Genomic DNA, 63,055 nt, shown 5'->3' on the forward strand with positions numbered 1-63,055 from the left:
CTGGAAACTCCAGACTCCTGCTCTTGAGAGGTTTCTGGAATCCATTTCATAGGAAAGGCTAAAATTAGAGGACTCCAGGAAGGGAGGCCCAGGATAGGAGACCGGAGGTTCACCTGAGTGAAGAAGATGAATCCCTTCACCTCAGCTTTCGTTGGTTCCACAGTTCATTTCAGGAAAAGTCAGGGCAGGAAGTGGAGTCCCCCTCACCCCTAAGGGTGCAGCTCCAGGGTCAGCAAGACAGGTGGATAGGACTGGGGGAATTAAGGTCTCTACTACTAGAGGACCCTGCCCTAGCTGCCAGAACCAGCATTGTTATCAGAGAGTGGGACCTCTGCTTGTGTCTAGCACCTACCTGATGAATTCAGACAAGACACAGAAGCAAAGTGACATAATAGCAAAGCAAGGTTTATTAGGAAAAATACACACTTTCAATAGTCTGAAAGTTGCTTATTTCTAGAGTGCTAGTTTTGGAGTTTGGGTAAGAACATTATCAGTCTTTAGGGTTTGAATATTTACTGAGATAATCCCTGAGAAATTCTTAGCCCCAGGTCCCAGCCTACAGGGCTGAGATCATGGTTAAGCAACATATATTTTTCTTGGTTACAGTTTCATAACACCAGGGGAGGTTTACAGAATTACTATGTACAAATGACTACTGGGTCAACCTGACTCCTAAGATATGACTTATGGGCCTAGGTCTTACAGAGGTATTGTTTCAGAAAATGTTTTTTGTCAACACACATCAAGCTTCAATCACGATCCTTATTAATCTTTATTTGGGCTCAGAAAAAACATCTTTTTTTTATTTTGGTGGGACTGGGGTTATGAACTCAGGGCTTCACACTTGCAAAGCAGGCACTCTACTGGTTGAGCCATACCTCCAGTCCATTTTGTTCTGGTTATTTTAAAGATGGGGGTCTCAAGAACCATTTGCCCAGCCTGGCCTCAAACCTCAATTCTCCCTATCTCAGCCTCACAGGTAGTTAGGATTATAGGTGTTAAAAACCAGTGCCTGGCTCAGAAAAACATCTTGGAAATTGAATCTTATAACATGCCCCCTTGATCTTTATGGGCTTTTTTTTTTTTTTAACAGAATCTGATCACCAGTGAGTTGAAAAGCTTATAATTACAATGTTTTTCTCTCAGAGACCCTGTGATCCCTTCCTCCTGTGGACATCACTTCTGTCTACCTGCTACCTACAACCTGACTCTCTGTCTTCACTGACTTCTCCTCACACCCAGCACCTACCTGAACAAGACCTCTCCCCTCTGTATCTATTCACACACCTCTGTATCCATTGATCCACACCTGCCACAAGGCCTGTCACCTGGTGCACTGATGATTGGATTGTTCCCTCTTTAAGACTAAGGGACTTCTTGTCATTTCTCACTGGCAGGACAGCATTTTCATTTACTGAATAAACCTAAAGAGAAAGAGGGAGGCTTCCCGGCTCGAGAGCAAGTGGCCAACAGCCCAGTAAGTCAGAAGGAAATTTCTGACCATTCAGGTAAGACCCAAGAATTCTGTGTGGCTTAATGATGGGGAGAGAGGAAGGAAGGGCTAGAGGCACCTCTGACCTTTGACCTCTGCCCCTGCCCCTGTAGCATGGTTTCCCAGGGCTCCTCACCCTCCCTTCTGGAGACCCTGAGCAGTGACTTCCTGGCCTGCAAAATCTGCCTGGAGCAGTTGCATGTGCCCAAGACTCTGTCCTGCCTGCACACCTATTGCCAAGACTGCCTGGCCCAGCTGGCTGAGGATGACCACATCCGCTGCCCTGAGTGTCGCGAGACTGTGCCCGTGCCGCCATCAGGTGTGGCTGCCTTCAAGACCAACTTCTTTGTCAATGGGCTCCTAGACCTGGTGAAAGCCAGGGAAGACCTGCGTGCAGGGAAGCCAGCCTGTGCCCTGTGCCCTCTAGTGGGGGGCACCAGTTCTGGGGGACCGGCCACAGCCAGGTGCCTGGACTGTGCTGATGATCTGTGTCAGGCCTGTGCCGACGGGCACCGCTGCACCCGCCAGACCCACACCCACCGCGTGGTGGACCTGGTAGGCTACAGGGCAGGGTGGTACGATGAGGAGGCCCGTGAGCGTCAGGCAGCCCAGTGTCCCCAGCACCCAGGGGAGGCGCTGCGCTTCCTGTGCCAGCTGTGCTCCCAGCTGTTGTGCAGAGAATGTCGTCTGGATCCCCACCTGGACCACCCCTGCCTGCCCCTGGCCGAAGCAGTTCGTGCTAGGAGGCCAGGCCTCGAGGAGCTGCTGGCAGGTGTGGACAACAGTTTGGCTGAGCTGGAGGCCACCCGGGGGATGGAAAAGGAAGCACTGGCCCGACTGCGGGAACAGGCCGCCAGGGTGGGGACACAGGTAGAGGAGGCAGCTGAGGGGGTCCTCAGGGCCCTGCTGGCACAGAAGCAGGAGGTGCTGGGGCAGCTTCGGGCCCATGTGGAGGCTGCTGAGGAGGCTGCCCGAGAGAGGCTGGCTAAGCTAGAAGGCCGGGAGCAGGTGGCCAAGGCAGCAGCTGTGTTTGCCCGGCGGGTGCTCAGCCTGGGTCGAGAGGCTGAGATCCTCTCGCTGGAGGGGGCTATAGCCCAGAGGTTGAGACAGCTGCAAGATTGTCCCTGGACACCTGGGCCAGCCCCTTGCGTGCTGCCCCAGCTGGAGCTCCATCCTGGGCTCCTGGACAAGAACTACCAACTGCTGCGGCTCTCCTTAAAGGAGCAACAGCCCCAGAAAGACAATAGGAAAGATGAGGCCAATACCCAGGAAGGGAATGAAGCCCAGAGCCAGAGAGAGGATGGAGCCGACACAGAGAGGCAGGGTGGAGTCCAGCCCCAATGTAAGGATGGAGCCTTAAGTCCCAAAGAGGACAAAACCCAGACATCCCAAGAAGATGGAGCCCAGACCCCAAAAGGGGACAAAGCCCTGTCGCTCCAAGAAGATGGAGGATTCCAGATCGAAAGGGGTAGCAGATCCAACAAGAAGAAAAAGTTCAAAGGCAGGTGCAAGTCTGTTTCCCGGGAGCCCAGCCCCAGCCTGGGGCCAAATCCAGAAGGCCTCCTTCCCAGGCCCATCTTTTCCTGTAGCTTCCCCACGCGGATGCCAGGGGACAGGCGGGCACCCCGAATCACTGGGCTCTGTCCCTTTGGCCTACGAGAGATCCTGGTCGCAGATGAGCAGAACAAGGTATTGAAACGCTTCTCCCTCAATGGCGACTACAGGGGCACTGTGCCAATCCCTGAGGGCTGCTCCCCATGCAGTGTGGCCGCTCTGCAGGACTCAGTGGCCTTCTCAGCAAACGCACGACTTTATCTCATCAGCCCTAGTGGCGAAATTCACTGGCGCCGGGCCCTGAGTCTCACCCAGTCCAGCCACTCTGTGTCTGCACTTCCAAGTGGGGACCGTGTGGCCGTCAGTGTGGCAGGCCATGTGGAAGTGTACAACAAGGAAGGCAGCCTGGCCACCCGATTCATGCCTGGGGGCAAAGCCAGTCGGGGCCAGCGGGCACTGGTGTTTCTGACCACCAGCCCTCAGGGTAATTTTATAGGGTCAGATTGGAAACAGAATAGTGTAGTAGTTTGTGACGGGATGGGCCAGGTGATTGGGGAGTACAAGGGGCCTGGCCTGCATGGCTGCCAGCCTGGCTCCGTATCCGTGGATAAGAAGGGCTACATCTTTCTGACCCTTCAAAAGATCAACAAGGTGGTGATCCTGGACCCCCAGGGGTCATTTCTTGGGGACTTCCTGACAGCCTACCATGGCCTGGAAAAGCCCCGAGTGACCACCATGGTGGATGGCAGGTACCTGGTTGTGTCTCTCAGTAATGGAACCATCCATGTCTTTCGGGTCCGTTTTCCTGACAGTTAAAGGGGCTGGGACTGGGGTTGGGGAGGGGGCAGGGGAGGGCAGGAAGCAGGACCACCTATGGGATGTGATGGCTGAGGGCATTATCTCAGAGGGCAGGGGTTTGCAACTTTTCAGCGTAAGATGCCATACTGTTAACCCCTCTTTCAATGGGCCGATAGGGGACCAAGGGTGGCTGCATGACTGTAACTCTCAGAAGCAGACAGAGGGGTGCTAGAAGTCAATCAAGCCTCTCGCTTTTTTGGTGGGGGACACCTGTAGCTGTTACTGCCACTGTATAGTTTAGGCATCTGGGCTTTGTAAACATGTCCTAATTTGTATACTTTGAAAACATTCCAAGTTGGGAATGGTGGCTCACACCTGTAGTCCCAGACCCTTGGGAAGCTGAGGCAGGAGGATAGTGAGTTCCAGGTCAACCTGGGCTGTATCTTGAAACCTTATCTCAAAAGAAAAAAAAATTCCTTATGGAATAGCCATGGTAGAGTCTGGGGAGGTAGGCACGAGCCAAGAAGGACCCAGGGTAGGTCAGACATGGGTAGAAGGGAGCCATAACTGGCTGCCCTCAGACTGTCACAGAGGCATATGGGGTCATAAGAGGCCTGTCTCAAAATGGCAGTAACAATGACATATTCTGTCAGCCACCACTGAGAAGTACAGTTCCTTCACTGAAGTACAGTGTAGGCTTCATGTGGGTCCCTGGCAGAAGCCACAGATGTGAGTCTAGAAGGCTGTGAAGGGAATAGACCTCCCCAGAAAAACCAAGCAGGCATTAGTGGGTGTCTAAAAATCCCAGTGCTGGGTATCAGAGAAGGGGGGGCCCTCTACACCATCCCCCAGAGCCAATCCAAGGCAAAACCTATGTAGGATCATGATGGAACACTTCTGTTATACTTTTTGTTCTTTTTCTAGAGTTTGGTTTTTTTTTTGTTTCCCCTTAATTTTTCAGCAAAATTCCTTTTAAGACATGTTAGACTTTGCTTGGCTGAACTAAGGTAACTAGAGTGTCCTGTTGGTCACTGTGACTGGGGCCGGTGTGGAATTAGGGTGCCAAGCCACCCAGAGAATCTGAGAAGTTGACAATGGGGCTGGGATGGAGGGAGGTGTAAAAACTGAGGGAAAGATCCAGACAGAAGTGAGCCACGGGCCACTGTCCTTTTTATCAGAGGTGGCAGCAATGGAAGTGAGCTGGTTGAGGAGGTGTGGGCACATGTTTAGCCAGGGGCTGTCAAGATGACGCAGAAGGGAAGCTTAAAGTAAGGATTACAGACGACACAGTGTTCTTGGGAACAGAGGGATTTGAGACAAGTGCAGATGAAAAATACAGGGTGTTGGGGTAGGGAGAAGAAAATCATTTTCTGGCGGGGCACAGTTCTTGTTTATCAAAATGAGGGAAATCATTAATGTCTAGGTGAACAACTTCAATTATATAAAAATTAAAAATATATGCACAGGATTGGGGGTGTAGCTCAGTGGTAGAGCACTTGCCTAGCTTGTGCAAGGCCCTGAACTGAAAAAAATCCCCAGCACTAAAAAAAAAAAAAAAAAATACACTGCAAAGAATAATGAAAATGAAAAGAGAATAATAAGATGATAAAATTATATAGAATTGATTTGATAAGGAAAAACCACGTCACAAGTAAAGGCAATGGCTAAGAGACTTAATAGAACAAAGAACCAAACAGAGCCTGTTCCCAAGAGGAAAGGCGTACACGCAAGAACTTGTAAAGTGAAATAAAAAATAATAATAAAATCACTCATATTCATCAAAAATAAATTTTAAAAGTATGTTTTTGAGAAATACATGGACTCCAGGCAGTGTAAAATAATGCTTCCAGGAGAGTAATTTGGTAAGACTTGACAAAAGTTTCCAAAAAAAAAAAAATGATTATAAGAATGTTATATCCCTTTGGGGATACATTCTGGGAAAAAAATTCAATAGAAGAAAAGTATTTGCAGAGACATTTGTGGCTGTGCTAGGTATTACAGTCATTCACTGTGTGGTGACAGATAGTGAATTGTGGTGTTTTAGGGGAATGAGTTACTGCCTTTGGGTATGACAACTATGAAGACTATTTGGAAGAAATAGTTATGAGATTGAATCACAAAACAAAAAAAGAGAGAGAACTTGAAATCACACAGTGCTAGCGAGGTAGAAGTACGTCTGAGTAGTTACAGAGTAGAAACAGGTTTCGGGTGTGTCAGTAGTTAATGATTTGGGAGACAGTTCTTTTTGAGTTATTTTGTGCTGTTATTTATATACGCACATTTCTATTTTAGTTATTATTCTTATTATTCATGACATAGCATATATGTTTGAATATTTACTTCGAGAAAATACAACTCCATAAATGATATTGAAGAATTGGGTTTGAGAATGAATGGGTCAGTTAGAACAAATGAGATTGTCCCATAGGAAAAGAGGCAAGAGCCGAGAAAAGGAGAGTCCCAGCTGGTCAGGGCTCTCAGCAGGAGGGTCACCAGAGCTGGACCTGGTGATGGACCAAGGAACCACCCTGGGATGGCTTGCAGTGCAGGTGATCCCCACAGGTGATGGGTTAGGGATGGTTGTGGAGTGACCAGCATGTAGGTGAAGTCTTGTCAAGTTCACCAACTAACTCAGACCAATTGGAAACCAAGTGGTAGGTTCTACAGAACCAACTAGTATAGGATGAATCGTATGAAGGACCAAGGTGGTATCTGTCTTTGTTGCAGCTCTGTCTTCAGAGTTAGCATGTGACAACTCATTGTCAATGCTCAGTAAATGTCTGTGAAATGAATTAATGTCTAGAAAGGGATCAGACAGTATTCTGATGCCAGAGATTTCTTTCCCATCTCAAAAATGTCAAGCAGTGCAGAAACCGTGGCTGGTGGTGGGAAATCTCCAGTAGGGGGCACTGTGGACACAGCCCACCATGCTCCTCTAACAGAACTCTGTTAGAACCAGGGATATGATTGAGGTGTCCTGCTTCTGTGTTTGTGGAGAGGGGCAGATCTAGGAGACCCGACTCTAGGAGTTTGTGCCTCTTCCTGTTTGCTTGCACACCATCTGATTGCAACAGCAGCTCTGGAGTGGTGCACAGGAAATTGGCCAAAGGGCCTGGCTGGTGGGATGGCTCCAATCGAGTGTCCCTCCCGGGGACAAGGCAGGAATAGAGACCTTCAGAAATGAAACATCCCCTGGTTGAGAAAGAGAATCCCATACATGCTCAAGAGCTGAATGAGCCAAGTGGCTTCCCAGGTACATTAAAAGACAGAGGGAAATGAAATTTTCCTCATAGCGTTAGGAGGTTGGAAGGTACAGACAGCTGGCAAAATGTGGAAAACGAGAAGTATAGCATCGAGCATGGTTTGGGAGTGAAATTCTGAACCCCTGGAGATCCTAGTGAGTCACATCGCAAGCACTAATCACTCTCAGAGAACCATTCTGGGTGTGCTACAAATCCCCCCACCCCACGTTGGACTGTGACAATTAGCTTGATCAATTGTTCTTTTCCTGGTTGGGGCTGTCCACTTGTTCATGGACCAGTGACAGGAGAATGCCATCATTTGGGTAGGGAGGAGAGGAAGTAAAACCTCTTTCATATGCTTTGTGCTGAAAAGGGGGGAAGAGAATGAGGTAGTAGAGACCTGAGTTGATTGCTGGCTTTTCCATTAAATGGCTGTGTGATCTTGCTCTAGTTCCTTAACCTCTCGGAGCCTTGGTTTGCACCAGGCCTTTGATTTGTACCAGTAAAATGGGGGATCGTGATCTACCATGGCCGCCTCAACAGGACTGCAGTGAGAATAGGATGAGACTTGTAGGGAGGTGTTGTGTACATCATAAAGCTTAACTCCAAGGTATTGGTCAGGAAAGAATTCAACCGATTTGTGCTGACCCTTAAGTGTAAGCTTGAATGGGGATTTTGCATGCATTATTGTGGCATAAAAGCTTAAGAAGCAGGCATGATGGTGAATGCCATAATCCCAGTACTCAAAAGGCAGAGGCTGAGGATCTCGAGTTCTGGGAAAGTCTAGAGTACATAGAGAGACCCTGTCTCAAAATTTAAAAAAATAAATAAAAATAAACTTAAAGCCCAAGAACATCCAGGCATTCAGGTAGAGCAGCTATCTGAAAACTGTGTTCTTGGGAGGAGGCTGTTTGTTTTTCTTTCCAACAGTTACCAAAAAAGCCATATGTAAAGGCACAGAAGTGACTGCAGAGGCAGAGGGGACCAACAGTCAGCTTGCCAAGATTCAATTGCATTCCAAAAAGTCATCCGAGAATCTGACTGAACTAATGAAAGCCTGATTATTCTCAACATTTCAAAAAAGTTAAAAATGGCAAGAGTGGCCCAATCTTTTGATAACTTAGAGAAAATATAATTGGGGAAGGAATCACTGTCTTTTTACAATACACATACTATTACTGTATCTATAAAGTCATTTTCCAAATCTACAGAGATAGAGTTCCAAAGATGCAGAAGTCCAAGAGAGAAGTGAAAAAAATTTCCAAGGAAATTGGTGAGGTTGGTGACCTGAGTTGGGCAGGGTTTGATAGGTGAGTGTTAAGGTCAAGGTGTTTGACCATTGCTCCTTGGTGGAGAAGCTGAGAGCTTGAGCTGTCCTCCTGTAAGTTAAGGGGGTCCTGGGACAAGGGTAAAGACCTCTGCTTTGGGGACAAAGAAACCTTGCAGTAGCTGGGGCAGAGAGAGTTCTTAGTAGGAGAGACCAAGGGGTAGGCTTGGGAAAGTAGGGAATTTAACTGAATATACCAGACCAGCCCCCACCCAACAGGCTCATGAACCTAGTTTAATTAAATGCATCAGGACAGGAGTAAAGATAGGTCCTCAGTGGACTGAAGACTCCTGTGATTGGAGGGGTGGAAACAGCACAGTGAAGTGAGGTAAGACCTCACCTGGGGGGCTGGGTGAGGCATCTTGGGGACCAGGTGGAGAGGGGCCTATGCAGAAAAAGGAGAACTAGAAAATAGATTTGGAGAGCTTTGGGAAGGCAACCTGAGGTTTCTCAAGGGAACATTGGAGCTAGATGTTGGACAGAGAATGGATTGAAGATGGGGAATCAGGGTCCAGTCTCCCTCCAGAGTGTCAGCCCTGCCCATTTTCTCTGTGTTGCCATGGGACCAAACATCATATGCTGTGAACGGTTCCTTCCCTTCAGTCCTGTATTTTGTATCTTTCCTCTGTTTCTTAATAAAGTTCTTTTGAAACGTTTGAAGCTTTTCTCTGATGGGTTCATGGGATGGGGAACCTTTAACACTTAATGCCCAGAAAGCAGAGGGAATCAGATTGTCATGGTTGTCTGGTGGTGGCTTCCAGGATGGCCACACAGATTCCTTGGGATGGCATTGCAGCAGCTGTAGCAACTGGCACAGTCACCATCTGTGACCCTACCTTGCCCCAGCCCTCTTGGTAGAGACCTAAAACTTCCAGGCTAAGCCTGTTGGGAACCAGCTGGTGATGTAGCCCAGGCAGAATATTGGGGTATGACTGGCTGGAGGTGTGATTTGTAGGAGGTAGGCAAAGGGACCCAGGATAGAGTGACTGTGCCTACTATATTGGTCTCTGCTGATTTTTTAGTTTGGGGGAACCAAACAAACATCTGCGGGTACCTGATCTGGGATTCTCTCTGCAGGGTTGGAGGTATCAGAGTTCTAGCAACATCTGCCCATTAACCAAACCTTTCACTCCCCTTGACTTAGTCTCCAAGACCCCCTCAAAAAGCTCCTTCCTTCTCACCCCTGAGTTTTCCTGAACTGGAAGAGGAAAGACCCCAATCCTTGGCTTCCTCATGGAACACAGAAAGTCGAGTAGTGACATCTAACTACCTTCCTATGTGTGCTTCATAGTCACTGACTCTGGGAGCCTGGATTCCTTACAAAGTAAGAATTATTCACATTATTTTATAGATAAGGAAGCTAAGGCTTGCTCATAATTCAATTCATCTGACTACAAAGCTGCCTTCCCAGCATTCCGCAGTAGGTTCTCTGCCTTCCCAAGCAACTCTGAATCCTAGCCAGGTCACCTAAGCCCATGGCTGGTTCCATTTCATCATTTATAAAATGATAGAGTGAACGAAAACAAGAGCCAAAACTCCCCCTTGTACTAACAAACTGGGCCTTGTCCCTCTTAGAAGAAATATGCAATGGAGGCATAGGAAGGGACCTCCAAGACCACCCCCCCAAGGCCTTGTTCCAACATCTTGATCTCACTGCCAGGACCCCTGTGACACAGAAAGAATGACAACCGAGGAGGGAATGCTCTGAATAGCTTGGCCCCAGAGCAGGACCTCAGCTTCTGTGGTAACAGCCTTCATACGAATTCTACAGTTTGTCATCTGGTGACTCAGCTGGCTCTGGACCTGGCGCCTGGGCGAACCCTGGGGAGCATGACTCAGCAGCCGAGGGGGCCTGGCAGCGGGAGACCGCCTCGGTCCATGTGAGCCAAGACTGTGGGGTGAGAACAACCTGTTCCCAACTTCAAACCCCAAGGCGGAGCGTCTGCCTCTGTGGTCAGAGCCATATAGGCCTCATGCTCCTAGCCATGTGGCTGAACCTCCTCCCTCAGACCCAATCTCTCCTTCTGTGCATTGGAGAAGTCACTGCCCCAGAAGTGCCAGGCCACCTCTGCTGCTCAAAACCTTGGTGAACAACTGTGTCCACCGTGAAAGGCTAGGGACACAAGACTCCTTGGCACACTTTGCCTAAACCATGTGGGGCTCCCAATGAAGGAAGGGTGGAGAGGTAGAGAAGGAGGGACAAGTCACATGCCAGGCATACACTGGACAGATGGCCATCGCTTCCCTCCCTTCTTTTGGGAACTAGGGAATGGTGCTCTCTGGGCTTGATTTTGCTTAGGGGCCAACTCTAAAAACATCTCTTCACATTCAGAAATAGCTCTATCTATTTTCTCCTCCCCAATAATAGGTTAGAGAAGAAAACAGCCAAAGGAAGCTGAAGTGAAGTAACTCCCTTCCTCCACCGAGTCCAGAGAGAGAAGACTGGGCATGATTTGTCAATGTGAAGGTCAAACACTGGCCCCTTCTTTCCTACCACCATTCCTGGTGGCCCCATCTCTGACTAACATAGACTGCCCACACACAATCATTTCCTCCCCTACAAAATCCTTCAGGATAAGGACTTCTGAATCATACTAAGCATGCCATAAACAGGTATTCTGTAAAGATCTGTTGGTTGAAAACAAATGAGTGAGTTTATGCTAGACTTCAAGTTGGACTTGACCTTGGGAGGAACTAGCAGCTGTATGGATGGGATGAGACCCCAAGGTCAAAGAGATTGATTTTCTTTACTTAGCAGGGAGGTACAAATAAAAGTAAGTTTATTTAAAGTCTGAGAGAAAAGTAATAAACACCCCAGGAAGCTTTTCCTTTAAACTTCTACTAAGCTGTGTCAATTCATAATTTATTCTTTTCTTTCTTTCTTTTCTTTTTTGGTGGTACTAGACTTTGAACTCAGGGCCTCACTGTGCTCTACCACTTGAGCCAATTCACCAGCCCTGTTTTGTGTTGGGTATTTTCTTTTTTGGAACTTTTTTTTTTTTTTGGTGGCACTGGGGTTTGAACTCAGGGCCTCATGCTTGCTAGGTGGGCACTCTTGCCACTTGAGCCACTAAGTCAGCTGTGTTGGGTATTTTTGAGATGGGGTCTCCTGAACTATTTTCCCAGGCTGATTTCAAACCATGATCCTCCCAATTTCTGCCTCCTGAGTAAGTAGGATTACAGGTATGCACCACCAGCACCCAACGTCATGATTTATTTTAATGATTTCTTGCTGATTGTCATCCTGTGCCATTTCCACCTGGGTGGAATGCAAGCCCCATGAGGATGGGGAGACTGTTTCATTCGTGGATAGATGATAAGCCTTAAAAATAGTGGCTGCGATATAGTATAGTAGTCATTGAATGAATGATATCTATGAGTACTTACTCCACACCAGACCCTTTTCTCCCTATTGTGGGAGCTCCCTTTTTGTAATTTCTTTTTTTAATGATTTTATGAGTATATAGTAGTTGTACAAGGGAAATACATTGTGATATTTGCATATGTGTTTAAAATGTATCTTAGTCAGATTTACCCTCCATCATTCTCCCTCTTTCTCCCTCCCCCCTTCTTCGAACAATTTCAACAGGTTTCATTCTTCTATTTTCATATATGGATACAAAACACACCCCACCATATTCACCCTCATTCCCCTTTTACTTGGGCCAACCCCCCTCCCAGTGGTACCCTCCTGCCCTTCATTTTTTTAACATGAAGTGTGTATTGATTGTCCAAGGAGGTTTCACCTTGGTACATCAGGTCTGTATATATCGTGTTTTAATCAAATTAACCCCCTCCCACCTCGTTATGTCCTCATTCTCCATCGCCATGCTCCCCTAACATTCACCAGCTCACTGTACAGTGCATTATATTATAGTCATATAAAGATGGGCTGTTTCAATACTTCTCATTCTCTAACATTTTCTTTACCTCTCCTTCAGAGTTCTGTGAAGTAAGTATTTCTACTGTGCCTGTTTCAAAGCCAAGGAAGGTGAGAGTAGAGGGATTAGGTAACATGTACAAAATCACCAGGAATTGGATAGAGGCCAAAGCCCACAACTACCTAGACCGACTCACCAGGCCCTGGAGAGGGCTGCACACGGGGCCTTTTGGGGAAAGCCATGCTCTACTTAATCGATCTGGTCAATATTTTTCTCTCTTTCCCTCTCCACCAACTTCCTAAGTGACCCCAAAGTATTTCTCTGCCCTAATGTGTATGTAGCTTCTCCTTGGCTGGGAAGATTTTCTTCCTGGCTAGAAAATAAGGGTTGATGGAGGCATGGTATAGAGGGAATGCTAGTGGCTAAGACAGAAGAGTGGGACTTTGTTTTCTGTTGCTATAACAAAATACCTCAGACTGGGAAATTTACAAATAATAGAAGTTTGACTCACAGTTCAAGGGCCTTCTGGCTGTGTCATAACAATGGCAGACGGCATCACATGGTGAGACAGAGCAAGGCTGTGTCCGTTCAGGTCTTTTTTCCTGGGCTGGGGACATGGCTCAAGTGGTAGAGTACTTGCCTTGTATGTGTGAGGCTGTGCGTTCAGTCCACATTGCCCAGTACTGAAAAATAAAAATAAATAAATAAATAAATTCAGGTCAGTTTTTTTGTTTGGTTTTGGTTTTGGTTTTTGTTGCTGTTGTTGTTGTTCAAGTTTGAACTCAGGATCTATACCTTGAGCCACTCTGCCAGCCCTTTTTTGTGATGGGTTTTTTCAAGATAGGGTCTCCCAAACTATTTGCCTGGGCTGGGCTTTGATCCTCCTGATATCTACTTTTTCTGAGTAGCTAGGATTACAAGCCTGAGCCATGGGTGCCCTGCTCATTTTCTCTTTTTATAAAGTCACCAATTCCATCACAGGGACTACACCCTCATGATTTCATTTAATCCTAATTATTTCCTAGAGATCTTACCTCCAAATATCAGCAATATATGAATTTAGGGATTAAATTTCCAACACATGAAATTTGGTGGACATATTCAACCCTAGCAGCCCCTGTTCTGCCCTGTTACTTTCTCTCATGTGATCCCTGAAGAAAAGAATGGGACATCCACAAGTATCAGCAACGGGGGCGGGAAGGATGCAGGCTTCGGGCACACATGCCTATATTTGGGGAGATATGGTGCTACATGTCTCCATCCACCTGTGTCCGGGCGTTGGAAAAGACTGTGATGCCTCAGGGATGGGGTCCTGCCTGGGGTAGAGCCTCCTTAGCAGTGTTTAGGTGGGAGAAGGGGGTGTCTCTCTGTGGTCTGCCAGGGTGTTCCCAGGCAGGGCACCAGGCCAGATCTTCCCTCTTCACAGCATCAAGACTGGAAATTCCCCAAAGCTCATTTCCTACCATTTAATCCTCAGCTAAGAACCACAGCTGCCAAGTCTGGCTACCAAGGGCATCCCTGCCCCACCTCCCAGACTGTGTGGGAGGTTCCTGGGCCCAAGCCCAGAGAAGGGATGAAAATGCTGGTCATGGATGAGGGGCACCACCTCCATATCCAGAAGCACCTGCCCCAATACAGAAGGTTCACCCTCCCCTCTTGGGTCCATCTCCCTACCCTCCAACAAAGGAAGTCAGAGCAAGGAGAAGTACATTAAATCTTAGTCCCACCACTTATTAACTGAGTGATCTCTGGGTATGTTACTTTACCTCTCTGAACCTCTGTTCTCATGCATAAAATGAACACAGTTAACTAGTCCATGGAACTCCAGGGATAAATAAATGAGATTAAGTGTGTAAACACAGTTGGCATGGTAGTCCAACCCTGTAATCCCAGCTACTTTGGAGGTAGAGGCAGGAGGATCAAGAGCTTCAGGCCAGCCCATGGAGACTGTGCCTCAAAAACAAAATACAAGCAAAAAAATGTGGTTCAAGTGCTTGCCTAGCATGTGAGAGGCCCTGGTTCAACTCCCAATATAGCAACAACAACAAAAAAATAAACACAGTCAGTGCCTGGTAGACAGGAGATGTTCTGTCAACATCCACTTATTCATTCTTTCCTTGCCCCTGGGGACCATGTGCCTTCTCTCCATACCTTTTAGAGACAAAACACATGGTCTGGGCTATTGCCCTCTGCCCCATGCACCAATCCATCACTCCACCCTGTCTCTAAGTAACCAATGCAAACAGCAGTACAAATAAAATTAGGGGAGGCACTGGGATTTGAACCCAGGGCCTTGTGCTTGCTAGGCAGGCACTCTACCCCTTGAGCCATGTGATTTTGAGGAAAAACATGATCAGTTGATAAAAGTGACTGGTCACCCAGACAAGATAACTTAACTGTGGTGAGTTTATCACAATCCAGCACCTGGACCTTAGTGATTGTGCATACTGAAGACAAACAAACCTCAGGAGACAATAGACACAAACTGGACACACGGACAGCAGTGTAGGGAACCCAGATGGTAGCTTATCAATGTACAGACACAGTCCTCAGATGGACCCACCTCTCCCGCGGAGCTCAGGAAAGTTACTGAGTATGGATCAGAATGTGGTCAGGGTATCTAATGACACGTGCACCCTGCAACATCTGCACACCTATCCTGAGACCTGGCCGCTAATATTTGCAGGACAGGACGCCAATTCTCCCTAACAGTCTGGAGACCCAGTGGCAAATTTGGTCTCTCTGGACTTCCCTCACCTTGGCATTTTCCCTCAGACAGAAGACAACAATGCAGTTAGCTCTCTGAGTTGCAACCACAACCTTATCTGTCACTCTGAGGTTTCATCCGGGTCTCTCTAATTGGATTTGGGCTATTCATAGACAGTCTCCTAGGCAATTTCCACAGAAGGCTAATATCCTCTCCTAAGCTGGATTTTTTCCTAATTGAATTCTCAGAAGGTGATGTTAACTTCCAGGTAGTCAGCAGTCAGGTCCCAGGCCTGCCACTGAGTACAGTATTAAGGGTCATGGGAAGAACCCAACTATGCTTTCCCCTCCATGAGTTATCATCCAGTAGGAAAAACAAAACGAACACACATGATGCTGTCGAAAAATCAGCCAGTGCTAAAGTACTGATCAAGATATTATCCAAGTTCAAAGGCAGGACAGCTGAAGGTAGCTTGGGGAAAGGGTAGACTCCTGGAGGCCAGGGCTTGGGAGGCCCCATGAACAGCAGATTTGCATAGGAAAAGCAGAGGGGGGCAGAACATTCCAGCTGTGTGTGTGTGTGGCCAGCAGCTGAGAGGACCCCCAAGGGTAGATGTGGAGGGAGGGGGCAGCAAGTGATTGTGCTTAGCTGCAAGAGATGAATGGAAATCAGATGATGTAGATGGTGGGGGACAGATGTGGCAGATGGAGATGGCCCCATTCACAAATGCTTTCCTGACTTCTTGTTTGCACCCACACTGACCCTACAGAGTTTCCCAACTCGATGCCTTGGGCTTGTCAGGAAACTCAGTAATAGCCAGGCGCTGGTGGCTTTCACCTGTAATCTTAGCTACTTGGGAGGCTGAGATTAGGAGGATCGAGGCCAGCCCTGACAAATAGTTTGAGAGACCCCCATCCCTAAAGTAAGCTGGGCAAAATGGACTGGAGGTGTGGCTCAAGCAGGACAGCATCTGCTTTGCAAGCTTGAAGCCCTGAGTTCAAGCCCCAGTCCCACGAAAGAGAAAGAAAGAAAGAAAGAAAGAAAGAAAGAAAGAAAGAAAGAAAGAAAACTCAGTAAATTAGTAAGTTCAAGGGAGGTCCTATAATCAACAGCCCCCAAATGCCAATCACCACCCCCTGCAGCCACCACACACACACATACATGCACATACACGAACACACATGCATGCAAGCAGGCACACACAGAGGAAAGCCCTGTCTGAGAGAGAACACAGGGAACTCTCTCTAGGCACCAGGAGTGACAGCCCTGTTGCCTTCCACCTGCTGTGAGGCTGCTGAGTAGCCCTGAATCAGCCCGGAAAGCCAGCTGGGCATTCTAGACACAACATAACCTCTCCCCTCTCAGCCCCTTGGGATTCTCAGAAAGAAGACCTGGGAGTTCCCAGGGCTGGGGCTTTCCGTCTGGGCTCAACCCCTGCCTCCAGCCTCCACCCTGTTTTCCTGACTAAATGAGCCGCTATCAAAGCCAAGTAAGAGCAAAATGGAGTTTGGTGACAAAGTTCCCTTGAACCCAGTTCTAGGAACTTAGGTTTAGTTAGGGACAAGACAGGCTCTGATACAACCAAAGCAGAAAGGTTTTCATGAGATTTAATCTAAATCAGGACTCAGAATGAAAAGGGAGACCCTACATGTTTTGGACCTCAAAGTCTCTGTAATTCTGCTAGTGTCCCCTCTTAGCAGAGCTGAACCCCGTGCTTCCTGAGACAGCCCTCGATGACTGTGGCAAGCCAGGATGAGGGCTCAGAAAGGATCTGCCTTCAGGGCCCTAGGCTTCTGCTGACCTGGGCACACCTGGGGCTGTCTGGGTCTGGGGCCAACCCCATAGTGGTAGTGAGCTGGCAGGCCCAGCTGCACCCTGAGAGGGTGCCTGAGGGAGTCAGCTGTCATTCAGGCTGTGAATAACGGGGAGCTCATCACTGCCCCAGAGCGGCAAGGGAGTGAGCACCTCATACAGGTGTTGACTAAGAGAGCAGGTCCAGACAAGTGAGAGACAAGCAGGGAACAGGGAGGCTCCTCCAGCCTCCCATGCCCGCACCAATCCTCCAGGTGGGGTCTGGCATTCTCAAGTCTGTCTACCTAGTTCCTGTCCTCCAGCAGAACCATCCTCCTCCTCTCCTGCCCCTTGTCCCTCTGCTTTCTGCCATAGATCAGGTCCATAGATTCTTCCCTGCCTGCCCCAAGCCCCCAATATCCTCTCACTGGGTTCCTCATCTCAAGAGGCATCTGGCATAGACCCCCTTGGAAGTTTCTTGCCTTTATATATGCTTATCTTTCTCCTCAACAGGACTGTAAATCCTTCCCAGAATACAGGGAATCAGCCCCACAAATGCTTACCAGTGACAGTCATGTAATGACACTCATTCTTCAAGGTTATCTCTCACACAGGGGCCTTCCTAGGTATTTCACTTGTTGTTCTTTCCAGGCCTTTTTTTTTTTTAGTGGGACTGGAATTTGAACTTAGGGCTTCACACTTGCCAAGCAGGCACTCTCCTGCTTGAGCCACACCTCTAGTCCATTTTGCTCTGGTAATTTTCGAGATGGGGTCTCAGGAACTATTTGCATGGGCTGGACTCCAACCTTGATCCTCCTGATCTCAGCTTTCCAAGTAGCTGGGATTATAGGCATCAGCTACCCAGTGCCCGGTTCTTTCTAGGCATTTGAAGCAAGTACTGGCTTTCTGCCCTAAAGGCAAAGTTTTCTCTCAGTACCCTGAACCAGCTTCTGGGGTTTTTTTCTGGAATCCACCCACCTCAAGGTCTAGCCTAAAGTCCAAAGTCAGCATAAAACCAGCCCATAGACACCAACAGAGCAAATGGGTCAAAGGACAATGTGATGTCCCCTCCTCTGCCTCCTTCCACAGGCTGTGGCTCCTTGTCCCCAAGCAACTAGCCCCACTTCCTCTGGATGGCTCCTTCCAGTGTGATGAGGCCTCTGCCTCTGACATCCCAAAACAGGTGTAGTGGTACACACCTATTATCACAGCACTCAGGAAGCTGAGATAGGAGGATCACAAGTTCAAGGCCAGCCTGGGCTACATAGTGAGAGCCTGTCTCAAAAGCAAATAAATAGACAAGCAAACAAAAAACCAATCACCAGAAGTGGATATTTCAGAAGCTCTTGGATGTGTGTAACGTGCAGTTGGAATTGGAGACCATTGACTCAAGGCACAAAATGACACAATTCAAAAGCAAAGGTGATTTTGTGACTGTGAGATCTGAGTTGGACTCAGTCCCTTGGTTTACCAGATTGGGGGGTGGGGTGGGGACGGAAGCCCAGGAAACAAGAGACATACAGTGAGGGGCCTGGGTCTGTTCTGGGTTGGGAGCTTGGGGGACAGGCATGAGGGGCCATTTAGGGGGATAGCTGCGGCACTGAGGAACAGGATGGGGCTGGGGGAGATAGAGCCAGCCCCTCTCCTTAGCTGCATGACCTCAAACAAGATCCCAACCTATCTTGTGTTTCCTCGTTTGCCGATAGAATGGGCATGGGAGCCACACCCATTTGAGTTGTATGAGATGAAATAAAACCCTGAGTATGAAACAGGGCCTAGCAGACAGCAAGTGCCAGGTATTTTAGCCATCATTCTTCCAGCAGTGTGGGGAATGGAATTTCTAAAATTCTAAAGAAAAGGCAAGTAGACACCAAATCCTAAAAATGAGTGCATATTCGGATCAGAAAGTGCCTAAAAAAATTAACAGTGCCAACCAAAAATCCAGGCTGTGTCAGGCATGAATTCTCAGACTTTTGGCCTTAATCCTTCCTCCATTCTTTAGTTTTACTTTGGTTTTTGGCAGTACTGGAGTTTTGAACTTGGGGCCTTGTGATTGCTAGGCAAGTGCTCTACCAATTGAGTCATGTCTTCAGCTCTTTTTGTTTAGTTACTTGTCAGACAAGGTCCTATGCTTTTTGCCCGGGAGCCTTTAGACCACATTCCTCCTACCTATGCTTCCAGAATAGCTGGGGTTACCGGTATGTACCACCATGCCTGGCTTTCCTCCAGTCTTGCCAGGCATGGGAGACTGAGCTGGGGATCCTAGGGCCACTGTGGTCTATTGGAGCATTTCTTCTGTGCCTGCTCTGCTGTCACTCTGCTCCTGGAAGAGAAAGGAGATGAGCAGGGAATGATAATGCATGCCTACAATTCCAGCACTCAGGACGTGGAGGTAGGAGGATCACAAAATTTGAGGCTAGCCTGGGCTACGTGGTGAGACCCTGCTTAAAAAAAAAAAAAAGGAAGGAGATGTCTCCTCTGTCCACTTAGATGGTGGCCCTGGCTGGCCTCCTCCACTCCTCATGGAGTGTTCTTCAGGCACTGACCTCAAACCTAGAGCTATCATATTTAGTTTCTGGCAGCTGACTGGCCACTGGGAACTGTTGCTATCCTGGCCTCAGTCATAGCTGGGCTTCTTTAGCCAGATGCTCCTTCAGTTATGCCCTCGACCTCAGATCTTCCCGACCTTGATCCTCCCTGTAGGAACTGATCTGCCTTCAAAGTCCAGAAAAGGGTGCTGGGGATGACTTCTTCCCTTCATGTTGTCAAAGTGGGTGATTGCCTAGGCCTGCAGTTCAGACTCCAGTGCACATACCTGGAGGATAGTTAGTGCTGGGGCTGCCTCAACCTGGGGTTGTTTGCCCTAGTGGGGTAGGAAGGCTCAGTCCCTTTCTTTGCCCCTTTGCTCCCTGGACAGTGACTCCCTCCCTGGTGCATTGTTTCCTTTCCGGTGGAATTTCTGCTCTTGAGGACTCAGTGTTCTGCTCCTCATATCTTGGTTTCCTCCTGTCCAGACAGGGCTGGCCACTGGCCAGAGGCTTGACCATTCATGGAGTGGCCAGGGGTTGAGGACAGCAAAGAGTTGAAGCAGGAAACTGAGAGTTTTGTCCTTGGTCAGGGCCTCTTCTGCAGGGGCCTGTAGTGTCCATCATGGTGGGGTGCCCATAGTGGGCAGGGTGTCTGTGGTAGGTAGAATGTCTACCATGGGTGGACTGTCCACTGTGTGTGGGGTATCCACTATGGGTAGGGTGTTCACCATGCATGGATGTCTACTGTGAGTAGGGTTCTACTGTGGGTACAGTGTCCACCATGGGTGGGCTTGTCCAACGTGGGTGGGGTCCTGGTGCAAGCATCTTTGCAGTGGGAGGAAAGTGTGGTCCCAGGGAGCAAGCTTATGGCAGACAGGTGAGGAGATTCAACACAGATGGAGACATACACTACTACTGTGGGCTTCATATTCCCAAAATGATTTGTCCTTGATTTAGAGCAAGACTGTCCTGTTTCAAGGGGAGGACAATGCTACATTCAAGACCAATCTCCAAAGTCATCACTGAGCAGGGGTGGGTCTGCCTAATACCTGTACCAACTCCCCTTCCTGTGGCACTTCCTGTATGGTTTTAGAAGGTGAGGAGATGCAGGGGACTGGTTCAAGCCTTTCTTCTCCTATCCTAGGCTCTAGGCTACATGCATGCCACTTCCAGAAAAGAGCCCCAATATGATTCTTGGCACAGTAAATGCACTCCAGGTCAGCCTACTCTTCCAGCCATGTAGCAGAAGGGGCCCTGGAGCCCTTTGAGTCTGAGGCGCCTCATATTTGCCACTTCAGCTCCCCTCACCCCAGCAGCCCCAGTCCCCTCCCCCAGGGCCCCCAGGAAGGAGATGCTGTGATGTGAATAACAGTTACTCGTCCTGACTGCATCAGCTCTTACTCATCCAGTCTGTTAGCTTCTGACACAGATGGGGGGCACAGCAGGAATGCAGCAAAGCCCCCCCAGGAAGGTGCTTGGAAGAGAGTTTGTCATAGCTCTCAGGTAGGGCTTCTGGCCCTGGTAGTAGAGGGACAACAGGTGGTCTGGAGGGATCCAAATTCTCAACATGACAATAATGCCCTTGTCCAGGTCCTCCATGATGTGTGCCCTTGTGGACACAGGCCAGAGCCTTGGTGGCCTTTCTGGTCCCAGCAGGGTGCTGATCTACTCCCACCTGCTCAGCTTCTGGGGTCTCTTTACTGAAAGACCTAATTAGCTAACCCCTCTCCAGTCTAGCACAGAAGTCTTGGTCTCTACCCTCAGGAAGCCAAGAGAAATGCTGGGTATGGTGGTACATATCTGTAATCCCAGTTACTCAGGTAGAGGAAGGAGGTAGGAGGATCTCAGTCTGAGGCCACCAGGCAAAAGTGTTGAGTCCCTATCTGAAAAACAAACAAGCAAAAGGTCTAGAGACATAGTAGAGCATTTGCCTAGAAAGCTTGAGGCACTGAGTTCAATCCCTAGTGCCATCAGAAGAGAGAAAGAGGGAGGGAGGGGGATCGAGAGAGAGACAGAGAGAGAAGCCAGTATGGTGGCACATACCTGTAGTACCAAATACTTGGGAGCCTGAGGCAGGAGGAATGCAAGTTTGAGGCCAGTCCAGGTTATATAGCAAATCCCTGGTTGAGAGAGAGAGAGAGAGAGAGAGAGAGAGAGAGAGAGATTAAAGTCAACAGAAGTCTACAGACTGCTTTCTATGGTTAGCTATAGTTGGTCATTTCATGTATGCTGTTTGCAATACTGTTATGGAAGTGTCCCCACTTTGCAGAAGAGAAAAGTGAGGCTCAGGAGAGGAAAAGGCCTTTCCTGCCTATATTTGGGCCATGGAGAGCACCTTGTTCAGCCCTACAAAATAGGTGGGAAGAGACTGAGGCTCTAGTAGGTAGAATGACTTATTCATGAGCACCTGGATGATGGGAGCCGGCACCATCTGGTCACCAGAGAATCCTGGGTTCAGAGAAATCCCTGGGCTCTGTGTGCAGGGGTCTCCTGTGCTGCCTGGGGCCAGGAAAAACAGCATCAATGGGGATACTATGGCAGGACTCTGATGGTGACAGATAAAGGGACAGGGGGAAGGGGGAAGGATGAGGAAGCTGGGATAGGAAGGGTTGGGAAAGCCCTTCCATGAGACCATCAGACTGCACTGGAGTGGAAGTGCTGCTTGAGACAGTGACAGGAGAGTGTCAGCTCCTAAAGGCAAGCACAACATTCACCAGGTACATCCTGGAAGGTCCCATAATCCATCTTAGAAAAGATCTTAAGAAGTTGCCCCTTCCGAGTGTTCTTGTGGGCCATATTGGAGAAGGAAGAAAAGCAGCCATGCTGAGGCTCCCTGGCTAGGTTATGGTTCCCCATTCCCTTCTTCTCACAACAGCTACCTGCTCTCCTGGCCTTACTGCTGCCAGATTTCATGGAGGTCTTTGGGAAGGGCTGTAGGCAAAGGCTGAGCCAAGGAAGGCAGCAGCCTGGCTGCATTATAGTGGCAAGGACCGCAGAGGGGGCTGGGGTGACTCAGATGAAGAATTCTTCTCCCATATGGCAAGGAAGTCAGAGAGAAAAGAACGTTCAGTGACTCGGGGTGTCCCTGGAGCCCACGTGGCAAATTCCGTCTGTGCTATATCACCTCAACTGCTTTGTCCCTGGGACCTCAGCCACCCACTAAGTCCCCACTGACACTGGTCACTGTCTTACTGGGTGTCTGGCCAGTACTCATTAGACCGGACATGTCCACAGCCAGTGACCAGAATAGAGCAAGAACATCTGTTTCAACAAAATGGGTAGAAGGATTCAGAAAGAAACCTTCAACACAAAAACTTACTAAGAGAGCAAGATAGGCTGGGGGTATAGCTCAGTGGTAGAGCTCTTGTCTAGCATGCGTGAGGCCCTGGGTTCAATCCCTAGCACTGAAGCAAGATGGAATGGGGAATGATTGCTCTTCATCTAGAGATGATGGCATGTGAAAAGAGGAGGGAATATATTCTGCCTTCCTCTAAGTGTTTATTGCCCCCCAACCCACCCCATCCCTATTACCTTCCCTGCTTCTCTGCCAAGGCCACTGGGGTCTTCCTCACAGCCCAGCATCAGCCTCACTTCCTCCAAGAAGCCTTCCCTCCATATGACACAATTTCTACCCTTATACCCCAAACCCTTACAATTTCTTATATAGACAATTTTTTGATTTGTCTAATGATTTGATTTTTTTTTTCCTGTGGTACTGGGGCTTGAACTCAGGGCCTCATGCTTGCTAGGCAGGCACTGTACCACATAAACCACTCTCCAGCCCTTTTTTGTGTTGGGTATTTTTAATATTGGATCTTGTGAACTATTTGCCCAGGGCAAAGAGCTGGCTTCAAACCTCCATCCTCCTGATCTCTGCCTCCTGAGTAGCTAGGATTACAGGCGTGAGACACCAGCACCCAGCTAATGATTTGACCTTTTGTCTCTGGTATGTATGTAACATTCCTTTGGTAAAAGGAAAAGTTTTATTTCTTTGTATCACACCATCAAGTGTGGTCAACGATGAATATTTGGCCATGTTGGGGAAGCCAAGATTCATACATCAGCCAGGGTAAAATGAAAACAGGATATGTCCAGAGAAAGCTATAAAGGGAGACAGGAATGTAAAGAATGCGGAACCGCTGCTGATAACTATGAGGGAAAATGAATCAGAGCCAGACAATCCAGAATCATGGGTAATGAGAAGTGGACAGAGTGAGGGAATGCAGCCAGGGTGGCCCAGATGTGCCCTGCAGGCCTTTGTCGCCTCGTTGGCTGACACAATTACATCTACCCCAGACATCATGCACTCCACCCTTCCCTGCCTGCCCAACTTCCTCTTGGTGGTCACACTGGGCCACTAGGAGGCTCATTCTTGCCTGAGGTCCATGAAGGTCCTTCAGCTCATTAAACACTGGCAATATGAGAGGCCCAGCAGTAAATACCCCCCAGAAATAAGGATGCAATAAGACATACCCATGGCCATAAAGAGAACTGAAGAACAGAAATGACTGGAAGACAAGAGAAAGAGCAAATGTATAAGAGCAGTTAAAGTATTACAGGATGTTACAGGGAATTAAGAGATGGGCAATGTAGATGGCAAAGAATGAGTCCAAAGGGCCCAGTATGGAAGGCCCAGCAACCTCCTCCCTAATCAGGACACATGCTGGATGTCAGTGAGGTCCAGATATGAGCCCAGAGTTCAGAGAGGAATCTAAAGCTTGCAAAATCAACAGTGAGAATATGTTAGACCCAGCTGGATGCCAGTGACTCACACCTGTTATCCCAGCTACTCAAGAGGCAGAGATCATGAGGATTGTGGTTCGAAGCCAGCCCAGGCAAATAGTATTCAAGACTCTATCTCAAAAGAAAACCCATCACAAAACAGGGCTGGTGAAGTAACTCAAGGTGTAGGTCCTGAGTTCAAGCCCCAGTACTGCAAATAAAAAAGAAAGAAAAAAAGAATATGTTGGACCTGGCATGGGAGCAGGAAAATCTGGCCTGAAACAGATCAGAGAGTGGCCGGTGGCCATCTTTTCCATAACCAGACAATCCAATGCCAAGGCATTTCATGCCAATGGTCTGCTAAATGTCAAGGGAAGTAGAGAAGACGTCCTCCGACATTCCTCCCTCGCAAGCCTGCATTACATCAACATTAACAGCACAGGCCGTCTGGGTCCTTGTCCTGGCTCTGCCACCCACCAAGAATTGCTACCAGTTAGTGAGAGCCTAGAAGATTCCTGACACTGGACAACAGATGGTATTTCAAGTAATTGTCATAACAGTCCCCAAGGATTCCTAATCATGATCTGTCTTTCACAGATAAGAATCTTGTGGCTTAAAAAGATTCAGTTATGTGGACATGGTGGCACACCTATAAATGCTAGTATTTGGGAGATTGAGGCAGAAGGATCATGAGTTTGAGGTTAACCCGGGCTACATAGGAAGACCCTGTCTCAAAAAAAAAAAAAAAATAGCTGGGTGTGGTGGCTCATGCCTGTAGTCCTAACTACTGGAGAGGTAGAGATTAGGAGGATCATAGCTCAAGGCCAACCTGGGCAAGAAGTTCACGAGACCCCCATCTCAATCAATGAAAAGCTGGGTGGGGGGGCTGGTGGAGTGGTTCAAGTGGTAGAACGCCTGCCTATAAAGAGTGAGGCCCTGAGTTCAAACCTCAGTACCACCAAAAAAAAAAAAAAAAAGGGTTTGGGTGTGGTGGTAAGTGTCTCTCATCCCAGAATGTGGGAAACAAAAATAAGATCATGGGTCAGGCTGGCCTGGACATAAATGAAAGAACTTATTCAAAAACCAGTTTAATCAAAAAGGGCTTGGGGAGTGGCTTAAATGGTAGAGTTCCTGCCTAGCAAGCTCAAGTACCACCAAAGGAAAAAAATATGGACAGGCATGCTGGTACATGCCTGTAATCCCAGTTACTCAGAAGATGAAGATAGGAGGATCATGGTCCGAGGTCAGTCCAGGCAAAAGTGCAAAACTAAGTGAAAAAAAAAGAAACTAAAAGCAAAAGGATTGAGGGGTGTGGCTTAAGCTTGAGGCCCAGAGTTCAAGCACCAGTACCAACAAAAAACCTCTGAATTTTGGGCCTGAGTTAAATTTATAACCCTTCCTGTTTTGAAACTCTATGTGATATATAGTTGCAGAAAAAGATAGCCTTGGACAAGCACATGTTCCATTGTGTGGGGCAAAGCAGGCTTGAGTGTTACATGAGTTTAAGGAGAGAGGCTGGTCAGGGCCTGAAAATGACAGGGCAGAAGGGACAGGGTGCTTTGAAGGCAGAGGAGGGGGAAGTTACACCTGAAGCCAGTGGAAGGAGGAACCCGTGGGCAGACCACGACTGGGCCATGGCAAGCAGTCTCAGGGTGCTAATTCTAAACAAACAGAAGTCCAGGCACAAACCACTCATGTCAGCTCACTCCTAGAGAGAACAGGGAGCATCCAGCCCAAACACGGGCTATTTTCAGTGTTGTGTTGCTTGGAGAGCCACCAGGCCAGAAATAGTGCTATGAGTTAGCAAGACATTGCCATTCTCCCACCCCCAGCTCTCCCAGTGAAATCACCAAGCATTAGGGGGCTGGGCGCAGCATTCCAGGGAGCCTGTGTAACTGATGGGAGGCAGAGCTGTCTTCCCACAGGAAGGGCTCAGGAACCAAATTTGCCTGTAAAAGGGATTCTGGAAGGCAAAGGAGAGGAAAGAGGGATTGAGTCAGACAACAGAGAGAATGGGAAGCTCTCCCATGGGAGAGAAGAGGAGCTAGGAGAAATGGAAGGTCAATTAGTAGAGGAGGAAGTGAGGGAGAGGAAGAATTTTGAGAGACAAAGGGAAAGTAAAAAAGAGAATGAGTGAGCAGGAAGCTGTGAGGACAAAAGAGAAGTAAAGAGGAAGAGCAGAGAGCAGGCAAAAGGGCAAGAAGGCAAGAGGTGAAGGGGTGATGGAGGATGGTACCTCTGGGGCCCCAAAGAAGCCACTGCCTAAGTGAGAGTGGGGGTGGGGAGGGTGGACAGTCATGGAAAATGTGACTCTGCTCATCACAAACCACCTGAGAGGGGCAGAGGGAGACATCTTTCCCAGCTGGCTGGAACTGAAACTTCCCCAGAAATCCACAGCCCAGTAACTCACTCTCTTATCTCTGACCCTCCGGAAATCAGAGATCTAGTTATTTCAACAGCAGGGACTTTTCTCACTCTGCCTCCTTGACCCCTTACAAAAGAGTCAAGGCTTGAAGGAGAGAGGACTGGGTCAAAGTGGTTTTGGGGCTCCGGGGGTGGGGAGGGAAAGTGACAAGCCCATGAGTCAGGCTAGATTCTGAGAAGGGTGTTGCAGGGAGGTCTTCCAGGGAGCGACCCTCCAAAAGAAGCTACACCCTGTATATGGAAGGCTACTCTTCTCCATGTCCAAGGGCAAACAAGGCCATGTGTGTGAAGGGGAAAGTCAGGGACCACATCAAGTGTGTGGTCTGAACCAGGCAGCCCCAGCTCATTCAAGTCAAAGGAAAAGTCAAAAACTTCAGCATGTGCGGGGGGCACCGGTGGCTCACGCCTATAAACCTAGCTACTCAGAAAGCAGAGATCAGAAGGATCACAGTTCGCAAATAGTTCCCAAGACCCTACCTTGAAAAAACCCATCACAAAAAGAGGGCCGGTAGAGTGGCTCAAATGATAAGAACACCTGCCTATGAGCATGAGGCTCCAAGTTCAAACTCCTGTGCTGCCAAAAAAACTTCAGTGTGAGACCCCATACTGATTCTAGGTTTTGTTTTGGTTCCTAATAGCCCATCCATCAGATGCCTACAGATCCGCTCCAGTTTGGGAAAAGTCCCCTCAGTAAGTCAATCTTTTCTGTTTCCAAAGGAAACTCTTAGCGTGTGCCTCTTAGCAGGTTTCCTTCCCCTCACACACACAATCAGGACATAGAGCCACTCCCAGGTCTCCTATACCCCAGAACAGAGTGTCATTCTTGGAATGGCATTGGGTCCATGTTTGGAGATGAAATTGTTCTTGGCAAGGCCAAGAACAGCCACAGAAAACAGCTGGGCCCCAGATGATGAGGCCTGGCAAGGGGAGGGAATGGTGGGCAGAGGAAGAAAAGGAGGCTTAGCTAACTCGACCAGAGAGGCCAGAGTCAGAGTGCCTACAGAGGCCATTTCCTTGCTGCATTTACACCCACTGCTCTTCTAAATCCTTGGGGCTTGACACTCCCAAATCCCTGTACCTCCTTGATCCCTAGGCATGGAGGGCATTCTGGGGGTAGGAGATGGGATTGGGTTTGTTTTGTGTCTTCTCCCTCATAGCGCCCTATCCTCCCAGGGCCTTCAAAGCACAAGTGAGAAGAGGAAAAAGACATAAAGAGGAGGCAGATGCACAGAACAACTCTCTGCTGGGTCTGTGATCCTAACTTTCCAAATGAGGTTTCCCCCTTTTCCTGACATCCACCCCCACTGGACTCCCAGGAGCAATGGAGACAACAAAGCCAGAGGCAGACTCAAGATGGGAAAACTGCTCAGCTGTGGTTGCCCTTGGTATCTGTTTCCTGAAAATCCAAAACAAATATCCTGACACTTCCACCCACTTAAACTTCCCATGACTCTGCTATCAACTGTCTCCATGGATACCGCCAGTTGAACCCCATCACCTACACAAAGCATCACAGTATGTAGACCTCAAAGTTATTGTACTATCCACCTGGGACCCCATGGGATCTCTTGGCACCCCTTAGCCACCCTCTGTTCACAACATCCAGGCTGTATGGCCAAGGGTACCTGACTCTGCCAAACCCTCAAGTATACCAGCCTGGTCCTATACACTCACTACTGGCCCATGTCCACCTTCTAGAACTCATTGGTCACTCTTCCTTCCCTAACTTCAATACTTTAAAAGCACACCCTAGCCGGTGGCTCATGCCTGTAATCCTAGCTACCCAGGCAGAGATCAGGAGGCTCTCCGTTCAAAGCCAGCCTCGGAAAATAGTTTGTGAGACCCAATCTCGGAAAACCCTTCACAAAAATAGGGCTGATGGAATGGCTCAAGGTGAAGACACTGAGTTCAAGCCCCAGCACCGCAAAAAAAAAAGGACACCCCACATATCCACCATGATTGACACTCTACTTTTTTCTATTTCCACCCCTGTGGCTCCAGCAGCCCTCCAGTGTCTGTGTCTGGAGGAAAAGGATAAGGTCTAAACCCTCAATGTCAGTCACCACAGGCGGCTCCAAGAAATGAAACTTACATGCTGCACTCCCATTCTTTGCCAAGGCTTTACTGTGGTAACCTTAGGTCCCTTTCAGTCACCGCCCCCCCACCCAGCACATCTCAAACCCCAACCAGACAGGGCTGTTGACACAAGGAGAGCCTTCAGGGGCACAGAGAGAGTCTGGACACGTGAGGAGAGTCAGCTGTGCATCATTCCAGGCCACGGGGAAAAATGGCGGGGAACCTGGAGTCCTCTGTTGGGCCTGAGTCCAAGATAGTCAGAACCCAGACAACCACACAGCACACTACCTGCCCTCTGGCCACTGGGCTGAGACCCAGAGAAGGGAGGGACAGACTTTCCTGGAGGTTGGCTGGAGCACACATGGGGCAGACAGCACTGGCAGAAAAAGTCCAAGGATTGTTAGCATCTTTAGTAACTCCATGGTGACCTGTTTCTCCAAAGGAAAAAGAGGACACATGAGCCATTTTTCTCCAAAGTGAGCACTAGGAAAGAGAGTCCCAAACACTGGGCATTGTGGGCCACGCGGCACCACCAGGGGTCAAGCTGGCAGAACGTCCAAAGAAAGGACACAGGTGGTCAAATCCAGGGAGGTCGTTGGACCAAGGCAATCAGGGATTACTCAATTGTTCCCAAGCCCTGTCACACACGTACACACATGCAGCAGCACGCACACACACACACAAATACACACACGCCCCAGCAAGTCCTGGAGAGGGAGGTGCCAAGGGGGCTGGACCGCTGCTTGCACAGACTTCCAGAGCCAGAAAGTGGGTGGGGCTGAAACATGAGTTCATCTATTTCCTGCTCACATCTGGTATAAAGGGAGGCAGTGGCCCAGGAGGAGCACAGCTGTGTCTGGCTGCAGGGTCAAGAACTCTGGGAAGAAGGAGAACTACACACACCCCCTCCAGCAACAGACAGCCACAAGCTCAGCGGCAGCCACCAAGCAGGACAAACCACCAATCACAAGGTGCCTTTGAGAACTTCAGGTAGGAGAAAGGCGAACTCTGTCTGGGGCTTAAGAAAGAGAACTTTCCTTCCCAGACTCTTCTCCATCACCCATCCCCATTTTTCCTGTTTTCTTTCCTGGAACCCTGTAGCCTTAGTCCACCCTGTACTAGCAGTGACCACAGGAGAGCAGGCAGGGTGATCAGACTCCACCAACAATAATATCACCCAAAAGCAAGGACCTCAACTCTTTCTGCACCTCTCCAGCAAAACCCTCTCAGGAAGAGATTTTTTATGCTGTTAGCTTTCATGAAAAAGAGTTGGGGAAACATGCTAAAAGAATTTAAAAGCTTCATGAAAATCAAAGATGACATATAATTTAGCCTTTCAGCCCACTGGAGGGGAAGGAAGATATACCAGGGTATCTTCCAAGATTCTCACAGATAAAAATGGGCTTAAGACTCTTTGGGTCATGCCTATAATCCCAGCACTCAGGAGGTTAAGGCAGGAGTTTGAGGCCAGCCTGGGCTACATAGGGAGACCCTGTCTCAAAAAAAAAAGAAAAAGAAAAAGGAGTAGGAGAGTAGGAAGGGCTGGCATCATTTCTTAATGACCCATCATTAATTTCTTAATGAATTTGGAGTTCATTTCTAAATGAACTCCAAATTTATCTGTTCATTTCTCACCTGCCAGCAGCAAACAAGGCACCTGAACATGGTTGGCATGGGTGGGTGCCATGCCCCTACTGGCAGTCTTCTAGAACTATCCCCTCATCAGATCCTCTTCCACTCATTCTAGGATGCAGATGTCTCCGGCCCTTGCCTGCCTCACCCTGGGCCTGGCCCTCGTCTTTGGTGAAGGGTATGCCTTGTACCTGCAGGAGTCTGAGGCAGCCCGCCTGGCCACAGACTTTGGAGTGAAGGTGTTCCAGCAGGTGGCACAGGCCTCCAAAGACCACAATGTGGTTTTCTCACCCTATGGGGTGACCTCGGTGCTGGCCATGTTGCAGCTGACCACAGGAGGAGACACCCAACAGCAGATCCAGGAGGCAATGGGATTCAAAATCCAAGGTGAAAGAGGGCAGAGTGAGAGGTGGGGAGTCAGGAGGTCCTCATAGATCAGGGCCCAAAGCAAGCAGAAGCTAGTCCAAGGCTGGCTATAGCTTCGCCAAGTAACGTCACATACAGCTGCAGTCCAGAGATGGCCCCATCTTCTTCCCACCACACCTTGGATCACTTAGCCTTGACCTGCCCAGGCATACAGGCCAGTGGATGTACCACTTATTAATGGTATAAACTTAATGCTGCTAAACCTCAGTTTTCTCATCTAGAGAATAGGGATAATAAAAAATGTTGACTGTACAGGACTGTGTAAATACTAAATAGAATTTAAAATATGAGGTTCTTAGCATAGCCATTATTATAAAAAAAATTTAGAGTTCATTGCTTCCTGACCTTTTGGTGAAGATAAAGTGTAGTATCTGTTGGTACCAATGTAATATCTGATACATCTTCTATCTGAGAACAATATTTTAAAGGTATTTTGGGAGCAGGGAGACAGAATAAGAGTAGGCATCGTCTGCTTCATGTATCAGCCTGGCACTACAGTAACTTTGGGAATTATGCACCTTCTCAGGGGACTTAAGAAAAAGAAGTTAGGGCCAGGCATGGTGGCTCACACCTGTAATTCCAGCTATGCAGGAGGCAGAAGTAGAAAGATTGAGTTCAGAGGCTAGCTGGGCAAAAGAATGAGAGTTGAAAAATAACTAAAGCAAAAAGGGCTGGGAGTGTGGATCAAGTGGTAGAACAGGCTTGCCTCGAAGGGACTAGGCCCTGAGTTCAAATCCCACACTGCCACAAAAATTTTTAGAATTCATACTTAAGAACAGAGAAAAATATTCTAACTAGAAGAAAGGATTAGGACTGTAGACTTCTAAGGAAAAGAGGGAGATGGTGAAGCGATTAAGGTTTGGAAAGGTCTCCTTCTAGAGACTCCTAGAGGGGCAGAAGAGCACCACCCGTCTGGGCAGGGCTGGGCCTCTCAGGGGGAGAATTGCCCAGCAGGGAGCCCTTGGCTCAATACGAGCCTAATGTACCCTGTCCTTCTTGCTCTGGCACAGACAAAAGTGTAGCCCTTGCCTTCCGTCAACTGCACAAGGAGCTCATGGGGCCATGGAACAAAGATGAGATCACCACCACAGATGCCATCTTTGTCCAGCGGGACGTGAAGCTGGTGGAAGGCTTCATGCCCCACTTCTTCCAGCTGTTCCGGACCACAGTCAAGCAGGTGGACTTCTCAGAGGTGGAGAGAGCCAGATACATCATCAATGACTGGGTGAAGAGACATACAAAAGGTGAGTGGGGAAATGAAGCCAGTCCCAAGGGCCTGCAGAGGAGGAGAATTCAGAAATAATTCCATGCATCCCAAGCACTTCTTTTCACGTGGACAGAAAGACAAGTGCTTTTAGAACCAAAGCATAATAGCTAATATTTTTCTTAACTAGGCTTTCTACAGAACCAATTCAGAGCTGGGTTTAGTGGCATACACTTGTAATCCCAGCACTCAGGAGGCTGAGGCAGAAGAATTGAGAGTTTGAAGCCAACTTGGGCTACAAAGCAAGACACTGTGTCAAAACAAACAAACAAAAACTGAAAATGTCTGGGGATGTAGCTTCAGACCAATTCAGGCCAGGTATATGGTACATGCCTCTAGTCCCAGCTGCTCAGGAGACTGAGGCAGGAGGATCACTTGAGCCCAGGAGTTCAAGACCAGCCTAGGCAACATAGAAAAAAACCTGGCTCAAAACAATGACAACAAAAACCCAACTCAACAAGCATCCATAAAAATGTGAGATTTAGTTGGAAATCAGTAACAACCAACAGGGCACCAGTGGGCTCACAATTATAATCCTAGCTACTTGGGAGACAGAGATCACAGTTCAAGGCCAGCCCGGGCAAATAGTTCATGAGACCTCCATCTCCAAAAAAATAACCAGAGCAAAGGTGTAGCTCAAGCAGTAGAGAGCCTGCTTTGCAAGCAGGAAGCCCTTAGTTCAAACTCCGGTCCCACCAAAAAAAAAAAGTAACCTCATAAGCACATACACAGGACTTCAAGGCTTTGCAGCTTATGGAGCAAAGGAAAGAGGGGAATAAAGGGAAGGTTTAAGTTTCCAACTCTGTTATCTCAGGGCCAAGAAAATTTGGTGAGCTAAAAGACTTCCTGAGACCCTAAGAAAGATAGAACAAATTGAAAGCAGCTGGATTGATTCATTTAGCCCTCCTCCATCTGCCCTTTGGGTCTCTTCAATTTATATCCATTTGAGGATATATAACTTCCTGATCACCTGTCTTTTTCCATAGGTATGATCACAGACTTACTCAGCAAAGGGGCTGTGGACCAACTGACACGCCTGGTGTTGGTGAATGCCCTCTACTTCAATGGCCAGTGGAAGACGCCCTTTCCAAAATCAGGCACCCACCACCGCCTCTTCCACAAGTTGGATGGCAGCACTGTCTCTGTGCCTATGATGGCCCAGACCAACAAGTTCAACTACAGTAAGTCCAAGATCCTCCTTCTCTACAACTCACAACTATAGCACATCGTCCCCAAGGTCTCCTGTGAACATGCAAAATGCCACCTTCCAAGGGAGGAAGATGACATGGAATGTTCCCCTCTAAGCCTAGAATACGCCCGTTTTAACAAATATTTCCTAAGCAGGAGGTAACAGAAAATGAGAACAGATGAAAGGAGTTTTCTCTCATGCCCAATGAAACTGAGATCTAGAAAAAAATTCTCCCAAGTCTACATCTGACTGGTCATTTCACTCTGTCTTTCATCTTCATGAATTTCTAGCGTGATTACATGGAGCCACAATTTCCCCCAATCCCAGCTGGGGAAAAGGCTGTGTGGAGGACTAAGAGAATGAGGATGGGAATTAATTAATGGCTGGATGTGGTGGAGAAGGGAGCAAACGTCAAGGTCGAAAAAGAGACAGAAACCAGAAGACATTGAATTGGCAGAACAGAAGGGAAATGGAAACGTTGAATGGGGGGCAGTGCCAGTGGGTAGGTGGTTGGGGGGAGCCTTAAAAGCCAGAATGTAGAGCCTAGCTTCCAGAAAGAGTGGAGAAGACAGGAGAACTAGCTGAAAACCTAGTGCTGGGTTGGAGTCAACAAAAGCTGGAGCCATATTTCAAGGCGCCATCTTGGTATCTTCACAGCTGAGTTCACCACCCCTGATGGCCACTACTATGACATCCTGGAATTGCCCTACCATGGAGAAACCCTCAGCATGTTTATTGCTGCTCCTTATGAAAAAAAAGTGCCTCTCTCTGCCCTCACCAACATTCTGGATGCTGAGCTCATCAGCCAGTGGAAAGGCAACATGACCAGACTGACCCGCCTCCTGGTTCTGCCCAAGTAAGCCCCCAAGATAGAATTTACCAATGCCCTAATCCCACCATCACCCCCTCCCCTGTCTCGTGGCTTTCTGAAATCACTGTCCCTATGTTTCCCAAATCTGTGATGCCTGCTGAGTGGAGACATGTGTGGGAGGCTGATGGGAAATACTCTAGCCTGGGTTTGATTATGACTTCTTGCATCATCATTCCTGCTTTCTGCTGGTGGGCAGGGGACAGATTTTGTAGACCATATTCCCACCCCAGCCATCCCAGTAAAAACCAGCCTAAAAGGGGAGCAGGGGAAATTATGGAGGGGGGCATATGTCTAAATAATGCTACATTCATTTATAAATGTCCTAAACTCCCACCCTCATCTCCTAGAGTCAACACTTAAACAAATGGAATGTCTGCAACTTCTGGCTGGGGTTCCAATAGAATAAATGTTTTTCAGTTCTCTGCAGAAACAAAGAGGGTGGAGAAGGCTGAGGCTGGATAATTTCAGAATTATAGGGAAGCTCCCGCCAGGCTTACCCTAAACTTCCAGATGCTAAAATGCTACTGTGCTCACATTCTTTTTCTTTCTTCTTTTTTTTTTCTTTTCTTTATTCATTTATTCATTTCTCTCTCTCTCTCTCTCTCTCTCTCTCTCTCTCTCTCTCTCTCTCTCTCTCTCTCTCTTTCTCTCTCCCCCCTTCCCTTCCCCTTCCTTCCTTCCTCCTTCTCTCTCTCCCTCTTTTCCTCCCTCCCTCTCTCTCTCATAAAAATTGAGGTAATTACTCATGCCCTGGTGGGAAGCAGAATTCTCAAAGCCTCACTGCTTGAGTCCTCTTGGGGTTAGACCTCAAAAATACAATCTACAGATCAGATTTTTGTTTCAACATCTTTGCAAGAGAATTTACCCTTGTCCACCCCCCTCCATCAGACTGAATAAAATTATGCTAAAAACTACTGCCTTATTTGAGGAAAGTAATTAGTCACAGCTTTGAGGGGGTAGAGAAATTGAAGAAGAATATTAATAAGTATTAGAAACCTCTGGCAAGGAGACAGACTTTGCAAATAGATTTGGGAAAAAAAAAAACAACTGACCTCCATCTCCCACATTGACATCAGTTCCTACCCTGTCCATATGCCTTGAGGGATACCTGGTGGGGCACTGGGAAAGGCAGGTGCTGCCAGCAAGAGGAGCCTGAGCTTGAGCTGTCTCCCATGCTATCTACAGATTCTCCCTGGAGACTGAAATTGACCTCAGGAGGCCCCTGGAGAACTTGGGAATGACCGACATGTTTAGCCCACACCTGGCAGACTTCACAAGTCTCTCAGGTGAGTGATTCTCTCTTACTCTGGTGGGCCATGGGGGCCCCTCAAAGAGGACAAAGGAGGCTCTGAGAGCAGCAGTTGATCTACCCTTGCGTCCCCTGTTTCAGACCAAGAGCTTCTCTACGTATCACAGGCACTGCAAAAAGTAAAGATTGAGGTGAACGAGAGTGGCACAGTGGCGTCCTCCTCCACAGGTGAGTCTGGCTCAGGTGAGGCTCCATCAGTCTTAGCCCAAGGCTTTCAGAACAGGCTACCACCTAGCAGTTTAATCACCCTGCAGGAAAATTAGTCTCCTAACCCAGAATGGACCCCACTGCCCTACTCCATATAGGCCTCTTCCCAGAGCACATGTCCTGTCTTTGACTTCCCCACCTGTTTCTCAACCTGGAAAATAGATCTGCTTCCCTGGGACTCTGTTTCCTCACCCATGGCCCCTGAGGTCCCTGACTTTGAAAAGGTCCCCAATGGAAAGCCTGAGTTGGTCTTACTGTGGGGCCCAAACTAAAGGAATTTGCTTATCAAGAAGCCCTAAGTATTTTTGTAAGTGAACAACTGATAGATCTCCACCAAATTCTTGGAGAAAACAGGTCTCAGAGGATGTCCCCAAATTTTTAAGGCCCATATTCAAGAGAGCAAAGAAGCTTCCTGAAAATTCCCTCCCAGTGTTGCCCTCAGATAGAAGGCTGGTGTCATCAGATTACGTGGCACCAGTGCAGACACACCTGTGTCCTAAGATATTGTCCCTTCTCTTCCAGCCATTCTAGTCTCAGCCCGCATGGCCCCGGAGGAGATCATCATGGATCGGCCCTTCCTCGTTGTAGTTCGACACAACCCCACAGGTGAGCCTAGAATCCCACAATGTCCCCTGTCTTCCCACCATTCTTTTTTCTCATTGCTGGGGATTGAACCCAGGGCTTTGTGCATGCTAGACAAGCATTTTACACTGAGCCACATCCCCAGCTCTTGGTTTGTTTGGTTTTTTTTTTTCTTTTTTGTTATTTGACTTTTTGCAGGCACTGGGGTTTGAACTCAGGGCCTCACACTTATAGGCAGGCTGCCAACCTGCTTGAGCCATTCTGCCAGCCCTCTTTTTGTGTTGGATATTTTCAAGGTAGGGTTTTTTGAACTATTTGCCCAGAGCTGGCTTCAAACTCTGATCCTCCTGATCTCTGCTTCCTGAGTAGCTAGGATTATAGGCTGGAGCCACCGGTGCCCGGCTGCCCTTGGTTTTTTGAGATATGGTCTATGTGGCTCAGGCTGGCCTTAAACTCACAATGTAGTCCAGGCTGGCCTTGAACTTGAAATTCTCCTCCTTTCACCGTGGGAGTGCTGAAAACATAGTCTTTCACCACCACACCCAGCCATCCCACCATTCTTTTCTAGTGCCCCAGTCCAAATAAATGTAGACACCCTCTAGACCCTTAAGGACTCTGGGCAAAAATTCTGGAACTTTCAGTTTCATTCCTCTCCTAAGAGGAGGCAGCACTCTGTCATAGACCATGCAGTGCTGAGACCCCAGGCCTAAATTTAGTCACTTTAGTATCTGTGATTCCAAACAGCTAATCCGTCTTCTCAGACCTCAGTTCATCCACAAACATCAAGCTTCCTGTTCTCAACTCCCATGATTCCTCCACCCACAGGGACAGTCCTTTTCATGGGCCAAGTGATGGAACCCTGAGCATGAGAAAAGAAGCCCTTACCTGGGACAAAACTGGAGATGTATCTAAAGAGAAGAAACTGAAGAATTTTTGTTTTAATGCCTTGTTCCACAGAAAAACAAGACATTTGCCCTCCTCTCCACCCCCGCAACACAATGCTCTTTCCCATGAGCCTCTCAAAGGAGTGGGAGGACCTTTGAGTCTAGGTAGAGAACCTGGGAGAGACCCTGTAGCATGAAGGTCTCCAATTCAGACTGTAAAACCCAGGGAACCACTGGCACAGCTGCTTCTACCCATCTCTCTTTAGACCTGGTTCTCACCAAGGCCCTGGCAGAATGGAACCACAAGGCTTACAGTTTTTGTGTGCCTGGTGGAAACGATTTGTGTTTCAGTCACGCTGCTGTCACTCTTGTATGCACTGTCTGCCACTGCTGCGGGGGCTGGCGATCAGCCAAACAAGGCCAATGGAAGAAAGACTCTTTCATCTCAAGGTCCACTCCAGGACTGACCACCTTGCCTGGATTAGAGGGGCTGTGGACTGGAAGAAAACCCACCTAAAGCCAAGCCTCCCCACCCCCACCCCACCCTTCCCAGAAATAGCGTACATGTATTGTTTCAGAGTGTAGGTGACTTGTTTACTTATAGAAGCAGGTTTTTGCTTCCCACAAACTTTATTTTTGCAGGAACAGAGGAAGAAAGGTCAAATGTTTGCCTGGCTCTTCACCCCAATCCCCTGGTGGGGGAGGGTGGGATGCCAGGGGTGTGCTTGAATATTTATCACTTCCTTGCCCTTGTGTGATTGTTAGAGAGAAAGAGGACTATTAAGAAAAATTATTTAAGCTTATGCATAGTGTTCCTCCGTGGTCTGTGTCACTGTATCTCAGGAGTTTGGCACTCCACCATCATACCCCTCTGGGTGGCAGGAGTGATGGGGGCCACATTGCCACCTTGTGGCAGCCTGAGCCCCATGGTTTCTCTCTACTCTTTTTGATCAGTTAGGGCCCCTGCCAAGGTGATCTAACTGCAGTCCTCCTTAGAGACCAAAAGGATGAGATGGATGAGAAAGACCTGAGTGAGGACAAAGTGGTTTCAAATTTTTCCAATATATTTAGGAGCAGAATGCAAGGGGCTGCACGACCTACCAGGACAGAACTTTCTCCAATTACAGGGTGACTCACAGCCGCACTGGTGACTCACTTCAATGTGTCATTTCCGGCTGCTGTATGTGAGCAGTGGACACGTGAGGGGGGGAGGTTGAAAGAGACAGCCAGCTTCGACTTAACCACCTTAGTTAGATAATGTTTTTGCAAACCTGGGGGTATAGCACGAAGGCCAATTTATTGAAGAATTGAACATGGATGTGACATGAATGTAATGTAACAGAAGCTTAGTCATCATCCCACCCTGCTCTTCATGGAAAAATCCTCACTCTTTGGTTTCTGTTCATTTGTTTGTTTTTCCTTATGCACTGGACAGTGACAGGCACACACCACACCTATAGGGGTCCCCAAATGTGGGAACAAACATTCTTGAAATTGTGTTGATTATATATGCTTTTTCACTTTTGATATATAAATAAGTAAAAATGTTTTTTTTTAAATAATAAATACAAAAACATGTCAAAGCGGTCCCTGTGTCACCTTCTGTGTCAAAAGGAATCAAAACTCTGTTGACTTATAGACCTCTCAGGTGGCAGAGATCTTGGTGAAACACACACACAGGTACAGATGTGTTGACCTGCAGCAGGTGAGCCCATGAGTCAGGTCCCCAAGGACCTGTTGGGGGTGGGGCTTAATTCTCCCCTGGGAATTATCCTTAAAAAGGAAAGAGGGGCCTGGGGGTATAGCTCAGTGGTAGAGCATGTGCTTAGCACTCATGAAGAACTGGGTTCCATCCCTGGTACAGAAAGCAAGGAGTGAAGAGAGGGGGAGGGGGAGGGGAGGAGAGGGAAGGGAAGGGAGAGGAGAGAAAGAAAGAAAGAAAAGGAAGGAAGGAAGGAAGGAAGAAAAGAAAGAGGGAGGAGGGGGAGAAGGGGGAGGAGTGGGACGGGAGAGAAGGGAAGGAGAGAGATTCCCCAAAACACCTTCCACCTATGCAGGCAGGATTGGTCATAGTCATTGTCCCTGTGGGCTGTCAAGTTTATCCATATCATCTCCTTCTACCAAATAACCCACCCCCCCATCAACCTACCCTTGCTCCCATTTCTCCTGCTCCAGCCCAAGTTCTACTTTCTCTACCTAGGGCTCCCCTTGAATGCAGCCATCATGATCACTCTCAACTTGACCCTGAACAGGTTGTCCTTGTCCTGGTCCTTAACCATGCTTGCATTCATGTGTGCTCTGTATGTTCACATGTGTGTGGCTTACCTTCCCCAACCCCACCTGATGTGTTCCCTGAAAATAAGGCTCTTTTTTTAAATATATATATACTCAATATCTTCCTAAAAACAGCTTCCTGAAGTCTTTTATTCGCTACCTCCAGTTTGTTGCTTTTGTTATCCAGTGCTGGGATCCAATCCAAGGCCTCAGCATGTTAGATAAGTGCTCTACCACTGAGCTACACCCTTAGGCCCCTCCAGTGTTTTGAAGGCTCCTGGTAGAGGGTACACTTTCCCCAGTCTGTTTCTGTTCATATATTTAAAACTAATTTTAACTGAAAAAAAAAATACCAGTAACTGTCAAAAGTGTGTGCTCTCCATCTCTAGAACCCTAAAGATAGAATGAATAAACCCAGCCTTCAGGATACCCAGTTTTTTGAGATAGGGTCTCCTGTGCAGCCCAGGCTGACCTCAAACTCATGATCCTCCTGCTACAGCCTCTTGAGTGCTGGGATTAGAGGTCCACGTGCCACTACCCCCAGTTCCCTACTTCATTTCTGAATAGGAACTAATTACCTGAGGGTTTGGAGTCTAAACACAGGCTGGTAGTTAAGAGGTAGTGGGGTAGGCAAGCCCTCTACCACTTTAGCCATGCCTCTAGTCCTTTTTTTTTTGCTTTACTTATTTTTCAGGTAGGTGCTCCTGTTTTTGCCCCGGACCAGCCTCAGACCAAGATCTTCCTACTACCTACATCCTCCTACATCTTCCCACATAATTGGGCTCACAGACATGCACCACCACACCTAGCTACTGGTTGAGATGGGGTCTCACTAACTCTTGCCTGGGCTGACCCTGAACCTCAATTCTTCCAATCTCTGCCTCCCAAGTAGCTGGGATTACAGGTGTGAGCCACCTCACCTGTTCCAAGGGATTTTTTAATGATAAAAAACACATGCTCATAGTAAGCATCCAAATAATATAAAAGATAAAAGTAGAGACATCATAGATCCTCACTTTTGGGAGTATTGCTTTAGAACTTTGCTAAGTATTTGAAAGTATAGTAAAAATATTCTGCTTTGAAGGGCTGAGAGTATAGCCCAGTGGTAGAGCACTTGCCTAGCACCATCCACAAGGCCCTTGGATTAATCACCAGCTATATATATGGATATGTATGATGTATATGGTTCTATGGTTCTTTTAAGAAGCTTCTATTCCTAAAATTGTGTGATTCTAGCAACACAAACATTTTCCAATGGTACAAAACAATCAAACGTGATAATTTTGCCTGGTGGAAAATCTTACCTTTTCTCAAGCTTAAATAAGACCTGGCAACATTTATTTCCTACAGAAGTCTACTGCTATGAATACAGACAGATTTTTTTTAGACTGTGAACTAATGAACATTCAACATGTATTAAAGGCCTTCCTACTGCCTCTCTTATTCCTGTTTCCCTTTTTAGGGTTAATCCAGAGCATCCTTGGGCACCTCCATCATGATGGGTTATGATATTCAAAGGAGATACAGTTGTTGGGAGGGCCTCTTTTTATGGATTTTTCTCTTCTATTTGCCTTTATCCAACTTTCTCTTCTCTCATAAGACTCTTGATGTAGTGAGAGGAGCCCCAAAGTCAAATCTAACTTGGAAGGGTCTTCTCTTCTTGAAACCGAGAGGGAACTGGGGCAAGAGATCTGGAATGGGTTGTTCAGTAACATTACTTCCCGCTTTAGAGAGAGAAGCTGTCTTGTACCCTCCTGAGTTTTCATAATTCTTCTGATAGTCTCACTATGCAACTGGCAAGCTTTGTAGGGCAAAATATGGTTGTGAAACTAGAGACTCAAAGGCCATAGTGCCACTAGATTTGCTGGCTTAGCCCTGAGTTGCAAACACCAGATGTGGCTTGATTGAGTTCACAAGAGTGTTCTACACTGAGATTTGTGGCCAAAACTTCAGCTGATACTAGATTATTCCTCTTCCTCTTATACAGGACCCTCTTTGGGCTCATAATGGGTAGCTGGGGTTATGAAGGCAACAGTCCAAGAATTCAGGGACATTACAACCCAGGTGTATCCTTTGACCTCCTTATGCCCTGAAAATGTGACCAATTCTAGGCATTGAGCTGTTGAAGAGTGACCTATTTATAACAGATTTTCTTAGAAACTTAGAGACTGCACAAAATGCTTCCAAAAGCAGGACAAGTAAGCCCTAATTTTGCAGTATACAGTTCAAAAACTGTTCAAACATGCTGAGAGGACTCAAGAAAAAAAGGATTCTTCAAAGAGCCCCCTCACCACAGAGGACATTTGCACCAGGGCCTGCCCCATTTAACAGGCTCTCGCTCTTTTCAGGGATCTTGAGGACAAAGATGAGGTGGCCTCACAGCATGAGGCCTGACCGCCCTGTTTGACTTTGCCTTGGCCCCCTTCCTTGGCTGCTCAAAGTTCTTCTTTTCTCTGTCTCTTTAGAGATGAAAAGCTAACAAGATCTGCCTCCAACTGCTATTCCTGCAGATTCCTTGAAAACCTCACACAGTGGAATTATTGATCTGCTTATGGGCGGGCAAGGAGTATAAATGTTGTAAATCCCTCCATGGTAAAAATGTTCTTTTAAGATGAAATTTGTCAAGGAGACAAGATTTGTTTTCTAACATCCTCCCCCAACTTTGAGGTAGGGTCTCACTATGTAGCCCAGGCTGGCCTGAAACTGGAGATCCAACTACTTTGGCCTCTCAAGTACAGGAATTCAAGGTGTACACCATTGTTCCCAGTCAAACCATTTTTACAAGTGGTTTACAAGTAAGTTTTGTTGTAATGATAGTGGCAGACATTTATGTAGAAATGAGGAAACTTAAGACACAGAGGGGCTGAGTAACTTGCTGTTGTTATTTGGAGAACTATTATTATTACTGGCCGGTACTGATTGTTGAACTCAGGGTTTCCTACTTACTAAGCAGGTATGTTACTACTTCAGTCACTCTGCTATCCCTGAGTATTTTATTATTATTATTATTTTGCAGTGCTGGGGCTTGAACTCAGGGCCTACATCTTGAACCACTCTACCAGCCCTTCTTTTTGTGATGGATTTTTTTCAAGATAGGGTCTCTCGAACTATTTGCCTGGACTGGCTTCGAACCACCATCCTCCTGATCTCTGCCTCCTGAGTAGCTAGGATTACGGGTGTGAGCACCAGCGCCCAGCCTGAGAAGTATTATTTTTGAGACATGGTCTATGCTGCCTCATTGGGTCTTGAACTCCTGGGCATTAGTGACCCTCTTGCCTTGTCCTGTGCATGCCAATATGCAACAGTTTCTGCTGTTATTATCATTATTACTTAACAGTCCAGGTAGTGGGACATCTCTGTCTTTCTTGCTGCTACACTATTGCCTCTCTCTGGGATATCTGTGAATAGGCACAAGTCACCCTGGACACCAAGAAGGGCTCTGACACAATCAAATATATTGGTGGTACCCTCATGTGCCAAGTCACCATCACCACCTGTGTTTATACAAGTCAGTCCACACAACTTCCTGGATGGAATCTGTTATTCCCCAGCCACCAGATGGCGCTTTGACTCTAATACAAGGCTCCACTCTGGAGCAAAGTAGCTATGGCTTCAACTAAAATCTTGCCAAGTTTGAACTTCATTCAATTGAACAAGAATTTATTTAAAGGCTGAACTTTATATTGGGTACTGTGAAGCATTAAAAAAATAAAAAGTATAAGGAATGCTTGTTAAAATCCATACCTAAGGCAAACAGATGCCAGAAAGCTGAAAAGCCATCCAAGCCATTGCAAGAGTGATTGAAAGGAACATTCTAGAAATGATTGTTATAGTCTAGACTAGAATGTAAGGGCTTGCCAGAGGAGAGGATGTTTAGAGATGGATTTGTGTCTGTAGGTAGGCAGTAGTAGAACATTCCAGAAAACATCCAGAAAGGCAAACTTAGGGCAAAAGACAGGTTCAAAGGACACATGTGAGAATGAAGTCTCAAGCTGCTGACTTGGTTTCTGTTGCTCCCTCCCTCCTCTGATAACCCAGCCAGTGTTTTCTCCTTCTCTTGCATACATTGGTCTAGTTACACAACTCTTATCTATGTCCCTTGAATAAGCCAGGCTTTCATGTGACTCTTCATGTCCTACCAGTGGGAAAGGCATTAATCCGTCCTAATGACCCAACACTCATCATATTGAGGAATTAAGAGTCCAACACAGGAATTGGGGGGGGTGCACTCAAACCATAACAATAAACATCTATACAGATCAGAACTGAAGCTAGTCAACACACACTATGCTGGATGATGGGAAGAAATGAAAGATGCCTATGACACCATCCCACAAGGAGCTTGCAACCAAGATGAAGAGATGAGACTGACTCATATATTAGGTTGGCAGACAATAGGGCATGATAAGGAAATTTACCAGGCAGTTCTCAGTTACCTGCAGCAGAAACCAGCTTTGGCTAATTGAATCCCAGATGGAAATTGGGGAGCTTGGAGAATTTCCATGACAGCCAGAGAATCAAATCTCGTACTAGGAAAATGTCTCAAATCATACCTGTGTCCCCCACCCCTCCCCTCACTGGACACAGGACACCGTCAGGGCCACTGTACTGCCACCTGCTCTGACCCTCTGCCAGAGACTTCCATTCTCTCCTAGACCAAAAAATGGGCAAGCACATGGATAGGCAGAGCCCAGCAGACCATGCCTATGTTATACCCATAAAGAAGGCTGCAAAAGAAGCTCTAGACATTTCAAATGGTACAATGTGGGGGTGTCTAGATGGGGAGTTCTCAAACTCTAAGAGGGTAGTTAGAGCCTGGGAGGTGAAAAAGAATGATAAACATCTACCACAGAAAATACTCAAATCCTTAGGACTGCACGGAACAGCATATGACAAAGTCCCATAGGATTTCTCAAAACAATAAAAATAAACTGCCAGTGACATCGTCAGGGAACTATGAACTACTCCCATGGTTTGAATGATGGCAAAATTCATGTTGATTATTAAGAGCTGTGGGCTTTGGGAGGTAATTGAGCAATCCTTGTGAATGGGATTGGGTACTTTATAAAAGGATTTGAAGGGGAGAGTTCACACTTTTTTCTTCTCTTTTCTTTTCTTCTACCACCCTTGCCCTGGTCTCTTCCACCATGTGAGGACACAGCAACAAGGTACCATCTTGGAAGCACAAAGCAACCCTCATAACCAAACCTCTTGGTGCCTTGATCTAGGACAATTTTGAGAAATAAATTTCTTTTTTTTTTTGTTTTATTTTCTTTCTATTTTTTGTTTTATTTTCTTTGGGGTTTTTGGCAGCACTGGGGTTTGAACTCAAGACTTCATGCTTGCTAGGCAAGTGCTCTATCACTTGAGCCATGCCTCTAGCCCTTTTTTGCTCTACTTATTTTTCAGATAGGCTCTTGTGCTTTGGCCAGGGGACAGCCTCAGACCAAGATCATTATAGCTGGGATGACAACTGTGGCCTCCCATTGTAGCTGAGATGACAGGCAAATACCACCACACCTAGCTTACTGAGATGGGATCTCGCCAACTTTTTGCCCAGGCTGGCCTTGAACTGAGATCCTCCTGATCGCTGCCTCACAAGTAGCTGGGATTACAAGCATGAGTCATCATGCCTGATTAATTTCTGCTGTTTAAAAACTACTCAATCTGAAGCATTATATTGTAGCAGCATAAATGGACTAAGACAGGTACTTAAAGAATAGGCCAAGAGTGGGTGCACAGAGCATTACACGAGGGAAAAACATGGCTCATACTTTCATAAAAACAGAAGCATCAGGAGCCATCTGGACCTCCATCCCAACCACTACAGGAACCATCTCTACAATCACACAAGGGAAGGTGTGGATATAGGGGTGTCAGCATAGCTTGGAGGATGCCAATATAAACATCACTAGCTCCAAAGGAGAATCTTATCTCTTCCATTTTTCCAATTTATACAAAAGGAATCACTGATCCTCCAGGTTCATCTTTAATTCTTCTCCCTTCTTCCCTACTTATACAAATGGTCAACTTCAGCTGATTGGTCCCATTTTTATCCTTGTGCTTGGATTCCCCAAACCACTTCCTGTATGATCTTCCAGACTTCCATTTGTCTTTTCAAATTGTTCCACGTATTACTATATGATTAATGTTCTTAATGTAGCTTTCATGAAGTGATTCACCAGCTCAGACAACCATAATGACTCCCAATTGCCCACTGTATCAAATCTAAACACATCTCCATGCACCAACTAGCTCAGAGATGCTCTACATCCATCACTCACTAATGATGAAGAAATATGTCCATGATCTTCCAACCAGTCTCAGTCACTCGATTTGTTTTTTCTTTTTTTTCTTTTTTTTTTTTGTGGCACTGGGGTTTGAACTCAGAGCTTTGTGCTTGCTAGGCAGGTGCTCTACAACTTGAGCCATGCCCCCAGCACACCTTATCTGCTTTCTTTCTTCTTCTTTTTTCTTTTTTTGATTTGTTTTTTGACATGAACAAAAGCCATATTTTAACAATTTTCTCATGATCTTCTGCAGTTAGATATATCACATTGAAATGAGTAATTCTACAACATGTCACTTTCCAAGGACTGTAGAATTTTATATCTCTAGAGCTTCCAGATTTTGGTAGGACTGGGGATGGTGGTTCACTCCTGCAATCTCAGCACGTAAGAGGCTAAGGCAGGAGGATTGTGAGTTCAAGGCTAAACTCCAACAGGCTGTTGGCTAGCTCTCTACTGCATGCTTTTATCCCACTGTTCATTACTTTGTTATATACTTCCTCTGCCTCTCTATGATGGGCATAATTCTTTTTATTTGTGTTGCCTTCTTTCTTCTAGTCCTTCTTTCCACTCCATAATGATTTAGACTTTCTAATTCTAGCAACTTGCTTTATTTACCTTATTCATCACCTAATAAATAATTCCAAGATAATTCAGCCACCTATCTATGCCATTGGCAAGATATCCCATTGGCATATGCCATATATCTTTGCTACCCAGTTAGCAAGCATAAGCTATAGATAGGAGAAAGGAAAATGAAAAAGGAAGAAAAAAATAAAAGAGGAAATAAGTTGAGAAGGGAAAATAATAACTACCATTATCAAGTGTTTACAGTGTGCCATTTACTTTCTATATATTACCTCTAATCCTCAGAACCACCTTACAAAATATATACTGCTGTCTTCCTTTTTAAAATAAGATGGAGAGTTCAATGGCTCACCTGAGCCTATACATCTTAGTAAGGATTAGAGATTAAAAAAAATTGCATCCCAGGTTAATTAGCCCTCCAACATTTTGCCACTATGGAGTTGCCCCCTCCATACCAAAGAACAAGAAAAACAAAGTGAAGACAGGTAAGTCTTTACCTGTCTTTAGCTCCTCAAAAATAGTACAGCATATGTTGCCAACAACTATCTAGAAATAGATACAATTGTTTTCCCCCTTATCCAGCTTTACTTTCTGTGGTTTCAATTTCCTGCAGCCAACTGCAGTCTAAAAATACTAAACAAAAAATCCCAGAAGTAAACAACTCACAAGTTTCAAATCGCACACCATTCTGATGATTCTTGCTCCATCCCAAATCATCTCCTTGTCTAGAATATCTACACTGAATACACTACCCACTCAATAGTCACTTAGCCATCTCAGTTATCAGTTCCACTGTAGCAGTACCACAGCGATTATGCTCAGGTATCCAGTATTTTACCAGTGGTGGCTCCAAAGCACAAGAGTTGTAATGTTGCAAATTTATTACAGAACATTGTTATAACTGTTCCATTTTATTATTAGTTACTGTTGTTAGGTTATTTCTGTACCTCATTTATAAATTAAACTTTATCATAGGTATATAGGTATGTATGTATATGAAAAAACATAGTATATACAGGGTATGCTACAGTCCAGGGTTTCAGGAATATTGGTTTCTGTTCTTGGAATATAATTCCCAAGGACAAGGGGGGCACAATAGTATTAATTTTTCAACCTAACAAAATATTCCTCTCTTAAATTCTTATTCCTTTAGTTTACAGAGAGAGCTAAAAGTGAGGAGGGTGTAATTTGTACTATTTACACCCTCCTCACTTTTACTCCTCAGTCTAATTTACATCTGTCCCTTTTTAGTTTTGGCTCATGCTAACCTTTTAAGAATCTTTTTGAGCTGGGTGCTGGTGGCTCACACCTGTAATCCTAGCTACTCAGGAGGCCAAGATCAGGAGTATAGCAGTTCAAAGCCAGCCTGGGCAAATAGTTCGCAAAACCCTATCTCGAAAAATATCCATCATAAAAAAGGGGGGAGGAGGCTGGTGGAGTGGCTCAAGGTGAAGGCCCTGAGTTCAAGCCCCAGTACTGCAAAAAAAAAAAAGAAAAAAAGAATCTCTTTGAGCTGGCCTCAGTGACTCACCTCTGGCTACTCAGGAGACAGAGATTAGAAAGATCGTAGTTCAAATACAGCCCAGGCAAATAGTTCAAGAGACATTATCTCAAAAATACCCAACACAAGGCAGGGACTGGTGGAGTGGCTCATGCGGTAGAGTGCCTGCCTAGCAAGCGTGAGACCCTGAGTTCAAATCGAAGTACCGCCAAAAAATCATTCTTGTTTATTCCCCTTTTGCCTTATTTCACGATCTTCCTTAGATCTTGGACAAGCATTCTGTCACTAAGATACACCCCCAGCCTCCATTCCATTCCTTCTACATCACCCCCTTTTCTCTTATACCTCTCAACCTTCTCATTTTCTACACATTTCTCTTGAGTGGTGTCTGCTGCCCCACCACTACCCTTTATCTTCCTGTTCTCCATATTATTCCCCCTCTCCTACATCCAATTCTCACCCTGTTCCCTCACAAGTGTCATTCCCTTTCATTAGTCCTCCCTGCACCCTCACAAACTCCATCGATCGTCTCATTCACCTCTCACCCCTTTTCCCGCCTTTTCCCCCCCTAAGGCTCCAAAGCGCGAGGACCGCATTGTCCTCTTCCCCACCATCCTCCATCCAACCCACAAGACAACCTTGTTACCATGACAACCGAGCTTCTCTAAGCTGAAGTCAAGGACCTGGTTGCCATGGCTTCCGCTTCTCCGCCTCCAGCCCCGCCCGCGCGCGGCTGCAGCGTTGGCGCCTGCGCAGTACGCTGCGCGATGGGTCTCCCGATCCGGGGCGGAATGGGGCGGGGCCTCAGCCGGGAGGGAGGGAAGGAAGAGAAAGGATAAGAGAGGGAGTGGAGCTGGCGCCTACGGTGGCCGAAGAGGGACGCGCTGAGCCGGAGGCTGCAGGATGGTAGGTTGTGCAAAGAGGGAAGGGAGGGGGAACCGAGGGGCGTGGGCTGCACCTGCGGGGGTCCTCGGGGGCCGCCCTTGGAGGGAGTCGCTCTGTCTTCCCTCGAGTCCTCAAAAGCCCCACTTCCCTGAGCCGGTGGGCGAGCCGGCCTGAGAAGGAAGAGCTGGAAATGGCACTCGGGAGAGGGGCGGGGAGGGGACACGTTTGTAGGGCGAAAGGGGACCGATTAGGGGGCGACAGGACCGTCAGAGCTCGGAGAAGTACTCCGGTCTTGGCACTCGGTCCAAGGGACCCCGAGCACTGCCGCAGGGAAGTGGCTGGAGGAGAGGGTCGCTAGGGTCTGTTCGGGGAGGGAGGGAGCAGAGGTCGCGGGTCACCGAAACCCTCTTCAGTGCGACTGGAGCAGGGCTTATGGGGGAGCAGAGTGTGGGAGAGGATAGTTTCCGGGTTTGAGGAGTGAACGCCCTGCCGGGGTTCCTGGCCATGCTCAGCCCAGAGCTGGGCTGAGATGTGCAGGCGGCGTGGGCTCCACGATTTGCTGTCGGGGACCCAGGCTTTGGGATCCCCAGGTCCGGTGCTCTTAGAGCTGCACCTTCCCCCTCCCCCTTAACCCGTTCTTTTTCCGGAACCCAGGCCTTCCGTCTTCCTGCTAGCTACTCCCACCACCCCCCCACCCCCGATTTTAGACTTGCTAGTCTCCCTTGCGCCCCTCGGTTCTCTTCATCCACCACCAAGGGGGCGCACAGCGGGGGAGGAGGGGTGAGAGGAGACAATTCTCCTGAATTTTAATTTTAGCTTACTAAACTAGTACGGTTGCACACCCCAGTTCCAGCCCTGGTAATGTCCACGGAGAGGAGAACTGCTGGAAAATGAGTCCACGATGTGGCGCCTGGAGCCCTGGTACTGGAAAGCTGGGGCGCACTGGGTAGTAAGAGCTCTGCACCCCATCACACTCCACCAAGCATGCCCTTTGATCTACAGATATTCCCTAGGGGAGCCACCCTGAGTGATAATGTCCCCAGTGAGGAACTGAAAGGGAGACTGGCCACCTGGTATCTGGGAAAGAGTGGGTCATAGCAGGAGTATCCTAAAAGAAAGAAAAGTTAAGTGAAAATTATAGGGACCAAGCCAGGCGCTGGTGGCTCATGCCCATAGTCCTAGCTACTTGGGAGACTGAAATCAGAGGATCAAGGTTAGAGATCTCATCTCCAAAATAACCAGAGCAAAATTGATTGGAAGTGTGGCTTAAATAGTAGAGCGCCTGCTTTGCAAGCATGAAGCTCTGAGTTCAAACCCCAGTTCCACCAAAAAAAAAATTAATAATATTAAATAAATATAGGGACCAAGTGCATGGGTGGCTGAGGAAAGAGAAGGGTGGAATTTGAACATTCCTGATGGCAAATGTGGTGTTGGATCTATGTCCATATGTGGAGAAGGATATCGTGGGCCTAACAGTGGCTGGCAGTGTGTTGGGGACATCAGCCACAGCTTGTGGCTAAGGCTAGGTGGGGATTTGAAGTAACAGACAAGATACCCAATCAACATGGCAGTGAATAGACAGACAATAGAAGATAACTGGCATCTCTTTGGCATCACTATGATTTGCTTGTCACTTTGCTGACATTTTGCTTCCTTTGGAAATTAGAGTTAGGAAACAAGCCATCAGGGAATAGTAATAATATCTAACATGTTATATAGTGCCTAGTATGTGCTAGGCACTGTTACATATATCAACTCATTTAATCCCTCTAACAGCTCTATAAGGAAGGTAATTTTATCATTTCCATTTTACAGATAAAGAAACTGAGGATGAAAGACATAAAGTAATTTCCAAAGACCATACCGAACTAGGAGAGCCAGGATTTGAACCCAAATGAGAGGCAGAAGCTCCAACTTCCCCCAGAACGAAAGATTCCTGTTGGTGGGAATATCCAGAATTTACAGCAAGGGGCTGGATTTTTTTTTTTCTCGGCAGCACTGGGGTTTGAACTCAGCACCTCACACTTACTAGGCAGGCACTCTTACCACTTGAACCACTTCACCAGCCCTTTTTTTGTGATGGGTTTATTCAAGAAAGGGTCTTTTTTAACTATTTGCCTGGGCTGGCTTCAAACCAAAATCCTCCAGATCTCTGCCTCCTGAGTAGCTAGGATTACAAATGTGAGCCACTGGCACCTGACTTGGGCTAGATTTTTGAAACAAGTAGGAGCTGAGAGTAGAGAAGACTAGACTGGAGTGTTTACGGAGAAAAGCGACTCAGAACGAAATCACTGCCCCTCAGCTCTGGTCCTCCCTCTCCTCTAGATGCGATTCATGCTGCTGTTCAGCCGGCAGGGGAAGCTTCGGCTGCAGAAATGGTACCTGGCCACATCAGACAAGGAAAGAAAGAAGATGGTTCGGGAGCTTATGCAGGTTGTTCTGGCTCGCAAACCCAAGATGTGCAGCTTCTTGGAGTGGAGAGACCTCAAAGTTGTCTATAAGAGGTGACACTCCACCTACTTTCTGACTGCTGGATTGGAGTTAGGCAGTGGGTTAAAATCGCTGAGAAATAAGTGTGTCTAAGGTCAGAGAGAACTGAGAGCTAAGGACACATGGAAGACAGTGATAAACAACAGCTTCTGTTACTTTCCAAACTCCCCCTTGAAGCAATTCTTGTTCTCCACTTGGTTTTGCTCGAGCCTGACTCTTGCCTCCTGCACAGACTTCTGTCAGGCTCTATCTTGTCCATGACACATGTCCCTTGCAATCTCATTCATTATTCAGAGCCCTGCCCCACTTTTCCTAACATCTACATACACACATGCGCACACACTCTGGTTCCTTCTCTGAGCAGGTGAATTAGTTGGTTCAGGTTTTTGCTGAGTCAAACTGAGCAGGTCAGAGGCCAGGAAGGAAAGAGCATGAATCTTTGCTTGTTTCTGAGGGCAGCAAGAGACAGAATGAGTTACTCTGCATATTCTGAGGTTGCCCTGCTTGTGTTTGCCTGTGTTCAGTCAGGACACAGACCTTGGGCTGGTCAGAGGTTCAAGCCCAGATTGCCTGGGTCCCAAAGCCAACTTCCAGATATGCCTCATGTGCCCCCTTCTCAGGTATGCCAGCCTGTACTTCTGCTGTGCCATTGAGGGCCAGGACAACGAGCTTATCACACTGGAGTTGATCCACCGATATGTCGAGCTCCTGGACAAATACTTTGGCAGTGTAAGTCTCCCTTTTCCATACCCAGCAATCCCCTCTTTGTGCTAAACTTTGAGGAAAGCCCATCTATCTAGTCTCTGCCCTGGAAGTCTCAGGGGAGGGTTGAAGTTGGAGCCGTGAGAACTTATATTAATCTCCCTTTTTAAGCTCTAAGCCTATTAGCCAGGTCCCTTAATCAGCTCTGGGATGGAGAGAAGGGGGGAGGGAGAGGGCAGAATCTGGCACTTAATCTCCATAGGGAGCTCAGTCCAAGGACAGAGACCAAGTTCAGATTTTGGCAGTGGTTCCTGACCTTGGCTTTGTACTAGATCTTCTGGAGAGTTTTTCAAAAAACAGTGATGCCTAGACTCCCACCCCCAAAGAGTTCCAGTTAACTTTTCTGGGCTTTGGCAGATAGTTCATATCTTAGATGTAGCATAGTAAAGACTTCATAATTTGTATCCCGCTTAAAAATTTACAAATCTCTTTTGAGTTCTCTTGTTTGCTCCTCATTTGTCCTATAGGTAGGTGTTGGTATCTCCATTTTTAGATGGGAAAACTGAAGCTCAGAGATATTCCCTGATGTGTACATCTAACTTAGTATTGGCACAGCCCTGCTTGGGATTCAGGTCATACACAACATGGACCAGGATCTCTTCCTTCCCTTCCGCACAGCGCCTCCCTTGGGCAGGAGAATTGCCCAGCCTCTAGTGGGAAAAAAGCCACAGATCTTATGGGAAAGACAACAGGAATCACAGACAAGGATAGATTGGGACAACCACTATTTTAGGATCAGAGAGAAAAAAGCGAGAGGAAGGGAAGAAGACTGGGTGTGGTGGCACTTGCCTGTAATTGCAGCACCAAGCTACATAAACCTGGCCCCATCTCAAAAAAAACACAAAATAAAAAAAAAAAAAAACAGGAAAGGGAGAAAAAAATCCAAACTAAGTACTAAGGCCTGAGGGTTAAGTGGGCCTGAGACTGGCAGCAAGAAACCAAGGTGGGCAGTGGGAGACTGGGGTGCATCTCAACTCTCAACTCTGCCCTTTCCCAGGTGTGCGAACTGGATATCATCTTCAACTTTGAGAAGGCTTACTTCATCCTGGATGAATTTTTGATGGGGGGGGATGTCCAGGACACCTCCAAGAAGAGTGTGCTGAAGGCTATTGAGCAAGCCGACCTGCTACAGGAGGTATGGAGCAGGGACAGTGAGGAGGATGAGTACTGTGGCAGAGGGGACCTTCCCTCTCCTGGACACTCTTCTCATCTACGACGGGGCCCCCTCCCTGTGGTGTCTAGCCCCCACCACGCCCAACTGTACAGCTTGCCTTCAAGCCCTGATCCCACAAGGTGGAAGGTAGAGCTGATGGCTCTCCTTACTAATTGTCTCCTCCTCCTTCCAAGCTCTGTCCTCCTCCAAGACCCAAGGAGTCTCTGGTCCTGGCCAAATCTCTTTGACTCCTTAAACACTTCTCTTGGCCTTAAGGATTTCTCAGAGAGTTGGAGAAGAGATAGATGGTAGATCAGACTTTTCTTCCCTGATTTCATCCCCATTTGTGTGTGTGTGTGTGTGTGTGTGTGTGTGTGTGTGTGTGTGTGTGTGTGTTGCTGGGGATTGAACCCAGGGCCTTGTGCATGGTAGGTGAATCCTTTACCAGTGGAACTATGTCTCTAACATTTGTCACCATCTCACCACAGACACACACACACACTCAAAAACCTCTATTTCTTACGAACAAAAGGCTGTCAAGGTTTGGGCTGGGTTGGAGGGCGCCTAGATGTTGGATGTTGGATGTGTGCTATCTAATGCCCCATTCCTGCCTGCCCCCTCTCTGCTGTGCCACTGTTGAGTCTTGGTGCAGGGAGATGAGTCACCAGAATCTGCAGTGATGAGCTGGCCTAAGCTGGCTCTGAGGAGGGGGAGAGATGAGGGTGGGGGGTGGGGATGCGACAGGGGCTCATCCCTGCAGGAAGAGAAAGGGCAGAACTGAGCTTGCCACCCCACTGGTCCAGCTTACACACACACACATACACATATATACACACATACATGTGCCCTGGCACATACAACCCCCAGTTACCAGTGCTCTGCTCAGACCCTAATGACTCATCTCTCAGCAATCTGGTTCACCTTCCCTCTGGGACCTGGTGCCAATCTCTAACAACCCCTTCCCAAAAAAATAGGACCCAACCATCTGCAACCCCTCTGAATAACAGGTTTCCTCTTCATGCCTTTATGCTTCAAGTTCTAAGGCTGTTTCTCCCCAGCTCTGGGATTTGGATTCTAGGTGGTGATGGACTCCTTGCCACTGTGGGTGCTAGGGGTGGGGCGTGGAGGCCAGTGAGCTCCCCGAAAGGGCTCATAGCGTTCCAGCCTTGGGCTCATGTTGGCTTTTCTCCCCCACCTCATGTCTCTCTGTGCTTCCCCCACCCCAACTCCTGCCTCATCGTGACTGCTGTTATCTTGCCCACCCTGTCTGCCCCTCCTGGTGTCTCTGTGTCACTGTGTCTGTCTTTGCCTCAGGAGGATGAATCGCCTCGCAGTGTGCTGGAGGAGATGGGTCTGGCATAACCCGAACTGGCCGGGCCCTGGAGACGGGGGAGCCTGGGGAGAGGCAGGACATGGTGGCTGCTTCTCCCACATCCCCCCCAGGGCCCTTCTCTTGGTGGGACCCAGCTGCCCCTCCTCTGCCACCTCACCCTTGGAGGGAGCTGTGGGCTCTGGCCCTTCAAACATTCCTTCCCTCCACCCCCTACCTTTCCCAAGGAAGGTTTTAGGAGCTAGGAGGCAGGAAAGTATAACCCAGACAGGGGTGCTATTTGGCTTTCATTCCTTACCTTTGAGGAACCGATGTTAACCCAAACTTACTCCTCTCCCTTTCACTGTAAATATATAAATATGTCAGGTTAAAGGGAAAAGGTTTTCAGGGCTCTTCTCTCCCCTCTGTCCCAAAACCTACCTCCACCCCTCCCCTTAGCCAGCCAGGGCAGCTTCTCTGCCTGGGAGGGGGCGGGGCTTTTCCCTCACCTGCCCCCACTTCCTCCTCTGCTGCATTGGGGCCCCTTGTCCAATGCCAGGAGAGGAACAACATAGTTAATTTTTTTCTAACTTTGCCACTTTGAGGGAAGGAAGGGCTGGGGGAAGGGCGGACTTTCTGGGACACAGGCCCTGCTCCTCCACTTGACATTCTGGGTGTGGCAGGAGCTAAGGGGTGGGGTGGGCAAAGTATCTGCCTTTATTTCCTTTCTTCTGAAATAAAAGAAAAAAACATTTCTGGACTTTACTTGTCTCTGGCTCTGTGAAGGAGGACTGGGCTACTCACAGGATGCCACTGGCTTCCATCAGGAGGACAAGGGCACATTGCCCATTATTAGCCTTTTCGACAAACAGGTTTCCAGGCTTAGGAAGAAAAAAAAAATAGGGGACATACAGTTAAATATGAATGGCAGATATCCATCCTGTGCAGTGTTGGGGATGCATTTATTCTAAACACATGTCCATTTGTTTATCTGGAGTTGAAATTTAGATGTCCTGTACTTTATCTGTCACCTTCACTGCAAACAGATTTGTGTGTTCATTTCCTCTATTACCCCTGCCTTCACCCAGAGAGGGACAAATCCTGGGGACGTGTATGGTCCACTTTTAAAATTTCTTTGTGCAGTATTTAATGTTACAGTTTTATATGGGGAGGTAATGAGTTCAAGGGTTCATGCTTATTAAAGGATTGAGAAATGGCTTAAAGCAGGATGTTTCTGTGTCTTGCCAGCCCCTTTTTACACTCCTTGTGAAATACCTAGGACCTGGGAGTTCCCAGAGAAAGTGAAGCGAATTGTTGGAACCCCCAGGACCATGGTAAAAAAAATCCCCAGAGCACAGTGCCTAGTCAGACTGTGAGGTGACTTTTTATTTTGAACTAGAAGCTTGCTAGGCTCATTGTAGACAACTGGTTCTTCTGCCAAGACCTAGAGAGTCCTAAGGACTTTAACCTTGCCTTGGGAATGGGGTTTCTTAATGAATGAAATACTTCTCTCTTCCCAAATACAGTATCACATCTTTTCCCCCACTCAACCTTCGCTTTGGTCTGGGGAGGAGGTTGGGGTAGGAGCCAAAGGAATATAATTGGCTCTGTGGTTGGCGCTTCCTTCACCGCCCCTTGGGAAGGACCACAAGAGGCCCAAGGGGACGGGTGAATAACGGAGAACAAAGTCCTAATAAAATAGTCACTTTTATTTCTTAGCAAAACTATTTCCTCCGTGAGGGGTATTTACAACGGGAAAGAACGGGTAACTTCACAGCGATTTGGAGAGGGTAGAGAGGCTCAGGGGAGGCCCGAAGGGCGGGAGACAGACACACTTTTTCACACAATTAATTGGAACTGCTTTTCCGGTTTCGGACGGGGACGTCCCGAGCGAAACTAGACGGGGACGGTTCCCCGCGGGGGAGGGAAGAGGAGGGAACTCGCACAAACCACCAGCCTGCCTGGTCAAGCCCCGGATCGCCCGTAAGTTTTGGGAGTTCGCGCTTCGGACCCGGGAAGAGGTTTAGCAGGTCCCAGCAAAGCCCGGGAACCTGGCGGCCCGGGGACAGGGCGGGGCTGGGCGGCAGCCGAGGGGCGGGGCCAGGGTGCATGCAAACACCGAGAGGGCGGAGGAGTGACACGGAGGGGGGAGTGGCGGCGCGCGCGACTGGGGCGCGCGGGGGCGGGGCCTGGGCGGGTCATGGGCGCCGGAGCAGCACGTGCTCGATGTAATTCTCCAGCTCCTCCTGCTCCTGCAGCCGGCGCTCCTCCGCCTCTGCCTCCTCCTGCGCGCGCCGAGCCTGGGCCTCCGGGTCGGGATAGTGGCGTGAAGGAGGCAGGGCGTGGTGGAAGTGGCGGCGGCGGAAGGCTGCAGGAGGCTGCAGTGTTCGCGGCCGAATGTAGTTGGGAAAAGGGTGGTAGGGCCCTGGGGGAAACACCTCATCCTCCTCCCGATCCCAGGGTGGGAGCACTTCGTTCCAGTCCGGCAGCTCATCTCGAGCGGTGGCGGGGGCAGGAGGAGGGGGTTGCGGAGAGCGGACGTGGGCGGGGGCGGGGGCGACCCGAGGAGGCGGCACAGGCTCTGGAGGGGCGTTCTTCTTCCGCTTCCGCTTCTCCTCCACCTCCTCGATGATGCTGACCACGTCGTCGGCTGGCAGGTGGAGTTTGGTGGACAGCTCAATGAGGCTATCTATCGTCTGAGGGTCCATCTCCTCGTCGTCGTCCTCCTCCTCCCCGCCCTCTTCCGCCCCCTCAGCCTCCTTCCTCCGGTGGCCTGGCGTCTCCTCTTGGGAGCGCTTGTCCTCGGCTCCGGCTTCCCCGTCCTCCTCCTCCTCCGCAAACAGTAGCGCGTTCTGCCGCGCCCTCTCCGCCTCCTCCGCCTCGGCCTCCGCCTCGGCCGCCTCCTCATCCTCTTCCTCCACCCTTTCCTCCCCGCCGCGTCTCTCCTGCTCCGCCTCCTCCACCCTCTCGCTCTGTCGCCCCTGCTGCGTCTCCTGCAGCCCCCGACCCCCCAGGTCTCGCTGATGGGCCCCGCCCTGCAGCAAATATTGGAGCAGCAGGTCCGAGGCCAGGTCTGCCAGCCGCTCTTCCTGCGCCGCGGCCTGCCGTGTGGCCTCCGCTTGCCGCCGCCCGGCCTCTACCTGCGCCAGCCCTTGCTGTAGTAGGCGCTCCCCGGCTTCGGAGCCGCCCAGGAGTGAGCTCTCCAGCCGACGCGCCTTGGGGAAGGGAGCGCCCAGGCCTTGGTATGCCTTGGATAAGGGTGCCAAAGCCTCGCCTAGGTGTGTTTTAGGGGAGGACAGTCCTTCCCCGAACTGGTGGGTTTCGGGAAGGGGCCCATTCTCGGGCATACGCGCCTGGAATTGCGAGGGGGCCGGGGGCGACAGAGGCGCGCGCTCTGGAACGCGCGCCTGGAACTCTCCCCAGGAAGCGCGCCACACACGCTCCGGCCCAGGACTCTCCAGATTGACTCGGGTCAGCGTGTGCGTGCGGGTTTCCGTCTCTGCAGCCGCTGTCTCTTGCTGGCGCTTGGCACTGCTCGGACTGAAATCTCGAAGTTCCTGGAGCAGCGACGCTAGCGTCTCGAGCTCCTCAGAGGGGTCACCCGCCTCGGGACCATTCTCCTGAGTCTGAGGACGAGGCGGAGCCGCGGGCGCTTGGGTCTCTGGCGCCGGGAGGCTGTGGGTCTGGCTGCGCACGGTCTCGGTCAGCAAAGCTTCTGCCGCTGCCTCTCCTGGCTCCTGCTGGGAGCCGCCCGGCGCCGGGGGTGAAGCTGGGCGGTCAAGTGTCTGCAGCAGCACCGCGGCCAGCGCCCGAGGATCCACGCCCTGGAAAAGCTCTCCCTTGTCCTGCGGCTCGGAATTTCGAGCGGCTCGGACCTCTGGGGTGCTGTCATCCTTTGGCCCGGGCACTGCGTCCCCAGCTACTGGCTCCTTACGCTCAGAGCTGAGGGGAGGGGGCTGGGCCTCAGGGCGCCCGGGAGGCGCTGCACCCAGCCCCTTGACCAGTAGTAGGAAGAAGAGGACGGAAGCCCGCAACCTGAGGGATTTCATGACCAAGGGGCTGCCAGAGACTGAAAAATAGAAGGAACAAAAAAAGAGGTGATTTCTGTAAGAATTCCCAGCGTTCTATTTCTATAGTCCCTACCCCCACCTTTAAGCAGGAAATTCCAGGGCTTCCCTCATCCCTCTAACCTTACCCAGAGGAGGGATGTTTAGGAGCAAACCAGGAAGATATGCCGATCTCTGGAGTCGTGTAAATGGAAAAAGAACACCCGCAACCCTCGCTCACCCAGTGCCTCCTCGCCCCCTTCCCTAAGCCATCTCACTGCCAGCGCCCACGTACTAAGCAGCAAGGATAAGGGGGGGGGGAAATCTCTGCTCCCTCCCCGCAGGACTTCCCGGATGGTGCGTGGGCGACTTCAGCAGCAAGAGAAAAGCTGCGACTCCCCCATATACCAGGGACCCTTACAAGGGGCACCCCTGCTGTGTTTTAACACCCCCATCGGACGAGAAGAGAACCCTCCCTCACACCCACGGGTGTTGAGGGTTTGCGGGACGGACAGCGGAGTATTTACCAGCCGGTGTCACGACGCGGAAAGTGTAGAGGAGGGTAGGGGTAGGGTAGGGACAGGGGAAAGATCGGGACCCGTCCGCCTTGGCTCCGAGCGATGGCTGGAGTACGAGCGACGGTCGAGGTCTGGCGTCCAATGGGCTGGGCTCTGCTGGGTCCGCACAGCTCCGGGCTGCTCGCTCGCTCCGACTTCAGCACGCTGGACAGCGCCCGCGAGTCCGCTGCCTTATAAAGGGGAGCGCTGGGGGTCACGTGGGCAAGCCCCGCCCCATTGACGTCAATGTTCATTCATGGGGAAGCGGGCGGGCGCCGGGTGAAGGGAGGACGCCCGGTGATTGGAGGACTGGAGCAGCTCCCGGTCTGCGCCTGCGCACTGGAGCCCTGGGCTGGAGGGGCGTGAGCTAGCTAAGCTCGGAGAAATGAATGAATGAATGAATGAATGAATGAATGAAATGCTGGGGCGGGCGGGGCAGGGGGCTATGAATGAATGAAGGAGGACGATGAGAAAAGGATGAATGAATGAATGGGAGAATGAATGGAAGGGTGGATGCAGAGACGCTAGAAGGCGGGAGGGTGGGTTACAAAGCAACCTGCAGCTGCGGAGCCCGTGTTGCTGAGCAGAATGGAAAGGGGACACCCCCAGCGTCTGAGTGGGCACCAGTAGGAGATCAATACTGGGTAGGGGGAGGATAAAGATTTGAAAGCCGGAGAGGGGACCGGGCGCCCTAACCCGCGACCGCCCGGTCCAAGGGGAACACGCCCAAGGACGGCGTGAACCTTAGTGAAGAGAGGCGGATCTGCGGGCGCTGCCTGCGAATCTGCGGTGCGGGGTGCCGGCACAGGGCCCCGGCCGATGGGTGGATCTTGCGGTTTGGGTAATCACATGGGAAAGGGTCCGAGTCAGAAGAGAAAGGGGGAAAATTGAGGATGTGTGTGCGTGCCTCTGGGTCGTGTCTATTCATGACCAATTCGTGTCGGAAGAAAAAGGTGTGTCTGTCCTTCTGTCCAACTGAATGCCATGCATGTCGGTGCCCCGCTGTACCCCTTTTCAGTCCACCTCTCTCCATCCTCCTCCAGCTTCTTTCCCTCCCGCGGCTCCCCCCACCCAAGGACATTTGGAGGGCGAGAACAGACCAGGTGGGGAGGGGGTTGCGCAGGTGTGTGTGGGTGACTCAACTCCGGCTCCCTCCACCGCTTAAAGGGAAGGTTTGAAAGCGAAGAAGGGGGGGGGGCGCTGCAACGTCAGAGATAGACCCTTTCTGTCTCCAGACCCTTGGACCGTATCTCCTGCCAAAGGGGCTGGGGCTGGGGGCTTGGACATCTAGAGGTTCCGGGAGTTGGGGGCGATGACGCACAGATTGCGCAGAGAGAATCCATCAACTAGCTGGTCTGGTGAAGGGAGACCAGGCGTGGGCGGGGTTGGGGGGAGGACGGAAATGGGGAGGGGGTAGGGGAGAGGGGAAGGTGGCCAGGGGAGCAGCCACTGCAGGAATGGAGGGGAGGGAAGAAGGGAGGGAGGGGGGGTGGAGGGGGCTGCAGTGCAGGCAGAGAGCAGTGCGGGGGCGTGGGCAGGGAAAGGGGGGAGTGACAATGACACACACCAGACACACAAGAACTGCGGACACAGGGGCGCTTATGGGCACAGGCAGGGCACCCGCACCCTGAGACTTGAAACCAGGATGGGGCTGTCTGTAGGGACTCAAAGCCTCTTTCAGGGCCTGTCTTAGCCCCCTCCTCATCTTTTCCTGGTACTGACCCTCATTCTAAGCCACCTCTAAACACAGACACACCGCACACACACTCACGTGCTTTCCCTTTACAGCCAGCAGTGGCTTCTTGCTTCCATCAGTGGCTTGACTTTCCCAGAAGAAAGCCCATCAGCTCTGCAGGGAAAGAGGTGGGGAGGAATGGAGAGTGAGGAAAGAGAAGAGATGGGGGAAGGGGAAGGAAAAAAAGAACCTGCAGCCAGGTGGAAGGAGCAGGCTAAAGGAAAAGGGGGGGGCGGTTGAGAACAAGGTGACAGTGGAGAGTCAAAAGAAAGGAGGGAGAAGAGGGGCCTAGAGACCCTAGAGGCAGTGCCTCACACCCCCCACACAACTATCCAGCCTCCTCCCTTCCCCTCAAAATTTCCCTCACTCCCTTCTCCCCCCACCATCTCCCCTTCATCTTCTCAGCCTGTTTACCGGGGAACAGTGGGATGAGGAGGGGGTCACATTACCTTTCTGAGGAGGATGAATCAGAGAGTGATGGCTTAGACATCTGGAGAGGGGGAGGGGAAGCCATCCGAGAGTGAAGGGAAGGGGAAGGGAGGGAGTCAAGGGGGCTGACTGACAGATAGGAGTTCAAGTGCCAGATGAGGGGAGACAAGCATCTAGAGAAACTTTATACCGGTAGGCTTGTGTATGCACAGGCAACCATTTGTGCATGTACATGCTTGTGAATGTGTGCTTGTATGCATATAGAGATGGAGACCCACAGAAGAAAAAGAAAGAGAATGTGGAAACCAATTGTATATTTATCCAGATTGAGAGAGGATGGGCATGGTAGTGTGTCCAATTTTAAATAAGGGATCTTCTCTTCCAGTCTATGACTGTGTTTATGCCTGTTTCCAGGTGTCTGTGTGGGTTCTGATCTCTTCTGAATGTATACCTGCGCAGTTTTGAGTCTTTTGAGTGCACTCAGTTCTGGGTATCTGCTGGTGTCTGAAAAGCATGCCTGGCTTGGTGATACACAATAATGTAATGTGTATACATTTGTGTGTGGGCATTTGTCTGGGTCCTTCTGTGCCTACAGAACAGAACTACTAATAGTATACATTAGTAGTTGTGTGCACTTCTATGTGCCTTGATCTTTCAGGCCCCTCCCCACATTCAGCTTCTAGATCTCTGTGTGAAAAAGCCTCAGAATCCAAGCTACTCATCTAGATCCCCTAAATTCTGGGTCCTTGCTCCTGATTTTCAGATTATTCACCATTCCCCACTCCCCCCAACTTCTTATCCCCAGTCCTTCCACTTATTAGGATGTCCAGGGAGCTTCTTAGAAATCCATATCTCAAAAGTCTCAGTCATTGGGTGGCTGGGCGGGGGAGGGGGGGGGGAGATGGTGGAAGCCCTGCTGCCAAAGACAACAGGCTTAGTGATTCCATAATCTAAGTCTTGCATGGTTTCAGGACCCTGGGTCTGTTTCTGCTCTCTCTACCTGTTTCCTACCTGAGTCAGTTCGTTCACACATACCTCCACCAGGATGGGTTGTGCCCTTTATACCCTGTTGTCTCTAGGGGCTTCTGGAAGAGACCTGGGATGGGGAAGAGGAGGGAGATGACAAGAAAGAAAGAGAAATGGATATGCAGCTGGAAAAAGCAGAGCTAAGATGGGGACCTGGAGGGAACATCTGGTGTTTGCTGAGTTGCTTATATGAATGAATCCATCTCTCTTTGCCTTTGTTTCTGGATCTCCCATGCTCTCCAGGAGAGTGGCAGGAGAAGATGGGGTCCAGCAAGGGAGTGACCCAAGTAGAAGGCTTGGAAAAACCAGGGGAGGGGGGAACAGCATTGGTTAATTTCTTTGAGAAGGTGTGGGAGAGAAAGAAAGGGCAGGGACTTGGGGTCCCCTGCAGCTCACCGTCCCCTACTTCTGCTTCCCCTCCCCCAACCGGTGACTCACCTCTGCAGCCATTCATTTATTGCGTCAGCCATAGTGAGGGACAGGCAGGGAGGGGGCAATTTATGAGAGGGGTAGGGGGTCTCCACTTTGAACTGAAAGAAGGGCTGAAGACCCCTGAAAATGACCCCAATTAGTACTCATAATTGCCCTACTCCCTAGCCAACCTGAACCTGGAAATGGGAGTCCTGAAAAACAGACTGGAGAGAGGGACGGGAGCTACTGGAGGGTCCAGGAGTTTGAGTGGTGAGAGAGGATGCTCACCCTGATTTTTAGCCCTGGGGTCCCATTCCGTCAGACCCTCACCCACTCCTGAGTGGGGGAAGGGAGACCCAGAAGCCAAGGGAGGGCAATGCCGCAGAGATGAGTCACCAAGAAAAGCAAAGAGAAAAAAGAGACAGAAATGGGGAGAGATACACAGAGAGACAGCCACTGGAGAGATTGAGAAAGAAACACACACACACACAAACACACCCATACACACACCATGAACGTGGTGTACACAAACTAACAAGAGAAAGAGTATTGTACACTTCCAGAATCCTTACCCAACCCTCGCCAAATCCACCTGTCACACACACAACACACTATCATAGAGTTAAACTAAGATTCTGAGACACACCCACTTAACAAACACAATGTCACAGCTAGCTTAAGCACAGTCACCCAGAC

The 63,055-nt window shown here is 48.7% G+C and overlaps 4 protein-coding genes and 1 non-coding gene across 8 annotated transcripts in view; 4 read left to right on the forward strand and 1 right to left on the reverse strand.

Annotated features, from left to right (window-relative positions):
• The window catches only part of Trim56 (tripartite motif containing 56), a 9,682-nt gene extending 613 nt beyond the window's left edge, over positions 1-9,069 (forward strand). For 2 of the 3 annotated variants that reach the window (XM_020173680.2, XM_020173682.2), the window contains exons 2-3: positions 1,398-1,508; positions 1,606-9,069. In XM_020173680.2, the coding sequence (XP_020029269.1) occupies positions 1,607-3,862 (2,256 nt within the window). In that variant the 5' untranslated portion in view covers positions 1,398-1,508; position 1,606 and the 3' untranslated portion in view covers positions 3,863-9,069. The remainder of the gene's footprint in view (positions 1-1,397; positions 1,509-1,605) is intronic. The other variant, XM_074075645.1, reaches the window with a different exon arrangement.
• Positions 9,070-29,367: 20,298 nt separating this feature from the next.
• On the forward strand, positions 29,368-37,439 carry Serpine1 (serpin family E member 1). The gene is made up of 9 exons (XM_020173679.2): positions 29,368-29,532; positions 30,290-30,561; positions 31,611-31,844; positions 32,851-33,045; positions 33,711-33,909; positions 35,110-35,210; positions 35,315-35,401; positions 35,963-36,046; positions 36,848-37,439. The coding sequence occupies exons 2-9, from the start codon at positions 30,291-30,293 to the stop codon at positions 36,883-36,885; spliced, it is 1,209 nt and encodes a 402-aa protein (XP_020029268.1). The 5' UTR covers positions 29,368-29,532; position 30,290; the 3' UTR covers positions 36,886-37,439.
• On the forward strand, positions 30,933-31,123 carry LOC141424365 (U2 spliceosomal RNA). Its single transcript, XR_012449311.1, has one exon. It is a non-coding gene; the product is annotated as a U2 spliceosomal RNA (small nuclear RNA).
• A 10,919-nt stretch (positions 37,440-48,358) lies between the features above and the next one.
• Positions 48,359-54,916, forward strand: Ap1s1 (adaptor related protein complex 1 subunit sigma 1). The gene is made up of 5 exons (XM_020173687.2): positions 48,359-48,462; positions 50,767-50,945; positions 51,552-51,660; positions 52,691-52,828; positions 54,161-54,916. The coding sequence occupies exons 1-5, from the start codon at positions 48,460-48,462 to the stop codon at positions 54,206-54,208; spliced, it is 477 nt and encodes a 158-aa protein (XP_020029276.1). The 5' UTR covers positions 48,359-48,459; the 3' UTR covers positions 54,209-54,916.
• Positions 54,917-55,849: 933 nt separating this feature from the next.
• Vgf (VGF nerve growth factor inducible) lies at positions 55,850-60,587 on the reverse strand. Of its 2 annotated transcripts, XM_020173691.2 has the most exons (3): positions 60,530-60,587; positions 58,729-58,949; positions 55,850-58,224 (listed from the first exon to the last, which is right to left on the reverse strand). In XM_020173691.2, exon 3 carries the CDS (start codon positions 58,202-58,204, stop codon positions 56,354-56,356), a length of 1,851 nt encoding a protein of 616 aa, XP_020029280.1. In that variant the 5' UTR covers positions 58,205-58,224; positions 58,729-58,949; positions 60,530-60,587; the 3' UTR covers positions 55,850-56,353. The 2 variants fall into 2 exon arrangements, with proteins under 2 accessions (XP_020029280.1, XP_073931748.1); XM_074075647.1 differs by lacking the exons at positions 58,729-58,949; positions 60,530-60,587 and adding an exon at positions 58,351-58,714.
• Positions 60,588-63,055: the final 2,468 nt, after the last annotated feature.

This window comes from Castor canadensis, chromosome 6, assembly GCF_047511655.1.
Source record: "Castor canadensis chromosome 6, mCasCan1.hap1v2, whole genome shotgun sequence".
In the NCBI taxonomy this organism is placed as follows: domain Eukaryota; kingdom Metazoa; phylum Chordata; class Mammalia; order Rodentia; family Castoridae; genus Castor; species Castor canadensis.

Bases quoted from the DNA above. Each gene is read 5' to 3' on its own strand.
- Vgf (XM_020173691.2), bottom strand. From the start codon at position 58,204: ATGAAATCCCTCAGGTTGCGGGCTTCCGTCCTCTTCTTCCTACTACTG.
- Ap1s1 (XM_020173687.2), top strand. The intron at 50,946-51,551 runs GTGACACTCCAC...CCCCCTTCTCAG, and splicing joins CTCAAAGTTGTCTATAAGAG to GTATGCCAGCCTGTACTTCT. The intron at 51,661-52,690 runs GTAAGTCTCCCT...GCCCTTTCCCAG, and splicing joins TGGACAAATACTTTGGCAGT to GTGTGCGAACTGGATATCAT.
- Serpine1 (XM_020173679.2), top strand. From the start codon at position 30,291: ATGCAGATGTCTCCGGCCCTTGCCTGCCTCACCCTGGGCCTGGCCCTC. The intron at 33,046-33,710 runs GTAAGTCCAAGA...GTATCTTCACAG, and splicing joins GACCAACAAGTTCAACTACA to CTGAGTTCACCACCCCTGAT. The intron at 36,047-36,847 runs GTGAGCCTAGAA...CTCCACCCACAG, and splicing joins AGTTCGACACAACCCCACAG to GGACAGTCCTTTTCATGGGC.